This window comes from Cervus elaphus, chromosome 2, assembly GCF_910594005.1.
Source record: "Cervus elaphus chromosome 2, mCerEla1.1, whole genome shotgun sequence".
Lineage (NCBI taxonomy): Eukaryota > Metazoa > Chordata > Mammalia > Artiodactyla > Cervidae > Cervus > Cervus elaphus.
Genome location: NC_057816.1, coordinates 13,664,928 through 13,736,649, shown reverse-complemented (window position 1 = coordinate 13,736,649; position 71,722 = coordinate 13,664,928). Strand labels below are relative to the sequence as shown.

Here is a 71,722-nt window from a genome sequence, read left to right as displayed (position 1 = left end):
CAGCATCACTAAATGTTACAGGAGGAATACCCATCAAATCGACAAGAAATCACATTCCATCTGACAGAATGGCCATCCAGACTCCTGCAAAGTGTAACAGGGGAGGGAGAACTGGGAGATGATCCAACACCCCTGAAAGTGCTGGGGGAACGCACAATGGCAAAAGCCCCTGAAAGAACAGCCTCCCCTGGACAGAACAAAATATTTCCAGAGACCCAAGCCTAGGTTTTTAATACTGACACCTGGGCTACTGCTACAAAAAACCATCACTGTAAAGGACACATGCACCCCAATGCTCACTGCACTGCTACTTCCAAAAACCAGAACACAGACCCAAGAAAATGTTCACCAAGAGGTCTAAGTGTTCAAGAAATGTGGTACATATATACAATAGCCTATTACTCAGACAAGAAAAACCACCACTGAATTTATGAAATTATGACACTGGTTCCCGAAAGATTGGACCTTGGAGGATTATACAAAATGTGAACTCAGCAACAGAGGAAGAAAAAGCAGATGATGTCCCTTCTAGGTGTTATTTTAAACAGATGCATGGGAAGTAATTAAAACCACAAAATGAGGCTCTTAGATTAAAATACAAAGTTCAGTTCAGTTCAGTCGCTCAGTCATGTCGACTCTTTGCAACCCCATGGACTGCAGCACGCCAGTCTTCCCTGTCCATCACCAACTCCCTGTCACACAAAACAAGAATTAAAAAAAAAAAAAACCAACGGTGGGGGAATGGCCACGGATGGATTAGGAGTTGGTCCTAATATATACATAGAACTCTGTATCTGTGTCCAACTCGATGGACACGAGTTTGAACAAGCTCCGGCAGTTGGTGAAGGACAGGGAAGCCTGGCGTGCTGCAGTCCCTGGGGTCGCAAAGAATTGGACACAACTGAGCGACTGAACTGAATCCACAAGGATTATCTCCTGCCTTCTTTCCTTCCTTCCTTCCTCCTTCCACACAAATAGACACAGAGATATTCATCACTAACAAATACATAGAACTCTGTCTCTAATGCGTAATCCACAGAGACCATCCTTTGCTCCTTCCACGATTCAGAAACACTGGATCTCTACCAGTTACTCCACAGGAACTGGTGTTCAGCACGGAGAACTTGACTCCACTTTGTTCAATCACATCTACGGCAAAAGAACCAAAGGTACAAATACGCTTTATTTATATATAATAACTGAATCAGTCTGTTGTCCTCTGAGGACATGCAAAATCTAAAAATTTACTATACTTCAGCGGGGCATCGGCATGAGATAAAAGAACAGAGCGGGGAGAAAAGTAACATCTGTGTATTCTCTCCGCCCTCCCTGACATGCATGCCACCTGATCACTGGAACCGGAGTAGGCCTGATTCCCAGGGCTGGACAGGGATGGGTTCGACACAGCCTGGCAAGGTGCCCTTCATTGAAACCTTCCCTTCATCGATGTCCCTTTTAGGCAATATTAGGAAACAAAGAGATACAGGGGCAGTAATTTAAGGCACAAAGAGAGACTCTGAGGTATTGATTTTTTTACTGCATGCGTGCTCAGTCATGTCTGGCCCTTTGTGACCTCATGGACTATGTAGCCTGCCAGCCTTCTCTGTTCATGGGTTCTCCAGGCACGGATACTGGAGTGGGTTGTCATTTCCTCCTCCAGGGGATTGTCCTGACCCAGGGATCAAACCCACGTCTTCTGTATTGGTAGGCAGAACCATCACCACTGAGCCACCTGGGAATCTCTATAGAGACACTAGATTCAAACACAAATCAAATTTAAGAAAAAAAGAAAACAACCAGGCAAGAATTTAAGTCAGAACTAATCTGTACATAGAAATCTGTATGTGTAATAGATAAAACTACATAGATTATTTCCTTCCTTCCTTCTACGTATGCACTGAAGTCTGTATCTCTGTTAGATCATCCATAAAGATTTTCTCCTTCCCTCCTTTCTTTTATGCACATTTACACAGGATTATTTATCTCTAATTTATACAAGGAGATCTATCGCTGTTATAGATAATCCACAAGGACTATCTCCTTCCTTCTTTCCTTGCACCTGTACAAAAGATTTGCATCTCTGTTACTTCCCAGGGACTTGATGTTCACCACAGAGAGCTTACTCCACCTTGTTCCATAACCTCTATGGCAAAAGAATAAAAAAATGCAAATCTGTGGGTGTATATTTCATAACTGAATCAGTCCGTTGTACACTGAGGACAAGAACAAAATACACTGGTCTATACTTCAGCATAGCATCAGCATGAGATTAAAGAAAAATGAAAGGAAAGGGAGTCATGCCTAGTTTATTCCCTCCAACCTCCCTGACTTGAGATGCTATCCGATCCCTGGAAGCAGAGTAGATCTGAGTCCCGAGGCTGGCCTTGCAGTGTTGACACAGCCCGACGTTTGCCCTGCACTGAGACCCCCTTATACCTGAAACTTCTGGTTCGCCCTGTGCACCCTGATGACGGTGACACGACCGTCTGGCCACGAGGACCAGGGGAAAGTCACCAAGTATCCGGATCCGTGGGGCTGGGGTCCCCAGCTGAAGCTTCCTTCCTGAGAGTGCGGCCTCCTAGGCACCTCAGCAGGGAGGGGTGTCCCAGGTACGCGTGATTCTGGAGGGGAGAGGTGAAGCTTCGGGGGGAAGAAATAGTGAGACGCAAGCCCTTGGGTGTTTGCTCAGCACATTCCACACTAATTCACAGCCCAGGAAGCTGACTTTGCCTAAGGCTCTGGTTCAGGTGGAAGCGAAGACGGGCATGAAGACGTGCTGCCGCCTTGTGGACATTCCTGTAACTACAACTTTAGCACCTGCGCTTACGGCACCTCCAAGTCACAAGGCCTGTGGGGCTGTCAATGACAGCTGCCCTCAGAAAACGACCTGGGGCGATTATTGCAGAAATCAACTGCAAACACAACCGGCTTTGAAGAGGCCAAGTACAAGGTAAATTTTCCATACACCGTTTAAGGTAAAGAAAAAAAGAATAAAAATCCCCAAATGGCCAGAGAACAAGATGTTCTATATCCCTAAATATGACAGGGTAAGTGCCAATCAAAGTGACAGTAAGAGATCAAATCTCACCTCAGAATGGCCATACTCACAATTCTACAAACAATAAATGTGGGCAACAGCTAGGAGAAGAGTGAACTCCGCTAACATGGTCATTGGAAAGGACATTAGCAACAGCTGCTAGAAAGTCTGTTTGTCTGCATGCCAGAAATTAAGATTTCAAGAGAGTGCAGCCCTTGATCTGACATACCCACACCTGGGCCTATATCCTGAAAAAAACATTTTCAAAAAGAAATGTGCACCCCATATTCACTGCAGCACTACTTACAATAGCCAAGACACAGAACCAGAAAGATATCTGTGGACAGATTAAAAGTTAAAGAAGATGTGGTGCATATATACAATGGAGTATCACTCAGCCATGAAAAAGGCCACTGAAATTATGAAATTATGCCAGTAATAATCAAAATGATGGACCTTAAAGGACTATAGTCTAGGTGAACTCAGCCAGACAGAGAAAGAAAAAAGCATACGATATCCTTTTAGGCAAAATAAGAAAAGAGTAACAAAGGAATAAACTTACACCACAAAAGTGACTCTCAGAATTCAAACAGAAACAGAAGGTTCCAAGAAAATGTGAAAGGACAAGGATGAATTAGTATGTCAGGGCTAACACACACCCAGAAATCTATATCTGTAATAACAAGTCAACAAGGATTCTCTCTGTCCTTTCTTCCTTCCAAAAAGACACAGAAATTTGTACCTCTAACATATACAGAAAAATCTCTGTCTGTAATAGATAATCCAAATCATTATTTCCTTCCTTCCCACCACATGTACACAGAAATCTGTCTCTCTAATAGACTCTCAGGAAGAGCCTGATATTCAACCCAGAGTACTTTATTCAACCTTCTGCAATAACCTCTACGGGAAAAGAATCCAAAAAAGAACAGATAAGCTGTATGTATATGTCATTAGTTAATCACGTGGTTGTACCCTGAAGACAAGCACAAAACTGCAAATAGACTATACTCCAATGTAGCACAGGCATGAGACTAGAGAAAAGGAATAGAAAGCAATGCCTAGCCTATCCCCTCCCACCTCCCTGACGGGCTGCTCTTCCATTCCGGGAGCCTGAGCAGGCATGGGTCTCATGTCCAGACTCATCTGGGGTCGAGGCAGCCAGGTTGAGACACCAAAATTTTAATAGAGTTGAGCAACCTTGCAATTTTGGCTCCACTATGTACAACAGCCAAGACAGAAAAGCAAGTTAGTTGTAGGAGCACAGGTGAAGGGATACACATTGGGGGCAGGGTACGTGTACACAATGCGATACATCTCAGCCATAAAGAAGTAGGAAAAAGTGCCCAGATCAGCTTAAGGAAAGAAAGTGGAGATGATCATTCCAAGTGAAGTAAGAGAGACAGGCAGAGACTAATACCATAGTATATCACTTCTTATGTAATCTACAGATGGATACAAATGAACTTACTGCCTGGAGACACAGGCTCACCGACTTAGAAAAGAAACTTCTGGTCACTAAGATATAAAGATGAGGGGCATGGAGAAATGAGCTGCTTCAGACTAATACATGCACACTTCTGTTGGTAAAACAAGTGAGCAGGACCCACCATGTAACAGAAGGAAACATACTCCACGCTCTGCATTAACCTATAAAGGAAAAACCCCAACAAATCACATATTCATATTTCACTATGTAGAAGTGAAACAGTTTGTCACAGAAGGAAAAGGAAAAAACAAAACACTCACAAGATTGTAATTCACCTGTATGCTCCAGCTCAAATGATGGGATGAAGACAGATAAAACGGAAAGGATATTCCGACTCTGCTCCCCTCAAGGCATCGTGACTTGCGGTGTCACATCCCTGGAGCCCGATTGGATTGGGTGCCAAGGCTGGAGCGTCCTGGGGCAGAGCGAGCTGGGAGCATGTAGCAGGTGGTGTGTCCCCGAAATGAACCTGGAGTTCCTGTTTCCGTCTGGAGAGACCCCCACCTCCAGATGCAAGTGGAATAAACTAAGAGATTGGAAGTAACACACACACACACACACACACACACACATCAAATAGAGGATTAAAAAGTACCTACTGAAAAAAAAAGTACCTACTGAACAGCATAGGGAAGTTTACTGAACATACTGTAATCACCTACATGCAAAAAAGAACCCTAAAGAGAATAAGCATCTATGTATAACTGAATCAAGTTCCTGAAACAAACACAACATCAGAAATCCACTCTATTCCAGCAGAAAATAACAAGGAATTTACAAGGGGGGAAAAAAAAAGCATTCGGCATGAAGAAGTGCTGTCGCCTTGTGGCCATTTTCTGTAATAACACCATGAAGAGCCGTGCAGTTGGGCATTTAATATTCACAAGGATCCAGGGACTGTAAGTAAAAAACAGCTGCCCTCGAAAAATGTCCTACGGGTTGTCATCGAAAAAGAATCCAAAAGAAGGCAGACATTAAGCCAATTTCAAGATGCAAGTTTAATTCACAGTCTTTTAAAAAATCACATGAAAAAATGTCAACATCACTAAACATTAGAGAAATGCAAATCCCAGCTACAGCAATTTCCACATCACACTGGTCAGAGTGGCCATGGCCAAACACTCTACAAACAATCAATGCTAGAGAGGGTGTGGAGAGAAGGGAACCCTCCTGCAGCGTTCTTTGCAATCACATAGTACGTCCAATAGGGAGAATAGTATGGATGTTCATTTCAAAAATAACACAGAACTACCTTAGGACCCAGCGATCCAATACCTGGAAATAAATCCAGAGCAAACCTAAAATTTAAAAGCATGGGTAACCCTCGATCTCAGCCCCACTAGCCAAGACAAGAAAGCAGGCTAATCAGAGAAGGACAGATGAGTGGATACAGAAGATGGGGACACACACAGAGCAATATCACTCAGCCATAAAAAGGATGACATCATGCCCTGTCCAGCAACAAGGAAGGAGAGAGGATCATAAAAAGTGAAGTCAGACAAAGAAGGACAACTATCATATGGTATTACTTAGAGGTGGAGTCTAAAAATGGACACAAATGAACTTCTTTACCAAATAGAAAGGGCCGCAGGACATAGCAAAGCACCTTATGGTTACCAACAAGGAAAGGCGGTGTGGTGAGAAGTGAGCAGGTGTAAATGGGCGTCCCCCATGGCTCAGTTGGTGAAGAATCCACCTGCAATGCAGGAGACAGAGGAGATGTGGGTTCGATCCCTGGGTCAGGAAGATCCCCTGGAGAATGAAATGGCAACCCACTCCAGTATTTTTGCCTGGAAAATTCCATGGACAGAGGAGCCTGGTGGGCTACAGTCCATGGGGTCATAAAGAGTCAGACACGACTAAGCACACAGGAGCACAAATGCCTTCAGAAGATGAAGATTTTAGAGATCACTTCAGAAAATACTGGAATAAAAGAGTAAGAATCTCTAAAATCCATTCTTCCATAAAACAAATGAGAGCATTGGCAAAAGTTGTCAAAATCAACTTTTTCAGAGATCTGGAAATTAGTTAAAAACTTGCAATAATCCAAGAACCACTTATTCAAGAAAAATGGCTGCATCTTGGCAAGAACAGTGAGGTTCGTGGTGTTTTAATTTATCACATTCCCATCCTTCTTGCCCCATCTCCACAGTAGCCTTTAAATTAAACATCCTGGCAACCACAGAACTTGAGAAAAACACCAGCCTAACAACTACAAAAACAGGAGAGGTATTGGATTCTCCCAGAAAAGCCCTGTTCCTAGAGAATTCTTATTAACGTGTCTGGCATCTCCCTGGAAACCTCCACTGTCAAGCCTCGTCTTAATCTGACCTCACGTAAAGCTGTCACTGTGAACAGCTTTCTCCCTGGGGTGTTTGAACAGACAGTGGCACTTAACATCATGTCTGCCTAAACCAAGGATGACAGTTGGGGGATACAAAAGGCTGATCAAAGAACTTAAAAAAACAAAAAAACTGTAGAGTACAATGTCCATGGTTTCCCTGGTGGCTCAGATGGTAACGAATATACCTGCAGTACAGAAGACCTGGGTTCGATCCTTTGATTGGGAAGATCTCCTGGAGAAGGGAATGGGTACTCACTCCACTATTCTTACCTGGAGAATTCCATGGACTGGATAGAGGAGCCTGGCAGGCTACAGTTCATGGAATCACAAAGAGTTGGACATGACTGAGTCACACACACACACACACACACACACACACACACACACACACACACATGATATCCATAAGGGACTTTAAAACTATGACAATATTTGGAAATAATAAAGGCCATGTGCCTAAGCAGGGTTGTATACATGCCGAGGGAAACCCTGAGAATGCCCTGGTCTCCCAGCTCTGGCTGACCTAAGGCTGTCTGCAAGCAAGGAGCAATGGCTAAGGCAGAGTTGCCAACTGTGTCCCAGAGCTTTAAAGACTTCTCCCCCAACACACACACACACGTGCACATGTGCACACACAGCTTCTCAGCAAAGACTGAAAATTGTATTTGTTGAAAGCAGTTAAGGAAGTGAAGACCAGTGCAACAAAAACAATAATAAATAAGAGTTAAAAAATACACAATGAGATACTATCTCACATCCAATAGAATGGCTAATATATTTTCTAAGCAGAAAATGATTGTTGGTGAGGGTGTGAAAAAATTGAAACCCTTGTATGCTGTTACTGAGAATATGAAATGGTACAACTTCTATGGAAAACAATATGGTGATTACTCAAAAAATAAAAATAGAATTATCATATGAAATAGCAATTCTACTTCTGGATACATACCCCAAAAAATTGAAAGCAGGGTCTCAAAGAGATGTTTGTACACTCATGTTCAATAGCAGCATTATTTACAATAGCCAAAATATAGCAATCCAAGTTTCCATTGACAGGTAAATGCATAAGCCAAATGTAGCATATCCATACAATGGACCATTACTCAGACTTAAAAGGGAAAGAAATTCTGACATATGCTACAACTTGAATAAACCTTGGCAATGTTACGCTAAGTGAAATAAGCCAATCACAAAAAGACAAATATTTTATCATTCCATTCCACTTATAAGAGATGCTTAGAATAATCGAAATTATAAGGCAGAAAGTGAAAGGATAGTTGCTAGAGACTGGAGAACAACTAATGTGACGTTACTGTTTAATGGATATAGAGTTTCAGCTTTACAAAATGAAAAAAACTATGGAGATATATACTGGTGATGGTTGTACAATATAATGTACATATTTAAAACCACTTTTAAAACAATTTAAATCAATTTTTAAATTAAAATGTTAATATTACATATATTTTAGCACAATTTTTTAAATTGAAAAAATCAATCAATATATTAATAGTAAACTGCATTAATAGAATAAAAGATAGAAACAATCACTGAAGAGTGATCAAAGGAAATATTAATAGATTGTAATGGCTGATAGCTTATCTCTTTACCTCTAAATTCTTTCAAAATAAAAATCAATCATTAATCCCTCCAAAAAACTGCATATTAATAAGGCAACCTAAAACTCTGCCTGGATCCAGAAGAACAGATATTTGTGGAATTCCTGGAGGATAATGTGGGCTTCCAGGTGGCTCAGTGGTAAAGAATCCACTTGCAAAGCAGGAGATGCAGGAGATGCTGCTTTGATCCCTGGGTTGGGAAGATGCCCTGGACAAGGGCATGGCAACCCACTGCAGTATTCTTGCCTGGAGAATCCCGTGGACAGAGGAGCCTGGCGAGTTACAGTCCATGAGATCACATGGAGTCAGACACGACTTAGCACACATGCACACATAGAATAAGTGTGTAGAAGAGATAATTGGAAAATGAAGGCAGAGAAGCAAATTGAGACCAATTTCTAATACAGCTAAACCAGCTTACTAAAGAGTTTGGAATTTAGTTTGTAAGTAACAGCATGCTGTTGAAGGGTTTTATACAGCAGTGTTTCTTTATCAGACTTTATGATTATATCATTGTTTTCATGAGAGTATTTTCTGCAGCAAATTACAGATCTCCCAACTCAAACTGCTTAATCAATCAGAAAACATGTCTTATAACAGCAAGTTTCCAAGTAAGGGACTTCTGGATCAATTGATTCAACAGCTCCGTGACAGTATCAGTGACCCGGATTCTTTCTGTCTTCCTCTGGAATCTTAATTCTAAAGTTGTAAGATGCTGGGAACCAGGAACCAGCAGGAGAAAATGGTTTCTCTCTCTCAGAAGCCAAAGGGAAGCCTTTCTTTACCTCACACTGGCCCAGTTGCTTTAGTCCAACCCTTCTCTGGACTGAATAATGGAAAAGGGGATGAAATTGCCATGATGAATCTAGATAAAGGTGTAGGAGCATGATTTTGAAGTCACTCACCTGAAGAATAGAGATAAAATTGAAGAAGAAGAAGCCTAGAGAGAAGGACAATTAGATGATTGCTCCAACAGAGGCCACGTTGGAGCCAAATGATGAATTCCTAAATTTGAATGCAGAGAATTAAAGAGGATAAACTTGAAAGGTATTTAGGAATTTTATCAATGTTTCATATATTAGGTTCACATTGAATGTTGCTCAAAAGCTAAAATTAGTAGTTAGATACAGGAATAGTAGATTAGTTACATAAACTGCTTATGCTTTATTTCTAATTCCAATGCTCCTCAATAACTATTGAGCTTAGCTTTAAATGCTGATCTGTATTTCGCTTGAATATAAAATTATTCAAAATGCTCATTATTCTCAGTTTTTTGTGTCTGTGTTAATGTAACAATATTCTGCTACAAACTTAAAATGCAAAAACACCAAAGCTTTACTGGGGCGGGAATGATACTATTAGCATCAGAGTGCCTTCTGCAACTATAGGAAAGATTAATTGTGAGTTAGTGAAGAACTCCATTTTTTTTTTTAAGAGACCTCATGAAAAATGCACTCTAATGAAGTCTTTTCCAGTACTCCTTTTTCCTACCTCTTCAATAAAGGATGCAATTTGATAACAAGTTGACTGTTCCTTTCATAAAAGCCAATCTGAGTTGACATGGAGAAATGCAGTCAGTCTGGGGAATATAGGAAAGTAAAGTTGAATTCCCACTTTATCTCACATTGGAGGAGACTTGCCTGAGTGAAGGGACTCCTTCATCTGAAAGAAGGAGGCTAACTTTGGAAGCAGGCAGGATGTTGATGTAGCAATAGCAAGACCTTATGTTTTTATTCCTCACCCATGGTGGCTCAGATGGTAAAGAATCTGCCTGCAATGCAGGAAACATGGGTTCAGTCTCTGGGTTGGGAAGATCTTCTGGAGAAGGGAATGGCAACCCATTCCAGTAGTCTTGTCTGGAGAATTCCATGGATAGAGGAGCCTGGCAGGTTACAGTCCATGGCGTCACAAAGAGTCGGACATCACTGAGTAACTAACACACTTATAAAATAGAAATATAGTCCCTGGCCCACAAAGCAGATATAAGGATTAATGACAATACATCATCAAAAAATGATTTATAACAGTGCCTAGTTTATGGTAATCCCTCAGTAAATTATTGTTTTTCATCATTTATTAGCTCTCATTATAAATGTAGCATGATGATGTTAGAGGCTATGTGGAGTTCTTCCCATTTTCCAAGAATTGGTGATCAGAGTCCACTTCTGAAAGCAGAAGATACATTCAATATTCTAAGCCCAAAAGATCAATTGAGAGCTTGCTAAGAGGTGCTACTATGGGCTGAATTGCATCTCTCAGAAAAGCGGTGAAGAAGAAAGTGAAGAGTGAAAGTGCTGGTCGCTCAGTTGTGTCTGACTCTTTGTGAACCCATGGACTGTAGCCCACCAGGCTCCTTTGTCCATGGGATTCTCCAGGCAAGAATACTAGAGTGGGTAGCCATTTCCTTCTGCAGGGGATCTTCCCGGCCTAGGACTCGAACCCAGGTCTCCTGCATTTCAGGCAGATTCTTTACCGTCTGATTCACCAGGGAAGTGAAGTGTGTGTTAGTCACTCAGGCGTGTCCAACTCTCTGTGACCCGGTGGACTGGGGCTTGTGGGTTCTCCTGTCCATGGGATTCTCCAGCCATGAATACTGGAGCAGGTTGCCATTTCCTTCTCCAGGGGATCCACTGGGGAAGCCTCCAGAAAAGCTATGGTAGAGTCCTAATCCCCAGCATCTCATCATGGGACCGATTTGAAAATAGGGTCTTTATGGAAGTAATCAAGTTCAAATGAGGTTATTAGAATGGGCCCTGTATAAACTATGACTGGTGTCCTTATAAAGAGGGGAAATTTGGACACTGAGATGGACATACACACAGGGGGAGGTTATGTGAAGACACACAGGGAAGACATCACATGAAGACAGAGTGCTGTATCTATGAGCTATGAAACAGTAACACCAAAGATTACTGGAAAGTCAGCAAGAGTAAGGAAGAGGTAAAGAAGGGTCCTTCTTGTATAGGTTTCAGAGGGAGGTGACCTTGATTTGGGACTTCTGACCTTCAGAAGAACAAGACAATAAACTTGTGTTGTTCTAAACCACCCAAGTTGCAACACTTTGTTACAGGAGCCTTAGAAGACTAATACAGGTGACTTTTCTCTATAGTGGGCACCGTATACCCCACCCCCGGAAGGAAGGTGTCAGATTTATGAAGAGCGGTTTTCCTCTTACCTAGCATCACACAGTGAGAGTGTGGCATTTGGGTGTATCTACTCTCTGAGGGTGAGGGAGAGGAGATGCAGCAGTCAGGTTTGTGGGTGTCTACAGGATGAATCACATTCCCCACTGATACAATCTTTGAGACCGAGGTAGGATTTTCTGGGCTGCCCCAAAACATCTGGTGAAAGAGCTACCAACGCTGAGAAGGCATGACTGTGTGACCAGGGGCTGTGAACCTGCAGTTGAGAATTTGCAAGAGGTAGAAAAGAAGGATCCCATCACCGCCTGCAGGACCCACCCTGGGACACTGGAGAGAGATGAGACAGGAAGCTGCAGGCTTTCTGAGGATTGCAGCATGGAGAGCAATGCATAGCAAAGCCTTCAGCTTAAATGCTGCCAGCTGAGGATCAGCAGGAAGATGAGGCCATCAATGCCTTTTATAACCATCCATCCAACCCGTCCTGGATTACCCCATTGCCTTGTGACAATGATGGCACCCAAGATTATGCTGAGATCATCACATGAACATATGTCTTCCTTGGTGGCTCAGTTGGTAAAGAAATCCCCTGCAATGCAGGAGACCTGGGTTCAATCCCTGGGTCGGGAAGATCCCCTGGAGAAGGGAATGGCAACCCACTCCAGTATTCTTGCCTGGAAAATTCCATGGATAGAGAAGCCTGGTAGGCTACAGTCCATGGGGTCACAAAGAGTCAGACACAACTGAGTGACTAATACACATAGTGCATACATTCTCCAGGGTATTTTCCAGTTCCCTAACCGTTGTCACATTACAGGAAATTAACACTGTATTTTCCCTGGTTAACTATGAAACTATCCTTCCTTTTCTCTATTTCAGCATTTTGTAATTGGCCTTGACGTGGTCTGCCTACATTTTAAAGATTAACGTTATATCCTTTTTCCTATTTTAGAGTAATGAATCTGTTCTTTTGTTACTTTTTCCTGTTCTTTATTACTTACAGTAGTAATTATTGCTCATACCTCTGCTCTTGCTTGCACACGCTTGTATGTGTGTGTGTTTCTTATATAGATGGCTTCTGATTTTCTTATTTCTCTCAAATACAAACTCATTATTATAAAAAAGTACAGACATATAATTAACATATTCAAGCCTGAAATTTTACACAATGAAATAGATATTTTATTATATATTATATGTATTTTTGCCCTTTATATTACAGTGAAGGTACTATCTATGCGGGGCTGGAAGATAGCAAAACAACCCTTACGTTGCCCCTAACTAGCTATAGGTGGTAAGCAAGTGTCAATTACTTCACGTGTAAAGTGAGAGGGCAACTGAATAAATTATACGTTTTCTCCCAAATACCACTGTTTTGTGTACAGTGCTCAATCTCCCATTGCCTTATCTAAACTCATTTTCTAACCAGTATTTTTGATACAGTGCATCATACTAGTTATGCAATAATTTCCCCTCCATAGTGTAAACACTGTGTTTCCCAGCTATAATTAAATCATTGCATAAATGTCAGCCTATGAAAAAAGCAATAAATATGGACTGAGCTGGTAGAAGCCACAGGAATATCTGGATTCGCTAGAGACTACCGAACAATTAACATTAGAAGTTTCTTGTACACATATATAAAGAAGGAGTTAATCTACTGGAAGGAAAGCATTCTAAATTAAAACTATCCTTAGGAATTAACACACAAGACAAAGTCCATCATTGTTTTCAAGAATATGAAAAAGAAAGTGGGCTATAAAACCCAAAATTTGATATTTAATTTCGTGTTGTAAAACCACATTCAGTAACAACAACAACAAAAAAAGAGAGAAATAGCATGCTGCCGTCACCTGTATGTTTTTGCCTTCTTTTATTCACATTTTTATGACTACTAATTGTCAGCCTGTTGTCAATTTACAAACTTTTGTTTGTACGGTGCAGTAGCATAGAATGTGAGGCTATTACACACATGTTAAATTGTCTCTTTCTCTCCCTAAAAAAAAAAAAGAAAAACTGTTATAAGGGGCTTATACTTCAAGAAACTCTATCCTATTTAAAATATTATTTCATCTAGTATTTATACATTATCTCATTTTACTATTTCCAAGTATAATATTTTTAAACACAGTTTTGTTATTTAGTTTTTTCACTTGAGAAATACTTTTTTCCAAATAGAAATCATCATAAAATTCAGTTATATGACAACCAATTTTTAATATCTAATATATTTATACAACTTACAGAGTATAATTCATTATTTGGCTTTCTTTGTAAATAGTGACTGTGGAGCCTACATTTTAATTTTACCTAGGCATGGAGAGATTTTTCTTGTATAACTTCTTATTGTTTTTCTTCTTAGGAGTTTTTGAAAATCTTTACCTTGTATTTGTATATAAGGACTAAATAGTTTCTTGAAACAGATCAAGATAGAACTCCACTGTTTCAAAAGACTTTACAGTCTTTATTCTTTCCAGCCCTCCAAGGACAGACTGTCAATTCAATTTAGAGGAAACCTTCTGAAGGAAATATTTTCTTCTTCATTGTTGAGAAATGTCTTGAACTTGAGGAACTGACACTTTACACAACTGTATTGTTTCAGCATTAGACATTCTTGCATTTATTTGGGAGAAAGGAGAAACTAGGTGTTTAAAGTTGAGAATTCTAGAAATATATAAATTAAACTGATTTACCTCTGTACACTTTGATTCTCCTCAGTGTTTCTTTCTTGGAAAACATGCTGGTCCTACAGGTACAATGCTTCAAATCAAAAAGACTGACGTCTCTACTGGTATCCTAGCAGGCTCATGGATTCCCCACTCCTGATTCTTACTCCCCAAGGACTTTTCCACAAGAGGGAAAAGAAAGTGCTCTAACATTGGAAAAACAATTTTTAATTGTTGAGTGAGTTGGAGGTTATACACGCTCTTTTTTCCAAAGAGAAAGTAGAAAAAAAAATATATCCATTAGGTAGAAAAAAAATGATGCTCACAGTTGCTCTAAACTTTTCATGAACCAGGCCTTCTCCCGGGAAGGATAGTTGTCACGGACTTATTGGAACCCCTGTATTTGAATGAGTAGGACTCCAGATTCTTCCTTGAGATGAAAAGCAAGGTCATAGGGATCATGTTTGCTTCCATTTGGGGCAGGGTCAGGAAGACCAAAGAGAGAGACAGGTCTCCACTTGCCCATTCAGACTGTTCTAAGGGTGGATCCATTTTATGCCCTTAGAACAGTCAGGTAACTGATCAGACTAAGAAGGAATGTTCAAATGGGCTCATTTGAGGGATAGTTAATACAGGGGCTTTTTGCAAAATAGGGGTGGGATGTAGAGAAACCACAAGTGATGGAATAATATTGTAAGTTGTTTAAGAACAGAAGCAAACCATAATCCTCTGAGCCTGATGAAGCAAGCAGTGACTCCTCAGGGGACAAAACTAAACGGAGAAGCCACTTTGACCTTTGGTCAAGGGGCCCACCAGCCCTTGAAACATCACAAAGGGGGAAAGTGAGAGAATTAAATAACTTGCCCTTTCTCTCCTGCAATCTCCTAATAGGATGTCCTGCTATTTGCAACCAGCTGAAGTAGGACAGCAAGGGTGCCTGTTGAGGAAATCCATGTAAAGATCAGCCCCCAGGGACACAATGGAAAAGTGGGGAGGGGAGATTCAGGAAGCAGGTGCCCTGCTCTGGACCCTGGGAGGCTAGCCCACGTGGACTGCAACATCTCATGCCTGGGTTTTATCCTTTGGGTGATGTTCATCCAATCAAACTGGAAGTTGGGAGAAAACAAGTCCCTTCTGGTCACAGTTTTGACAGTCACTGGATCCTTCTATGTAAGACCCTGGTTATTAAGCATCGCACTTCCTCAGCTACAGAGCTGCAAGTCTTACTGCTCTGGTTACATGATTCCTGCACCTTGCCCCTTAAGGCTTAGGGGAAGTATTGCTTCCCAAATGTGTCAACATCACTTTCCGTTCCCATGACTCTGCTCATATTCCTGTAAACAGTTTCTTCATTAATCTTCCTTTAGTTAAACACTTTAAGACTGCCTTCTGTTTTCTTCCAGGATCCCGAGTGATACAGTAATGCAGAAGAGTTTGCATAAGCCATCAACAAGCCCAGAATGAGTGGGATCAATGTAGAGACTGCATTTTGGGGGCATACTCAGTTTTCTCTAGGTCACTAAGGGAAGATAACCCACTTACTACCTTCCCCTAACTAAAGAACAAGAGTAGCAACGAGTCCTCAACTCCCAGGAGTGTTTAGCACTGACAGAGATGCTGAAGATCAAAATATATTTTGAAGTATTTCTGCCTGATCTTTCTCTTGTTCTGTGATTTTATTCTATGTTTTGGTCCCTCTATTCTCTGGCTTCACTTGTACAGGCTCTTGTTTCTAATTTCTGAGGTGGCTGTTATTCTCATCGTTTCTTTTTTCCCTTCAGCATTCATGAGCTTCAGGGTATAGCTGGTTAGAGTTATTAATGTCTTGGTAATCTCCCAGCTAATTAAGTGCTTTGTTTTAAGATATAATTCACATATCATATAATTGAGCCATTTAAAGTATACAAGGGGCTTCCCTGGTAGCTCAGACAGTTAAGAATCTGCCTGCAATGCAGGAGACCTGGGTTTGATCCCTGGGTTGGGAAGGTTGAGGAAGGCATGGCAACCCACTCCAATATTCTTGCCTGGAGAATCCCCACTGACAGAGGTGCCTGGCAGGCCACAGTCCATAGGGTTGCAAAGAATCAGACACGACTGGATGTCTAAGCACAGCACAGCACAAAGTATACAAGGCATAATAACCTAAATGGGAAAAGAATTTGAAAAAGAATAGATAAGTGTATATGCATAACTGAACTGCTTGGCTGTATGCCTGAAACTAACACACATTGTTAATCACCTATACTCCAACATAAAATTAAGAAGTTTTAAATTAAAGAAGTTAAGTGTACAAGGCAATGGCTTTTAGACTGCTCAGAGTTCTGTAGCCTTCCCTACTATTTAATTTTAGAACCTTTTTTTTACCCCCAAACAAACTTTATATTCATAGCAGTCACCCACTACTACACCTGCTTTGAGCCATAGAAAACCACAAATCCACTTTCTATCTCTATGGATTCTCCTATTTTAGACATACCATAGACATGAAATCTCAGAATATGTGAACTTGTGTGTGGCTTTTTTCACTTAGCTTAGTCCATCTGTGTTGTAGCAGGTATTAAGTACTTCATTATTTATTTTTTCTTGTTGTTGAGTGATATCCATGGATGTCTATACCATTTTTGTTTTTCCGTTTATCAAATGAAGGACATTTCAGTGGTTGCCACTTTTTGACTGTTTTTTTTTCTTTCTGACTGTTTTTAACATTTCTGTATATGTTTGCATGTGGACTTATATTTTCATTTTATATATATATATATACACTAAGTCTCTTCAGTCATGTCCAACTCTGTGCAACCCCATGGACTGTGGTCCACCAGGCTCCTCTGTCCATGGAATTCTCTAGGCAAGATTACTGGAGTGGGTTGCCATGCCCTTTTCCAAGGGATCTTCCTGACCCAGGGATTGAACCCATGTCTCTTACATCTCCTGCATTGGCAGGTGGGTTCTTTACTACCTGGGAAAGTACATATATATCTAGAAGTAGAATTGTTGGGTTATGTAATACCATATATTCAACATTTTGAGGACTATAATAAATCATTTGAACAGGTAAAGTAGTCTTTTGAGTAACAAGTAAGAAGTATTAAAAGAGTTACACTAACCAATCTTCCTGAAATGATTTCATAAAGTAATGCTTCACTTTATGTAGATATATGTGGTTTTAACTTTTACATCTTATGAGGAAATCTTGTATAATGACAGGAAATTGTTGAAATTAGTGAGTGTGTTTGCCATTTAAACAGGAAAAAAATTGGTGACACTTCAATTTTTTAAAAAAATGCTTGCTGTTAATAGATCATATTTTTTAAAACAATTTCAAAGAAACAAAACCCAAGAGAAATTCTGAGACTTTGGAAAAACTTCCTCATGACTAGCCAATCATTATGCAATGTACATCAAAAAGAATGAGGTCAGGAAGTTGGCCTTTGTCTTTTTTTTACCAGATTGACTGAGTAATATTCTTCCTCCAGGTGCAGGCTTTGTTTGCACATTGATTCCTTCTGCATGGTTTAATTGATTGCCTTAGCCTCTATTTTTGTTCTTGTTCAGTCACCGAGTCGTGTCCAAGTCTTCCAGTCCCCTGGACTGTAGCACGCCAGACTTCCCTGTCCTTCACTCTCTCCCAGAGTTTGCTAAAATTCATGTCCACTGAGTCAGTGATGCTATCTAACCATCTCATCCTCTGCTGCCCCCTTCTCCTTTTGCCCTCAGTATTTCCCAGCATCAGGGTCTTTTCCAGTGAGTCAACTCTTCGCATGAGGTGGCCAAAGTATTGGAGCTTCAGCTTCAGCATCAGTCCTTCTTAGGGGCTTCTCAGGTAGCTCAGCTGGTAACAAATCTGCCTGCAACGCCAGAGACCTGGGTTTGATCCCTGGGTTGGGAATACCCCCTGGAGGAGGGCATGGCATCCCACTTCAGTATTCCTGCCTGGAATCCCCATGGAGGAGCCTGGGGGGCTACAGTCCATGGGGTCACAAAGAGTGGACATGACTGACTGACTAAGCACAGCACAGCACATCAGCCCTTCCAATGAATACTCAGGGTTGATTTCCATTAGGATTTACTGGTTTGATTTCCTTGCAGTCCAAGGGACTCTCAAGAGTCTTCGCCAGCACCACAATTCAAAAACACCTATTCTTTGGTGCTCAGGCTTTTTTATGGTCCAATTCTCACATCCATACGTGATTACTGGAAAAATCATAACTTTAAATATATAAACCTTGCCATACCCAAAATATGTCCTACACTTCTCTCTTCATGCCTTTGCCCTCCTCCATTTCCTCTGCCTGTGATAATGTTCTTACATTGACCATTTTACCAAATTCTAGCCATCTTATCAGTTTCATCTGTTCACTCAGCAAGCATTTTCTTAGTGCCTATTACCTGTCAGTAGGAATACAAAGGTGAGGGTGTCATGGACTATTCCATCACAATCCGCAAAGTACAACAGTTTTTGTACACTTTGCCTGTGTAATTCACATGATGTTCATCATGGATGCACCAATATGCCTGCCCACTCTTGGGCATTTTCTGCTTTTCTACAGACTCTGATGTAGAGTTTATGACTTAAGTTCATTGCAATTCCTATTTTATAGGCTCTGGCTCCCTTTTTCTCATGCAGTTCATTGATTTCAAATTCCACTTGTTGTTTGATGTCTTTCTTAATCTCTTCAAATCTAGTGAATCAGTTTCTCCTTCATTCTCCGGCGAGAGTCTCTCCTTTCTGTACTGGGTTATTTACATCGCTCTGTCTTGCGTTACAGTCGAGAAGTGACCACTGTACACCCAGCTCCTTCCTGTGCCTCCCAGGGCACCACGCACAACTCTTCCTTCTCCGGTAAATACTTTCCCAGCTGAATTGCAATTAGGTGGCTTCTTGACCAAATCAGGAAGTAAATATGGGTGGGGAAGCTGAGCTCTGCGTAACTGGTTAACCAAGTCTGTATCTGGGAGGAAAGCAGAGTGGACTTTGGATCTTTTTAAACACATCCCCAAACCCAACCCAGTGTGTCCACTCTCTAAGGAAAAAGAAGCCACCTACAGCAAAGAACTGGGAATAGACAGACAGAAGTGAGAGAGACTTCGCCGCTGGCAGAGCAAAGTGAGTACCCTTGATCTAATAGTTTCTGTGGATAACTGAGGGGCGGTGATAAGGTTTGCTGCCAAATGAGATTTGAATGAACCTGGGGGTGGGGTGGAGCATGTGGCAGGGTTTATGGTACCAGCTTTTGGAGGTCTGCTCCAAAAAAGAGTAGAAAAAGAAAAGAAAATTTTAAACCAGACCAGAATTCACAAGTAACCTGTGTGTGTGTTTATATATATATATGTATATATATATATTCTTTTTCATATATATATGTTCTTTTTCAGATTCTTTTTCATTATAGGCTATTACAAGACATTGAGTATAGTTCCCTGTGCTATACAGTAGGTCCTTGTTATTTATTTTATTGCACTTGTTTTTCAGCAGCATGAATCCAACGACTTCAGCAGGTCCCACGGCCAACTCTGTGTTTGTGGTGACACCCCCAAATGGGTATACGGTGTTCCCTGGGGGCATGTCTCAGGTGCCCCTATATCCAAACTGCCAGTCCCAAGTCCATGTAATTCACGGGAACCCAGCTGGTCTGTGGCCATCTGTGAGTCAGCAACCCACGGAGAGAACCCTAAAAGAAGGCAAAACCTTAGGGGTAAGTGAAACTTCACTCTGCAGGGAGGGGTGGGGGGATCGCATGGCTGAAGCTGGAGGAGGGGGCAGTTTTGGAAATACGGACACTCCAAATCCAGTAGGTGGGGTTGGAGCTGACCTGGCCTCGCCAAACTCAGATCTATGAGAAAGCTCAGCTGGGCAGCATCACTAGGGCCTCTGTTCAGGACCTTGTATTTTTTGACTCAGGCATTTTAGGAAAGAGGAAGAAAAGCAATGGGGGAAAAAAGCAGTAAGCTGACACCTGTGTTGATCCATGTGGCTTCTGGAAGAAAGTGGGTTCAGCAGACCATGAGGTGAAATCTAAAAGAGCTTGAATGGAATATCTGCCCAAGAAGGAAAAAAGCACATTAGAGAACTAACAAACTAAGGGAGCCCAACAACTTTCCCCCTAAGAGGTTGTCCTGGGTAGTTCAAGGAGAGGCCCATTTCATTGCAGTGTCTGGATTCTGATCCAGACTGTCTGGAGCTCAAATCCTAGCCCCACCCCCATTCACTGTCCATGGGACGTCAATAAATATAATCTGTAGGCCAATTTGTATCTGCCACATTTACAAAATACCCAGTCATTCCATTTCTGAGACTTAGTCCTCAAGGTATACCTGCACATGCAAGAAATGTGACATGTATGAGCTTACCCATGGCCACACAGCTGGTGATCACAAAAGAATGGAAACAACCAAAATATCCATCAACATAATCCTGGTTAAAGCCATGTATTGTAACTCCAAAGAGTGAAATGTAGTGAAGCTTTAAAAAAGAACAAGTAAGCTTTTAGTGCAACAATGTGAACATAACCCCAAGATGTGACATTAATGGAAAAAAAACAGAGACAGACATTGCATATAATTTGTTATTGTGCAAATTTAAGGAAATAATATATTCATATCTGCTGCCATGTTTGTCATCTATATACAATTAGTATGTACGGTATTTGTGAGAACATACCCTACATGAGTTTCCAAGGGCTGCCATCGCAAAGTGCCATAAACTGGGTGGCTTCAAGCAACAGAATTTTATTCTCACAGTTCTGGAGGCCAAACACAATCAAACTGTCCTCAGGGCCATGCTTTCTCTGAAGGATAGGTCCTTCAGAGGAGGAACCACTAGGGAAGGGTCTGTTCCAGGCCTCTCTCCTAGTAGTACTTCCTTGATTTGTGGCAATAACTTCAATCCTGACAGCCCTGACAGCCATGGCGTTTTCCTGTGTTCATGAATGTCTCTCCACATGGCATTCTCTTTCAAAGGACAGCAGTCAGGGACTTCCCTGGTGGTCCAGCGGTTGGTGCTCAGCACTTCCACTGCAAGGGGTATGGGTTTAATAGCCAAGGAACTAAGATCCTGCATGTCACATGGCATGGCCAAAAAATTTAAAAAGGACAGCAGTCATATAAGATTAAGGGTTTCCTAGGTGGTGCTGTTGTAAAGAATCTGCCTGCCAATGCAGAAAATGCAGGAGATGCAATTTTGACCCATGGATCGGGAAGATCCCCTGGAGAAGTAAATGTAAACTTACTCCAGTATTCTTGCCTGGAAAATCCCATGGACAGAGGAGCCTGGCGGGCTACAGTCTATGGGGTCACAAAGAGTCAGACACGACTAAGCACACACGCACATATAGGATTAGGGGTTCAGCCTACTCCAGCACACCTTACATGACCTAGTTTTATCTGCAGCGACAGTATTTCCAAACAAAGCTATAATCTGAGGTGCTGGGGATCAGAATGTCAGCACACGAATTTGATGTAGGAGAGGCAGACACAATTCAATCCGTAACAATATCCTAAAGACATAAGTGATGAGCATGAAGATTTATCTACAAAGATGTTCATCACAGTGTGATTTATAATATGAAAAAAATAAACAGTCTAACCCATACAACCTCTCTGCTCCGATGATTCCATGGAATATCCACACGACAGAATCTGGGCAGCCCTCAAAAAAACATAAGTTTGAAGGATATTTAATTTCACGGGGACATGTTCGTGATGAAATGTTCAATCTATAGAGACATTGTGAATTACCCATGTATGTATCTGAAAAGAATAATGGAACTTTATCCAGCAAAATGTAAACCATTGTTTTCTGTGAGTGAGGGGGAATGGTGGGCAGTTTTTATTTCAATTTTATATTTTTCCATATTATGTTTTGGACCAGGGAAACAAACGATTTATTAAAATAAAAAGGGGGCAGAATCCAGACTCAGAAACAAAGGCTTCCATTTGTGGCTCTCCTGACAGGCCATCCAGATCCTGATTGGCCTGGTTCACCTTGGCCTCGGTTCCGTCATGGCGACTGTCCTCATAGGGAGCTACACTGCTGTCTCGTTCTACGGAGGCTTTCCCTTCTGGGGAGGCATCTGGGTGAGTAATACGAGTCACCTCGCAACCAAGTTCTCAGAAAGTGCCAGCACACTCTGGGCCACCTTGTCAACTTGTGCCCTGCAGTTTCCCAGCCAAAGGGGCAGGCTGGATGGAAACCCAGCTCAGGTCTTGTTCACCAAGCGAACTACTTTGCTTGGGCTGCCCTGACGAGTACCACTGATTGGGTGACCTACAACACAGAAATGTGGTATCTCACAGTTCTAGAGGGCAGAGATCTGAGATCAAAGTGCCAGTAGGTTTGGTTTCTTCTTAGGCCTCTCACCTTGGCTAGAAACAACTGTCTCTTCCCCTGAGTCTTTGCATGGTTGTGTGTGGGGGTGTGTGTGTGTATACCCTAATGAAAATGTGTGTGTGCATGTGTGTATACCCTAATGAAAATGTGTGTGTGCATGTGTGTATACCCTAATGAAAATGTGTGTGTGTGTGTGTGTGTGTGTATACCCTAATGAAAATGTGTGTGTGTGTGTATACCCTAATGAAAATGTGTGGGTGTGTGTGTGTGTATATACCCTAATGAAAATGTGTGGGTGTGTGTGTGTGTATATACCCTAATGAAAATGTGTGTGTGTGTATACCCTAATGAAAATGTGTGTGTGTGTATACCTTAATGAAAGGCTGCTGCTACAAGCTGAGCTGTGAACAACGCTGGAATTTTTGACCTCCGAAGAAGAGGAATTTGATCTGGGGCGAGTGACAAGGCTTGATTGCTCAGAGCTTTTTGTGTAATAAAGTTTTATTAAAGTATAAAAGAGATAGAGAAAGCTTCTGACATAGACATCAGAAGGGGACAGAAAGAGTTACCCCCTTGTTAGTTTTTAGCAAGGAATTATATACCTATTAGCAAGCTACTAATTAGTGAAAGGGAATACCTCAAAACTGAGAGAGTTGCCCCAGGCCCCTCACCCACAACATGTATGTTGAGATAGTACAAGGTGAGTCATCCCCGGCCATAAAACAATTGACATGAATCTCGAAGAAAGGCAGATTTCCAAGCAAATACATAGTTCATTAACATAGCTTAAGGAAGAGATTTCCATGAGAAAAACACATTGGTTAGCTCAAGGTTTGAGGAAAGTTAAGCTCAGACAGAAGCAGGTGTCACCATGACAACACAGGATTAGAAGTGAAAAGAAAAGAAATGTCTGCCACTTGTACTTTTATTTCCTCCTGCTTCTTGGGGACCTCTGGCCTCCATACCAAGGCCATTAACACTCTCACTAATCTCCTCGTTTCATAAGAACCTAAGTTATATTGGTTTAGGTCCAAGTCCAACACTGATGATCCCCTTTAACTTTAGTCAGCTCTTTTTTAAGTCAAATTTTATGGTTGTTGTTTGGTTGATTTTTTCAATTATTTATTTGTTTATTTGGCTGTGCTGCAACTTAGTTGCAGTACCCAGGCTCAGTAGTTGTGTGCATGGGCTTAGTTGCCCTGTGGCAGGTGGGATCTTAGTTCCCTGACCACATATCGAACCCACATCCCTTGCGTTGCAAGGCAGATTCCTAACCACTGGACCACCATGAAAGTCCCCCTTAATCATCTATTTAAAGCCCCTGTCTCCAAAGAGAGTCATATTCAGAGGTACTATAGGTTAGGGCTTCAGAAGATATATTCTGAGGGGTCATAATTCATTCATAACACCAAGGGTTACAAGACAATGCAAGACAGCATTCACTCAGAAAGGCCACTTTCCTAATCCACCCACCCCAGAGGACAGGGAACATTTTTCTAGTTTATCAACCCAGAGGAACTACTGTTTTCTAATTCCCACAAAAGCATCCATGTTTAAAAAAATACATTGGGAACAGCCCTCAAGTGTTCAATGTAGACCCACAGCCTGAACCCCAGGAGAAAAGCATTTCCACCCGTGCTCAAGGGTCAGTAAGCCACTAAAAAAATGCGGACTCAGTTTAGAGTCCACGGAAGGGCTTCTGAGTTCCCATTCTGGTAAAATACTTAGGGTGTGTTTTCTGTCAAAGTCCATAGCTTTCATCAGATTCTCAGAATGATTTGTGACTCCCTAGAAGGTTATTTAACTTATATGCAGAGTACATCATGAGAAACGCTGGGCTGGATGAAGCACAAGCTGGAATCAAGATTGCCAGAAGAAATATCAATAACCTCAGGTATGCAGATGACACCACCCTGATGGAAGAAAGCGAAGAAGAACTAAAGAGCCTCTTGATGAAAATGAAAGAGGAGAGTGAAAAACCTGGCTTAAAACTCAACATTCAAAAAACAAAGATCATGGCATCTGGTCCCAACACTTCATGGCAAATAGATGGGAAAAGAGTGGAAACAGTGACAGACTTTATTTTCTTGGGCTCCAAAATCACTGCAGATGGTGACTGCAGCCATGAAATTAAACGACGCTTGCTCCTTGGAAGAAAAGTTATGACCAACCTAGACAGCATATTAAAAAGCAGAGACATTACTTTCCCAACAAAGGTCCATCTAGTCAAAGCTTTGGTTTTTCCAGTCATCATGTATGGATGTAAGTTGGACTATAAAGAAAGCTGAGCGCTGACAAATTGATGCTTTTGAACTGTGGTGTTGGAGAAGACTCTTGAGAGTCCCTTGGACTGCAAGGAAATCCAACCAGTCCATCCTAAAGGAAATCAGTCCTGAATACTCATTGGATGCTGAAGCTGAAACCCCAATCCTTTGGCTACCTGATGCGAAAAACTAACTCATTTGAAAAGACTCTGATGCTGGGAAAAATTGAAGGCAGGAGGAGAAGGGGACGACAGAGGATGAGATGGTTGGATGGCATCACCGACTCAATGGACACGAGTTTGGGTAAACTCCGGGAGTTGATGATGGACAGGGAAGCCTGGCGTGCTGCAGTCCATGGGGTCGCAAAGAGTCGGACACAAATGAGCGACTGAACTGAACTGAGAAGGAGTACAAGTCCTTTCTCTTCTCCAAGGCATTGTCTTTAAGATTGTTTTGCATTCTCCCTAGTATCCTCCTCCTACACAAACACATACACACACACACACACACATGCACACACTCACGCACACACGTGCGTACATACACACTCCTTCTTCCCCCTCCACCCACCAGTCTCCTTTTCCTCCCTGCTGTTAATACAGTCTGTCCCTCAACTCACATACCTGTCTATGACTCAAATGCAACTTTTCTGACAAACAACAAAATTCCAGAGTAACCTAGATGTCAGCCAAAGTCACCTTATCCCGTGAGATTTAAATAAAATAGCCTGGGGCTTCCCTGGTGACTCAGGGATAAAAAATCCGCCTGTCAATGCAGGAAATAAGCCAGGTCTAAGATCCTACAAGCCTCGGAGCTGCTGAGCCCATGCACCACAGTTATTGAGCCTGTGCTCTAGAGCCGGGGAACCACAGCTTCTAAAGCTTACGAGCCCTAGAGCCCGTGCTCTGCAACAAGAGAAGCTACTGCAATGAGAAGCCTGTGCACCCCAACTAGAGAGTAATCCCCACTCTTCGCAACTAGAGAAAGGCTAGCACAGCAATGAAGACCCAGTACAGTCAAATATAAAATGAATAAATAAATGAAATTAAAGGGAACAGGCCTCAAAAATTTAAGGACTACTATAATAAATTTCACAATAAATAAATAAATAAAATAGAACAGCCTAGAGTTAGCCCCCACCCTCATTCCCACACAATATCTGCAAAATGGCAGGGTTTATGCTCTAGGGAATGTCTTTCTTTGGGTCACTGCTCCCTCTCTCTTTCTCTGGCTCCCATCTGTCCTCTCCTGAGATTCTGGTCTTCTCTCTGCTCTACACAGACCTAACTTGGGACCAACCCCTCTTCCTGCCCCCAAGCACTCACAGGGCACCTGTTCTGTACCACTAACTTTAATGGAGTTCGGGGCAGCAGAAAGGACTAACAAGCCAGACAAAGAACACCCTGCTATTGAGCGTTAGCCTCCACTGAGTATTAAGTGCCCAGTGGCCGCCCTGACATTTCAGATGCCTCACTGGCCATCTCCTCTTCTGCCAGGATGCTCAGTGACCTTCAGCCCTCCTCGGTTTTTCTGCAGTTTTGTTCTTAGCTGCCTTCTTGACTCCAGGACTGTCTTTCTATTTCTTAAAGCTCACTAATGCCCTCTTCTAAAACAAAGGCCCGTCTCCCTTGGCATCTCAAAAGGGCCAGCAGGAACATCAGAAATCCAGCCTTTTGTTCCTTATCTTCTTCATCAATTCTCTATAAACAGAAGGCTGTACAATTGAAATTCGTTTTTACACTTCTAGGAAATATGGAATTCCCCTTAGAAGACATAAGCCACTCGAGGCAGTCTTCATTGTAAATCACCATTTACACTCCCAGGCACTTGCATCCTCCCTGACTGGGAGCAGGTAGAGAGTGGGGGTTAATACCATGGGATCCGGAGTCAACTCCTTGAATCTGACTCTCAACTCTGCTACTTTCTGGGTGGTCTTGGATGCATTATTTTAAATCTCTAAGCCACAGGACTTCCCTGGTGGTCCAGTGGTTAAGAATCCTCACTTCCACTTCATGGGTGCAGCGGGTTCAATCCACGGTTGAGGAACTAAGATCCTGCATGCTGCACAGTGTGGCAAAAAATAAAAAGCAGGATGTAAATAAATAAATCTCTAAACCTCAGTCTATCATCTATAAAATGGGAATATTAATAGTGCCCGATGGGACATGATGCAGTTAAATAAGGTAAAGTTATAAGAAATGCTTCATGTAGTGCTCAGCAAAGCTTTTCCTCAACAGTGGCTGATGCCCTTTCAGACCACTGTTGCTGCCATCTTGGGCAAATGATGGTAGGTAATCTCACCAGCCGCTGTGCCTACAGAATACCAGTGCTGGGATAAATGCACTCAATCTACCTTGCAATTCTCATATTGGCTGTTCAGTTTTGTAGACATGTGACACTTTTCTGAGTCACTAAAAGGTACTCACCTAGGTGTGCAGACAGGCAAGGACTAAGGTTGGGTTAAAACATCTCAAAGCAGTACAGCTGGTAGCCTTTCCTCCTCCCCGTCCTGAGCTCCTGTGCCCAGCTGAATTCTGAGATGTGGGTGGGAAACCAACAAGATATGCATGTTGAGAAAGAAAAAGAAAGAAACAACATTTACTCTGTATAGGATCTACTATGTGCAAGATACGCTAAATGCCAGATAAGGGGCATAAACTTTCCAGTGACAATGACACTTAGGAAGACATGTAATTTTCCTCTTTTTCAAATGAGGAAATAAATATTTCAGAAATGAATAATTTACCCACGATCACATGAGATTCAAGCCAGAATTTACAACCAGTCTGCTGGATCCCAATTCACTGTCCTGTGATGTGGTGCAAGACAGGCCCTCATTCATCCATTCATTCATTCTTTCCCCTCATGTTGAGCTGGGGTCTCAGCAGAGGAACATAGTGTGTGTGAGACAATATGTGTGTAAATAGAATCATGGGAGCCTGAAGACGGGGGCCCTAACCCCTGGCCTCTTTCTAAACCACCTCTCCTCCGTGCCAGTTTATCATTTCAGGATCCCTCTCGGTGTTGGCAGAAAAGCAGTCACGATCTTCTTGTCTGGTAAGTCACATCCTGGGACTGTCTCTCCCAGCTGGGGGCCTATAGGAAAGACACACCAGGGGGAAAAGAAGATTAATTCCTCCCTCATTCACGCACCTACTCACAACCAGACATGGGACTCTGACACATTGTTGTTCAGTCACTCAGTCATGTCTGACTCTTTGTGACCCCCATGGTTTGCAGCATGCCAGGCTTCCCTGTCCTTCACCATCTCCCTGAGTTTGCTCAGACTCATGTACGTTGAGTTGATGATGCCATCCAACCATCTCATCCTCTGTTGCCCCCTTCTCCTCCTGCCCTCAATCTTTCCCAGATCAGCGTCTTTTCCAATGAGTCAGCTCTTTGGCCAAAGTACTGGAGTTTCAGCTTCAGTATCAGTCCTTCCAATGAATATTAAGTGTTGATTTTCTTTAGGATTGACAAGTTTGATCTCCTTGCTGTCCAAGGGACTCTCAAGAGTCTTCTTCAGCCCCACAGTTCAAAAGCATCAATTCTTCTGACACTTGCTCACAGATAATCACAGGGCCACATGAACCTTGCCAGAGTTCCAAAAAGGAAAATGTCTACAGGACTTAGGGGAGGGAAGGGCAACATAGCCACATTAGTTAGGGCATCAGAGAGTGGAGAGAAAGAATAGCTTCCCAAGGACACTCTTACAGGAGGAGGCACAGAGTTCCCAGGGGCCCAGGGCTCCCCAACAGCTGAGCAGCACACAGATCAGGCCCCCATTTCTTCAGGACAGCCAAGGAGGCTCAGGCACCTGCCCCTCTAAGGAATCCAGCCAAAGGAGCTCTGTAAATCAGCATGGACAAGGCTTCATGGTCCCCTAGCAGTATGCCCAGAAAGTACCCTGGTTCCTCTCACAAGCAGGTTATCTAGCCTAAGAAGCTTCAAGATAGCCAGGTCCCTACACCAGAGGAAATCTATTTTAAAATCTCCAAAGGAAAGCTCAAAATTATGGGCATGTCTATTTACACCTGGGCTTCCCTAAGTGGCTCAGCAGTAAAGAATTTGCCTATCAAAGCAGAAGACATGGGTTCGATTCCTGGGTCAGGAAGATCCCCTGGAGAAGGAAATGGCAACTCACTCCGGTATTCTTGCCTGGGAATTCCCATGGACAGAGGAGCCTGGGGGGCTACAGTCCATGGAGTCACAAAGAGTCAGACATGACTGAGGCGACTAAACAACAACTTTCTGCATGTGGCCCAGAATCATGGGCCACTGGAGCCTGTCACATTCCAAGACATCAGAGGTTGATCCTCCTGCCCATCTCCTATGGGATAAAAGGATGGAGTGTTTCCCAAAGATTATTCTTGGGGACGCTTGTCCGATGACATACTCTGTGAAGGTGCGTAGGTAAACTTGGAGAGCTTTCTATTTATTAGCCCCCCCCCACCCCCACTGAAGATCCATAATCCTTGTTAAAGGCTCTTATAAGTCCTGCAGCAAAGACCTGTTTAACTTTGTTTAACTTAACTTTGTTTCAAAGTTAATTTAGCCCCCAAACTTTCTGTTTAAAAAATTAAATTAAAAAAATTTTTTTTAATATTTATTTACTTTTGGTTTCCCCGGGTCTTTGTTACCTTACAAGGGCTTTTCCCCTAGTTGCAGTGAGTGAGGGCTACTCTCCAGTTGCAGTGTGAGGGCTTCTCACTGCAGCGGCTTCTCTTGTTGCAGAGCACTGGGCTCTAGGCTCACAGGCTTCAGCAGTTGCGGTGCATGGGCTTCGTTGCTCTGGGGCATGTGGGATCTTCCCAGACCAGGGATGGAACCCATATCTCTTGCATTGGCAGGTGAATTCTTTTACCACTGAGCCACCAGGGAAACCCCAGCCACACTCCTTTCTGCACAAAACACTGCCTTGTTTGCTGCAGAACTGATTCTGGGAAATCCTGTTAAGAAATACTTGCTGAGTCGCTGCTCATCTCAGTTACAATTGTTTTCCTCTCCCACTCTGACCCTTTGTATCTTTTTCAGCTGAATAGCAGCGTGGGCTTCAACATCGTCAGTGCAATCTTCTCCATGGTTGGACTCACACTCTTCATCGTAGATTTAATTATCATGGCTCCCTACGCCTACCCTGACTATAATCCTCACTATTCCACCTGGGGCCGGGTGAGTATCCCTCCTGACCAGTGTTCCCCTGGGTTCCGCCCTAACTGGGTTTAGAAATTGTTGGAAAGGGCCTGACATGTGTGTTTTTGAAATATGGTTTTCCCAGGGTATATGCCCAATAGTGGGATTGCTGGGTCTTATGGTTGTTCTATTTTTACTTTTTTAAGGACCCTCCATACCTATTTATATTCCTACCAACAGTGTGAAAGGATTCCCTTTTCTCCATACCCTCTCTAGCATTTATTTGTGGATTTTTTGATGATGGTCATTCTGAATGGTGGGAGGTGATACCTGATGGTAGTTTTGATTTGCATTTCTCTAATAATTAATGATGTTGAACATCTTTTCAAGTGCCTCTTGACCATCTGTGTGTCTTCTTTGGAGAAATGTCTATTTAGGTCTTCTGCCCATTTTTTGATTGGGTTGTTCATTTTTTTATTGAGTTGCATGAGCTGTTTGTATGTTCCGGAAATTAATCCTTTGACCATTGCTTCACTTGCAAATATTTTCTCCCATTCTGAAGGTTGTCTTTTTGGCTTATTTACAGTTTCCTTTGCTATGCAAACTTTTTAAGTTTAATTAGGTCCCATTTGTTTATTTTTGTTTTTATTTTCATTCCTCTAGGAGGTGGGTCAATAAAGATCTTGCTGTAATTTACATCAAAAAGTGTTTTTCCTATGCTTTCCTCTAAAAGCTTTATAGTGTCCAGTCTTACATTTAGGCCTTTAATCCATTTTGAGTTTATTTTTGTGTATGGTGTTAGGTAGTGTTCTAATCTCATTCTGTTACATGCAGCTATCCGGTTTTCCGAGCACCACTTATTGAAGAGACTCTCTTGTCTCCATTTTGTGTTCTTGCTTCTTTTGTGATAGATTAGGTGACCATAGGTATGTAGGTTTATCTCTGGGCTTTCTGTCCTATACCATTGATGTTTATTTCTGTTTTATGTGCCAGTATCATACTGTCTTGATTACTGTAGCTTTGTATAGTCTGAAGTCAAGGAGCCTGATTCCTTCAGCTCTGTTTAAAAAGACACATGTATCCCAATGTTCATTGTAGTACTGTTTATAATAGCCAGGACATGAAAACAAACTAAGTGTCCACTGAGAGATGAATGAATAAAGAAGACATGGTACATTTATACAATAGAATGTTACTCAGCCATAAAAAGAATGAAACTGAGTCATTTGTAGAGATATGGATGGACCTAGAGTCTGTCATACAGAATAAAGTAAGTCAGAAAGAGAAAAATGCATATCATATATTAACACATATGTGTGGAATCTAGAAAAATGGTACATATCAGTCTAGTTCCCAGGGCAGGCATACAGACACAGATGTAGAGAACGGATGTGTGGGCACTGGGCAGGAAAAGAAGGGTGTGATGAATTAAGAGACCAGTTTGCTATAAATACACTGGACTTCCCGGTAGCAATACACTACTATAAAATAGTTAGCTAGTGGGAACCTGTGCTATAGCAGAGAGCTCAGTTCAGTGTTCTGTGATGAGCTAGATGGGTGAGGTGTGGGGGGAGGGATGCCCAAGAAGGAGGGGATATGTGTATGTTTATAGCTGATTCACTTTGTGGTACAGCAGAAGCTAACACAACATTGTAAAGCAATTATATTCCAATAAAAAAAAGAAGAAAAGGCCCAACAACCAAACTTCTCCAAGTGCGGTAAGAATGGCAACAGAGTTTAAAGTCCCTGATCATTCTTAGTTTCTACTTTTGTAAAACAGTATCTGCCACATGACACTGTTAGGAAATTTTTTAATTTATAATTTCATTTATGTCACTATACATTTAATGCATATGTACCTGCCAACCTGCCTCCTCTCACTTTGTTGCCTTCCTCCCCATCACTAGGGACAAGGAGTCAGCAAAGATTTTCTGTAAAGGGTGAGAGAGTAAATATCTAAGTCTTTGCAGGCCATCTGGTCTCTGTTGCAACTACTCCCCCCTATCTTGTAGTGGGAGCACAGCCACAGAAAATACAGAAACAAATGAGCTTGACTATGTGCTGATAAAACTTTATTGACAAAAATAGGCAACAGGCAGGATGTAACCATAATTTGCCAACCTGTGCTCTACATCAGTGCCATCCAATAGAAATAGAACATGAGCCATGTATATGATTCTGAATTTTCCAGTCATCATCCTGGAAGGGGGTGAATAAATGGAATTAATTTTATTAATATGTTTTATTTAACCCAATAGGTTCAAATGTCATTTCATCATGTAATTCGAGTAGAAAATTATCTGATATTTCATATTTGAGATATGAAGTCTTTGGTTTTTTAAAAAATTTATTTATTTTAATTGGAGGCTACTCACTTTACAGTATTGTAGTGGTTTTGCCATACACAGACATGACTCAGCCATGGGTGTACATGTGTTCCCCATCCTGAGCCCCCCTCCCACCTCCCTCCCTATCCCATCCCTCTGGGTCGTCCCAGTGCACCAGCCCTGAGCACCCTGTCTCCTGCAGTGAACTTGGACTAGCAGTGTGTTTCACATATGATAATATACATATTTCAGGTGTTTGAAATCCAGGGTGTATTTTACACTTGCGGCCTAGCCACATCTCAAGTGTTCAACAGCCACACAGGGCTCGTGGCTGCTGGATACAAGAAACCAGCTATAGATGAGTCTCGTGTAAATTCAACCTCTCCATCTGTACAGCAAGGTTCATCTCCTCCCCCTGCCCATGGCCTTTCTTCTATATCAACCATTCTCCCCTCTGACTGGAGCTTTCCCATCAGCATATGAACATGATTTTGTTCCCTCCATTGTAAAAAAAACCAACCAACCTTCTCTTGGGCCAGATACCACCCTGTTTCTTCGGTCCTCTTTGCAGAAAAATCCTAAAAAGATTTGTCTGCCCTCACTCTCTCCCACTCTCTCTCCTCTTACATTTGCACTTGAGCCCACTCTAATCAGACTTTCTGCTTCACTTCTCCAAAAACTTCCTATGTCCCCAGTCAGCACTCCTCTGTGATGGACGTCTCATGGTGTCCAGGCTGCTCCCTGCAGCTGGTCTTCCTCCTCTCTCTCTCCTCCCTTTCCTTTGCTGGTTCTGCTCTTCCCCGTCTCCTAGGCTGTCCTTGGTCCTCTTTTTTCCCACCGCTTGCACTGCCTTGGCAATCTCATCTGCTGGTAACCACAAACACCTTCTCCAGAGTAAAGAGCACCAACCCAAATCTCTCTCTCAAACTCCAGTCTCTTGTGATCAACTATCCACAAAACATCTTGAAATGAACATATCCATCATCTCCAGATTTTACTTCCCAAACCTTCCCTTGGATTTCCTTATCCTGGTTGATGACAACTGCATCATTCCAGTCACTCAAGATAAACCTTGGAGTAATCATTGACCCTCTCTTTTTCTCATGCATCCCTGCCAATTCCTCAGGGAATCCTGTTGGCTCTACCTTTAAAATGCATCCAGCATCCAACCATTTTCACCAGTTCCTCCAGTTCCTCTCTGGTCAGAGTCACCATCACCTCTTAGCTTCCTAATGATACCAACTAGGGCCCTTGGCCTTCCCCAATCAATTGAAATTGACTAGAAGTCAGACAAGAAACTCAAGCAAGGTTTTATAGGGGCCCCTGTTGCAGCAGAGAGTGAGTGAGGACAAACAACAGGTTCCCCTGCTTCCTCACTACCCGGGAGGTGGGGGGACGGTGTGAGCTTGTTCCTTGCATAGGGTGAGGGTAGGACTTCCCAGGTGGCTCAGTGGTAAAGAACCCACCTGCCAGTGTAGGAGATGTGGGTTCCATCCCTTGTTCGGGAGGATGCCCCAGAGAAGGAAATGCAACCCACTCCAGTATTCTTGCCTGGAAAATCTCACAAACAGAGAAGCTTAGTGGGCTATAGTCCATGGAATCGCGAGAGAGTCAGACATGAGTTAGTGATTAAATAACAACAGGAGTGTGTCCAGGGGTTGGGCCAGAGGGGTGGCTTTGGTGTTTTGCCCACCCCCAGGTGGTGTTGTGTGCCTTGGACATGGGCAGTGTGCTGCTTTTGCTCCTAACACCCTGGTTTTGCTCCAGGCTCTTCAGAAGTGGCAGTTGGGTTTTTTGGTTTCTTTGTATCTTTTGTCCATAATTTTGCCCCAACTGAACACGCACACAGTTATTTTTAGTCCCATATAGTTTCTTTGTATTTTGTTGTTCAAGAAGAGGTGCGTCCAGGTACAAGCATTGCAGCATTGCTGCAGAGGGTCCCAGGTCCCAGCCTGTTTCACTAACCACTCTCCCTGCTCCTCCCTTGTCTCCTTACAGCTGTAAGGACAGCAACTAGAGTGAGAGTGAGCCTTTCTGAGATGTAACATCACATCCCTTCTCTGCTCAAAACCTGCCACTGCTCCCACTTTACTCACACACCCCCCCAAAAAAGCCAACATCCTTACAGGAGCCTAAAGATGCTGGCCTCGTGGCCCCTGACCCCACTCTCTGGCTCTGCCCCACTTGAACCACACTAACTTCCTTGATGTTTCCACAAACCAGGCATGTTTCCATCTTCAGGCTTGGGAAGGTCCCTCAGATATCCTGCCAGCCCACTCTGTCCTTCAGGCTGTTTCTTAGTAACCACCTTCTCAAAGAGACCCACCTGAATGACAGAACCACTGCACTTAAAAGCATTACCTACACTATCCCAGGATCCTTCTCCCCCACATCCCTAATTTACTTCCCAGTATGTTGGGGTCCTTTAATGGACCGGAACCTGACGGTCTGGAGTCGACAAAAAGAAAGTGAAAGAGAGCTGGAGGGAGGGAGAGAGAGAGAGAGAGAAAGAAAGACACGGGGACCCAAGCTCTGATGGAGCAAGGGTATTTTATTAGCAGAAATGCAGGCTTATGTATTTTTAGTAGATGATTACTCAGCTATTACACAGGATGAAATTTTATCAATAGTCACAGTATGGATAGTCTAACACATACAAGGTCACTGATGCAGAGAAGAGTCACTGAAGGGAGTTACTGAAAGGAATCCAAGCAGATACCATTTCTCATGAGATCAGTCCGTAGAGCTGCATGCAGCTCTACTCATTCCCAGAATAGGAACTGATAAGGAACAGAGGATTTATGAGAAATAGAAAACAGCATTCAGGAATCCTCCTGTTAAATGTTCCCTGACACCAGTAGCCTTAACCATCATCTGACGAACTCTGCAGTTTACTTGTCTGTTATATTTCATGCTTACTAACTGTCTCCTCCCACCAGAATATAAGCTTCAAAAGGGCAGGGTCATTTTTCTGTTTCATTCACTGTCCTGTCTCAAATACCCAGGCCCATGTCTGAAACATGATTGACAGCTCATACCCATTTGTCAAATGAATACATAAATGTGCCTGGCATGACCTATACTCGGTAAATAGAAACATTAATTGTTATTTGTTTTGATCAGAAGTCCTTCCCAAGACTTTTGTCTCCAAGATTTGTGAGAAAAGCCTCGCCCCAGAGAACCTATTGACCATGTCCATGTCTTTTATCAAAAGTACCTTGAGTTTCTCCCCTTCTGGAAACACTTCATGGCTCCCAGTTGCTTTAGGATTAAAGTCTAAATTCCTCGGCCAGGTATTTATTGCTGCCCAGAGACCTGGCTCCAACTCTATGTGCCTTGCCGCTCACTTCCCTTCCAATACCTTGCTCCCCCTGACATCCAGCTCCTCCCATCTCCCCCACCCCACCCCACCCCCATCCCCATCCTCCCCACAACCCCCCACCCAGAAAGCTGGGCACTGGAGAAGGTTTGCATCTTTTCCTGCTAGGAAATAGGAGGCATGGGGTGCTCATTGTAAGAAATGAGGAGGCAGGTGCAGGTTGAAAAGCTGAGGGAGGAGGGGTGGGTGGGAGGGAAAGAGGGTCAGAAAAGACTAAACCATGCAGCACTGCCAACACCCTGGAGTGGAGGCTGCAGAAACTTTAAGTCAGAAAACTTGGCTTCTAATCTTGGTTCTGCCCATATCAGATCTCAGAAAGAGAACTCCTCCTACCCCAGCTGCCCACCCCACTCTCAGACCTCAGGCCTGGCATCTGAACAAGAAGAGCTGGACTTCATCTGATCTTTGTAAATGATGACCCAAGGGATGGGGTGCTCCAGGAGCTCAACAAGCATGAATTAATGCCCATCAAATGAGGCATGTCTAAACTCTGTGTGTGTGTGCGCTCAGTAGCTCAGTCATGTCCAGCTCTTTGTGACTCCATGAACTGTAGCCCACCAGGCTCCTATCTCCATGAGATTTCCCAGGCAAGAATACCGGAGTGGGTTGCCATTTCCTACACCTGGGGAATCTTCCCAACCCAGGGGTCAAACACGTCTCTTGTGTCTCCTTCATTGGCAGGCATTGGCAGATTCTTTACCACTGAACCACCTGGTAAATCCATCTGAGCTGCTTGAAGGACCCCTTTTCCATGAAGGGTTTTCTTTGTAAAAGAATTGTGTTACAAACAAGTTTAGAAAGGGCCAGTCATTTGAAAACACTCTTCCTTCCTGAAGCTCTGTGATTCTTTGACTAAGACCTCATCATCCCACCTTTCCATTTGTTTGGACCACCCTCTTCTACCCCCACCCTCTCTAACTCACGTAGGGTGAATTCCACCTCTCTTTCCCTCACTCATTTATAGCTCTTACTCTGTCTGATGTGGATTGTAATTATCCACATCCGTATCTGTCTCCCTCACTCAACTGTGCTTCTTGGGTTTCTTCTCTGAGCCCCTTGTACCAAATAGATATTTAGTAAATACTTGCTAAATTGAGAGGGAGGCAAAGGAAAGGAGGAAAGATGGGGCCTCTCCAAAAGGGAGAATTCTCTGAGCAGCTGACTCTCACCTATGTCATTTTAAAATTATAATCAATAACATATATTTGGTACCTACTACCATGTACTGTACACTTTTACTTTCATATTTAGTATTTCATGTGATTGGAATCCATATGGCAATTGGGGTCTTTCAGCCCTGTTCTTTAAGATGAAAACAGATTCTACTCAAACTCTCTCCTCAGGCACAGTGGGAGACCCCATTCTCCTGGGTAATCTTGGAGAATAGCAAGAAGGGGGCTTGGATTTCTCCAGGTCCTTAGGTGAGATCTATTTTTGCTGAACTAGTACAAATTTGGAGGCCTTTCACTCACTCTTTTTTCCCAAGCCTAAGACAGCCCCAATTACTTCCCTCTACAAAATGGCACTGTCACAAGCCAAGAGAATGACTTCAGTAGCTGACTTTCTCTAAAGGTTCAGAGAGATGGTAGAGGTTTACATCAGAGCCTAGGAAACTACTGATTCCTGAAGATTAGCTATTCCTGTTTTGTGAAATGTCATCTTCTCATGAGATGCCTTTTTCTGAAGCTGCCACCTTCCCACCACCTTGCTCAGTCCCATCTTTCTCCTCCACCCATGCTACTTCTCTCTGTGGCTTGTCCATACTCCCAAATTTCTGTTCACTTCCTACACAGGACAGTTCCACTGTTTCACTGTCTGACTCCAGACCATACCCTCAGGTCCCTGATATCTGAAGCAAGGTGTCAAGGGGTTTCCCTAGACAGTGACTATCCTCTCTTTTAGGACAGCATTGCTAGTAAGTGTTAAGATAAAATTTCTTTCACAAACACACTTGGCCTTCACAAAAACCCAGTGAGGTGTTTTCCCCACTAAGCTGAGATGAGGTTAGAGGACTTCATCAAAGCCATAGAGATAGCCACTGCAGAGTCAGAGCTCAGACTCCCAGACTTGCACTCAGGTCCTCCCGGTCCATTCTGGTTCCAGGTCCCTGGAACAGCCATTTCTGGTTTGCTGCTCATCTTCTGCCTCCTGGAGGTGTGCATTGCAAGTGCATCTGCCCACTTTGGCTGCCAGCTGACCTGCTACCAAACCAACACCGTGAGTCCCAGAGGCTCCTCGGAGGATGGGAAGAGGTCCCAAAGAGGGTGGAGATTAGAGGGCTCATCCTACTCCCTTCCTGCCCAGGAGCAGGAGGGCTCCTTTGGTACCTAAAGGTATGCCCAGTCCTTCTTGCTTCATCACTGGTACACTTCCTGTTTGCCTGTGTTTTCCAGGTGAGCATGGTGATCCCAAATGTCTACGTGACAAACCCAGCGGTCATCCCAGAACCAGAGAACTCGCCACCAAATTATTCTGAGGTCCAGGGTGACAAATAAGCAAAGCCAAATGTTCTAGAAGCATTTTTCACTGGAACCCAAAAGAATACCTCCTCTGTCTGGGCTCCTGAAACCAGATTCTTCCTTCCCTGACAATCTAAAGGAAACATCTCTCCAGTGGCACGAGTTCCTGGACTTCATTCCATTCAGCCTGGTAGATTGTGCTGTTCTTCTTTCAAAGAGTAGACAGAAATTTAAAATGGATTTTAATAAGAAGAGTTCCTCCCTAGGGCATCCATGCATGGGTGCCTTTGTGCCACACATGTCTAGATAACCTAACCTTCATTCTTTCCATTATTGATTCATTTAATAAAAATGCACTGAGGCTTTGATATGTTTAAGACTCTAGTCACAGCAAAAGGAGGGTGAACACTGGGGAACACAACTGCCCTTGACCTCAAGGAAATTCTGGCCTCAGAAGAGAGGACAATATACAGGCAATTTTCTCTGACTTGGAGAAGAAATGTGGGGATATGTAGCGAGAGAACAGACAGGGATCTGATTTAGTCTGGCAGTGAATCAAAACGGAATGTGGAAAGCATTGATTGCAGCAACATGTATGGACCTAAAAATGACCATACTAAGTGAAGAAGTCGAACAGAGAAAGACAAATATCATATATAACTCATATGTGGAATATAATTTTAAAAATTGATACAAATGAATTTGTTTACAAAACAGAAACAGACTTACAGATATCAAGAACAAACTTTTGGTAACCAAAGGAGAAACGTGGCGCGGAGAGATAAATCAGGAGCTTGGGATGAACATTCACACACTACTACATATAAACAGATAACCAGCAAGGACCTACTGTATAACACAGGGAACTCTACTCAATATTCTGTGATAACCTATATGAGAAAAGAATCTGTAAAAAGAATGAATATGTGTATATGTATAACTGATTCACTTTGCTATATATCCAAAACTAACACAACATTGTACATTAGCTATACTCCAAAAAATTTTTTTAATTAAAAAAAAATAAAAAGAATGAGGAAAGCAGAGAACAAGGCAAGTTGAGGAAGCAACATTTTTAGTGCAATAAGAAAGCCGACTGTGTTGGGAAGATCTTTCCAAAGAGTGAGTTATCCACTAAAATGATCAATCCCTTTTCTTTGCTGTTATAACCGATGCAATACAGCTCAAGAGTCAACACTGTCTTATGATAGCTTACAAAGTTATGAGGCTAGTACATCTTTATGTGTAAAAGGACAGGGAGTAAATCCTGTATGAAATGGCTGTAAATTCATAACTTCTAGATGCACACATTAGTTTAAATACTGTTATCCACAATGGCTTCCAAAAGTTTCGATGCCGATGGGTTAGAACAATTGTCCCTAAAGATCAGGTGTTCTCAAACATCTCCCTGGTGTCAGGGAGCAGAGGAAGAGGGGGAAATTAAGGACAATACAAAGGTTTCTGCCTCAAGTAACTGGGTGAATAGCAATTTACTGAGATGGAAAAGGCTAGAGGAATAAAAGGTTTCAGGAGAAAAGCCAAGATTTCAGTAATATAACCCTCAAGAACTTATAAGAACATCACATTTCAGAAAGTGAAAGTGTTAGTCACTGAATCATGTCTTGACTCTTTGCAACCCCATAGACTGTAGCCCACCAGGCTCCTCTGTCCATGGAATTCTTCAGGCAAGAATACTGGGGTGGGTAGCCATTCCCTTCTCCCAGGGATCTTCCTGACCCAGCATTTCAGTGGTGGCCCCAAATTTAAAGAGAAGTTCTACCTGATGCTTGAATATCCCCTATAATTACCCCTATATTTACAGCATCACCCAGGAGCCTGTTAGACATGCAAATTCTTTGGCCCTACCCTAGACCTACTTAATTAGAAACATGGCAATCTGTGTTTTAACAAGCCTGCCAGGCAATTCTGATGCCCACTCAAAATTTGAGAACCTCTTTTCAACAGTATCTTCGAATATTCCTTCTAATCTTGAGCACCTTGTATGGTGGTATATATTACAATGGTATCTCCAAAGGCAGCCAGCACCATCCTTAGACACCTCTTCTGAGAAGCTCTTCTAAAGAGTGAACTATGTCTAAGTGGAAATCCAGATAAGACATTCCCCAAGCTCTCACCTGGGAGACAAAATGATGACCCTTCCCCTTTAGGGCTGAACAATCAGAGATTAAATAAGATTCAGTCCCACCTATCTATTTCCAATCAAAGCTATTGAAAAGCCCAGGTCCCTTACCTTCCCCTCGATACTTCTGCCCTCTTTCTAGCCAGGCCACAGATAAGTACACTTTAACATGTTGTAAAATTAACTCAGGAAACAGGAGTCATCAGAAAGACGCTAGACAGATACAGAGGACAATGAAGGCAGGAACAGCAAGATCAGACTTTGCCCAGGAAAGAGGCCAATAAAACCCTATAAAGGACTAATCCCTGGGCCAGTCCATCGGCTGCCAGAAGTCATTTTGCCATCAGGAAATACCCCCCAACTTCCACTATTGAATAGCACCCAGGGATATAGATGCTCGGTAATATCTGTTGAATGGACTCAATCTTCTGAAAAAAAGAAGGAATTAATATTTATTGAGTCAATATCTACTAAGTTATTCTTCTCAATGCTTTTTAACCTCCATTATTTCATTTCCTAATCAAACGATACAGAGTGGCATTATTAGATACATTTTAAGAACAAGAAATCTGAAAATCTGGGTCTCAGAAAGGGTAATTTGCTCAAGTCTATTGCTCAAAATTCTCTAAGTCAGGCTTCAGCAATACGTGAACCGAGAACTTCCAGATGTTCAAGCTGATTTTAGAAAAGGCAGAGGAACCAGAGATCAAATTGCCAACATCTACTGTATCATTAAAAACTCAAGAGTTCCAGAAAAACATCTATTTTTGCTTTATTGACTATGCCAAAGCCTTTGACTGTGTGGATCACAATACACTGTGGAAAATTCTGAAAGAGATGGGAATACCAGACCACCTGACCTGCTTCTTGAGAAATCTGTACGCAGGTCAGGAAGCAACAATTAGAACTGGACATGGCACAACAGACTGGTTCCAAATAGGAAAAGGAGTATGTCAAGGCTGTATATTGTCACCCTGCTTATTTAACTTATATGCAGAGTACATCATGAGAAACCTGGGCTGGATGAAGCACAAGCTGGAATCAAGATTGCCGGGAGAAATACCAGTAACCTCAGATATGCAGATGACACCACCCTTATGGCAGAAAGTGAAGAAGAACTAAAGAGCCTCTTGATGAAAGCGAAAGAGGAGAGTGAAAAAGTTGGCTTAAAGCTCAACATTCAGAAAACTAAGACCATGGCATCTGGTCCCATCACTTCACGGGAAATAGATGGGGAAACAGTAGCTGACTATTTTTTTTGGGTTCCAAAATCACTGCATATGGTGACTGCAGCCATGAAATTAAAAGATGCTTGCTCCTTGGAAGAAAAGTTATGACCAACCTAGACAGCATATTAAAAAGGAGAGACATTACTTTGCCAACAAAGGTCTGTCTCGTCAAGGCTATGGTTTTTCCAGTGGTTATGTATGGATGTAAGAGTTGGACTATAAAGCTGAGCATTGAAGAACTGATGCTTTTGAACTGTGGTGTTGGAGAAGACTCTTGAGAGTCCCTTGGACTGCAAGGAGATCCAACCAGTCCATCCTAAAGGAGATCAGTCTTTGGTGTTCATTGGAAGGACTGATGTTGAAGCTGAAACTCCAATACTTTGGCCACCTGATGGGAAGAGCTGACTCATTTGAAAAGACCCTGATGCTGGGAAAGATTGAGGGCAGGAGGAGAAGGGGACAACAGAGGATGAGATGGTTAGATTGCATCACCAACTCAATGGACATGAGTTTGGGTAAACTCTGGGAGTTGGTGATGGACAAGGAGGCCTGGCATGCTGTGGTCCATGGGGTCTTGAAGAGTTGGACATTACTGAGTGAATGAGCTGATTGTTACTCAGTCACCAAGTCAGGTCCAACTCTTTTGCAACCCCATGGACTGCAGTACACCAGGCTTCCCTGTCCCTCACCATCTTCCAGAGTTTGCCTAAGGTCATGTCCATTGCATTGGTGATGCTGTCCAACCATCGCATCCTCTGTTACCCTCTTTTCCTTCTACCTTCAATCTTTCCCAGCATCAGGGTCTTTTCCAATGAGTTGGCTGTTTGCATCAGGTGGCCAAAGTATTGGAGCTTCAGCTTCATTATCGGTCCTTCCAATGAGTATTCAGGTTGATTACTTACTTAAATTTACATCACTAGCAATTGGTGGCATTGGATTTGAAACTATGTCCCCTGACAACAAAACCCATATTCTTTGACTGCCTCATCCTGACCTGCCCACAATGCTGGCCCCAAGACAGAAAGAAAGCACATGATGGTGTGATGATGATAAAGTCACTGTCCATTGTGTATTAAAATCATGATCCTCCAAGCTACTCACTCACGGTGTGGATGAATTGGCTGTGATCCACCCACCCGTTCTTGCTGTTGTTAATCAGAGACTTTCATGGTGATGGAAGCTGTAAGCACACAACCATGGTTAGGGGAAGGGCTCTATTCTCACGAATAGGGCTTGACCGGCAGAATAAATATCAGCAGCGGCACACCCACCAGTCTTTTATGGGACTGCGTTATAGGTTTCAAGTAATATTCAACACAAAATAAACACTGAATACCAGGAAATAAACCAGATTGGTAAACAAATGGCCAGACAATAAAAGGAGTTTCACCCATCAACCATCAGCCCCACACAAGGAAGGGCAAAATACCAGTAGGGCAGAGAAAGGTACAGGAAAGGAGAACAGAAATATGCTTATGAGAGTCATTTCCTTCTGCATCTTTTTTCACCAAATATAAAGAAACTAGTCCTCCTTTCCCTCAGTAATCCGTTCTTCCACCCTACTTCAATCACTCACTGTCAAGGTCACAAATCAACCTTGGCATTTCCATAGCGGCACCTCTGCCATAACCTGGGTTTCCCCAGCCTCCACACAGTCTACCTCTCCTCCTAAGTCCTACAGTTCTCAACTCCAACTGGACCTACAATGCATCAATCTCCCACCTCTTCACTGTCCCCCGACTCCCTGCCTCCATCACCAAAATCACTATTAACTCCCTGGTTCGCCTCTCACCTCAGTGTGCTATCTGACAAAATCTCAACCCTTATTTAACCCTACCAGCTGCCTATTTCCTTCCTAAAATAGCCATCTAGCAATTCTGTTTCATTCCACTAATCTATACTGTCTATGTAACTATAGCATGCTTTTTTTTTTTTTTTTGACCACACAGTCTGGTGTGTGGGATCTTAGTTCTGTGACCAGGGTTCAGACCTGTGGCCCCTGCATTGGAAGCATGGAGTCTTAACTACTGGACCACCAGGAAGTCCCAACTATATTTTATCTTTTCCTCTCTCTGCAAACCTACGTACCTCCCTCCCCAATTCTTACCTAATGAGCTTGCTTCCTGTTTTCCTGAGAAATCAAATGTAGTCAGAAGAGAATTACAAGTCCTGACAAAACACTACACCTTTCTGTGACCATTGACTGCCTTCTGTCCAGTTACTATAGAGGGAATATCCAGGCTCCTTCTACCTGGCACCTGATTTCACTCCCTCATCTACACTTTCCCATTTCCTAGTTTTTCACAATCTACTGAATTATCCCCAAGAGCACCCAAACATATTATACTTTCTTCCCTCTGCAAAATGAAACCCTCTTCTAACCCCAGAACCACCTGGAGATGCTGCCCTGTTCCTCTACTCGTCTTTACAGAGATGATCTCCTCAAACTAATTTCTGCTTGCTGTCTCAAATTACTCTCCCATTGCCTTTTTTTGTTTGTTTTGTTTTGTTTGCTACCTCTCTAGGCATGCAGGATCTTAGTTCCCTGACCAGGGATCAAACTCATGCCTCTTGCAATGGAAGCACAGAGTCTTGACCACTGGACCATCAGGGAAGTCCCTCTCATTGATTCTGAACTCATTATAATTATGTTTTTACACCTGCTCACTAGAATCATTCTTATGAAAGTCCCAATGATCCACATTGCTAAATCTTAAGCTAAAAGTTTGGCTTCTGTGCACTGGTACCAAATTGAATCTTGGAGACAGAGTTTTGGTTGAAGTAAAAAAGAATAGCTTTATTGCTTTCCCAGGCAAAAGGGGACACAATGGGCTCATGTCCCTCAAAAACTATGTGTTCCTACCAGCGAGGTTTTATAGCAATGGTTCAAGGGTGGGATTGCTGATAAGATTAGGGTGTGTTCAGGGCTTGCACTTCCGTGGTAATCTCTCAAGTCCTGTTCAGTTTCAATAGCTCCAAAAGTCTTAAGACATTCCACCATCAATTTAAAAGTCTAAGTCCAAAGTCTCACCTAAATCAGCCATGGATGAGATTCCAGATGTGAACCTGTGAAATCAAACATGTTATATGCTTCCAAATTGCAATGGTAGCACTGGTTTAGGATCAGCCTTTAAAATTGTCTTGCCACATTGCACTTGGGGCCTTTGGAGTGGGGGCAGAGAGGGAGCCAGCAGATCTCCAAAATGCCTTCAGGATCATTCTTCCACTGATGTTTTGTCATGGACAACAGATCTTGGCTCTTCTGTTTAGACATCTGACTATTGTCTTGATGAATAGCACCTAACTTCCATTGAGATTGTCCATCTAAACTAATTTCCTTACAATTGGTTTGAAAATTTCCTCAACCAAACTAAATCTAGTTTCATTGCTTTCAAGTTCTGCCTTCCACAAAACACCAGGTCGGGAACACAATTCAGCCAAGTTCTTTGCTAGCACCTCCATGATTAAGATTAGATTTCCGACAGTGGCATTCAAGGCCCTGATCAAGGGCTTGCTTTTTAAGATGTTTGATCTCAATCCTCCAGCATGTCTGGACTCCTGCCTTTGATTTGCCACCTTCAGGCATGTATGCACTCATTCATCAGACACCAAGCCCCAGCCCCTGCAGATAAGAACCAGATCCAACCCCTTAGGGACTCAGAGCCTCATCAGGAAGAGTAGACCTACAGAGAGATAACGGTAGCACAGAGATAACTAAGGCCAAGGCCACAGAGAGGTTCAAATAAAATAATGCTGTAGAATTACGATGCTATGGGAGTTTGGAACAGAACAGTATAGAGAAAGCAAACATTTATTTTTGTTCAGTGACAGCAAATTTTCTTTTTTTTTTTTTGCAAATTTTCTTAAGGGACAGCTCAACTATCTTTGGATCTTTAGAGGTATGAGAAGTGAGTCCCTCCTTCCACTCCAGGGCCTGGCCAAGCTGGGGAGGCTGAAAAAGCCTGCCTCATAATGTGGGAAGAATCTACTGATTCTAGGGGCAGCACGAAGGGGCCATGTGGAAGCCCAGGAACAGACAGAAAAGAAGAGTGAGAGAAGAAGGGGAGGGCATCCTGGAAATGTGGAGGATGGCCAGGGTCCTAGAGAAAACCTGCTTTGAATTCTCTGTGCTGGGAATGGGTTAGGGACTAAGATCAGAGACACCCACTACCCAAGATTAAGTTCGTTGCTCTGCTTTCCTGTACTGCCACTGCTACCAAGCTCTATTCCCTACCTCCAATTTTAGTACATTTCTGCCACATGGAAATTTTTTGTGTGACTAAAGATTGAAGAAAATCACGCTCCATTTGTTTTCCAAGCTTGTAACAAAGTATCACAAACTGGGTGGCTTAAACGACAGAAGTGTATCACCTGCAGTTAGGTTAGTTCTTTCTGAGGATGTGATAGATGGTCAGGTCCATGCTTCTTGCCTAGCTTCTGGTGGTTTGCTGGCAATCTGTAAGATTCTTGGCTTGTAGATGTATCACCCTAGTCTCTGCTTTCATGTTCCCATCATGTTCTCCCTGTGTGTATATCTGCCTCTGTCCAAATTTGCCCTTTTTATGGGGATACCAGTCCTACTGGATTAAGGACCACCTCAAAGACCTAATTCTAACTTGATTACTTCTGTAATGAAAGTGAAAGTGAAGTCGCTCAGTCATGTCCAACTCTTTGCAACCCCATGGACTGCAGCCCACCAGGCTCCTCTGTCCATGGGATTTTCCAGGCAAGAATACTGGAGTGGATTGCCATTTCCTTCTCCAGGAGATCTTCCCCACCCGGGGATTAAACCCAGATCTCCCACATTGTAGACAAATGCTTTACCGTCTGAGCCATCAGGGAAGTCAAAGCAAAAGTGGAAGTCACTGTCTGACTCTTTGAGACCCCATGGACCATACAGTCTTCAGGCCAGAATACTGGAGTGGGTAGCCTTTCCCTTCTCCAGGGGATCTTCCCAACCCAGGGATCGAACCCAGGTCTCCTGCATTGCAGGCGGATTCTTTACCAGCTGAGCCACAAGGGAAGCCCATCTGTAATGAAACTGTCTCTAAATAAGGTTGCATTATGAGGTACTGGAGGCTGTTGTCGTTGTTCAGTTGCTAAGTTGTGTCCAACTCTTTGTGACCCCATGGACTGTAGCATGCGAGGCTCCCTTGTCCTTCACTATCTCCTGGAGTTGGTTCAAAGTCATGTCCATTGACTCAATGATGCCATCTAACCATCTCATCTTCTGTCACCCCCTTCTCCTTTTGCCTTCAATCTTTTCCAGCATCAGGGTCTTTTCCAATGAGTCGGCTCTTTGCATCAGGTGGCTGATGTATTGGAGCTTCAGCATCAGTACTTCCAATGAGTATTCAGGATTGATTTCCTTAAGGATTGACTGGTTTGATCTTCTTGATGTCCAAGAGATTCTAATATATTTGGGCAGGGGGATGTTGCAGAAAGAGATCTAGTTCAAACTATAACAAAGAGCTGTGTTTCATGACTGAATTCTTTCAGGTTGGAGAAACAGCTGGAAAAGGGAGGTATGATCTAGATCAGAAATGTATAAAGCATGAAGTTGAGGCAAGAGGTGACTAAGAAAAGCATAATCCACAACCCAAGTCCTCCAAGTTGTTGGGAGTGAGGCCACCATATGTATGACAGGGCTTTAGCTAGCCCATAGTGTTGTAGATTCTGGAGTCACAAAACACCTCAGAGGACACTCAAGACAGTGGAGTACAGTTTATTACACCAGCAGGTCGAAGGGGAATCGGTTCCCAACAGGGACCCCGGTGATTTCGGAGGACTTGGTTTTATACCCTCTGCTACATGACTGGTTACACGTTAGTAATTAGTTTTACAACATACATGGGTGGAAGAATTAACAATTACAACATGCAGGTGCAGGCACTGTTGTTAATCTAACTGAGACAACCTGACTTTTACTTCCAATCTTTGTTTGCCATCTGTTAGGAGGTGGTTTCCTGGTTTTTCTTAATGATGGTTAACAGGTTCAGGCCCAGTTCCCATCCTGCCTTAAGACGGCTGACAGTCTTCAAGATGGAATTCCTCTTGCCCTCCTCCCAGCCGCCCCAACAACAGGAACCTAAAAGGAAAAGGGTGATCCTACAAGGCTGCAATAATCAGAACCCATCCCCAGGAAGTTGACATTTGAGACATTTGAGTCTCAGGGAGATTTATTTTCACTGGAAAGTGTAAGGAAGTCTTCATGGAAGACAGGTTTCAAGATGGGTCTTGAAGAGTTAGTTGTTGTTCAATTGCTCAGTCATGTCCGACTCTTTACAACCCCATGGACTGCAGCATGCCAGGCTTCCCTGTCCTTTACCATCTCCCAGTCCTTCACCATCTCCCATCTCCCAACTTCACCATGTCCATTGATCCGGTGATGCCATCCAACCATCTCATCCTCTGTCGTCCCCTTCTCCTCCTGCCTTCAATCTTTCCCAGCATCAGGGTCTTTTCCAATGAGTTAGCTCTTCACATCAAGTGGCCTAAGTATTGGAGCTTCAGCATCAGTCTTCCAATGAATAATCAGGGTGGACATTTTAGAGGAGGAAAAAATAACTTTCCTTTTTTACTCTTCTAAGTTCTCAGCTGGGGCCCCTGAAACAAAAGACAGATTAACAAGAGAAAAACAAGCTTATCACATAAACTGGCATCTGGTCCCATCACTTCATGGCAAATAGATGGGGAAACAGTGGAAACAGTGGCTGACTTTATTTTTGGGGGCTCCAAAATCACTGCAGATGATGATTTCAGCCATGAAATTAAAAGATGCTTACTCCTTGGAAGGAAAGTTATGACCAACCTAGACAGCATATTAAAAAGCAGAGACATTACTTTGTCAACAAAGGTCCATCTAGTCAAGGCTATGGTTTTTCCAGTAGTCATGTATGGATGTGAGAGTTGGATTATAAAGAAAGCTGAGTGCCGAAGAATTGATGCTTTTGAACTGTGGTGTTGGGGAAGACTCATGAGAGTCCCTTGGACTGCAAGGAGATCCAACCAGTCCATCCTAAAGGAGATCAGTCCTGAGTCCTTCACTGGAAGGACTGATGTTGAAGCTAAAACTCCAATACTTTGGCCACCTGATGTGAAGAGCTGACTCATTTGAAAAGACCCCGATGCTGGGAAAGATTGAGGGCAGGAGGAGAAGGGGACGACAGAGGATCAGATGGTTGGATGGCATCACCGACTCAATGCACATGAGTTTGAGTAAACTCCGGGAGTTGATGATGGACAGGGAGGCCTGGCGTGCTGTGATTCATGGGGTTGCAAAGAGTCAGACATGACTGAGCAACTGAACTGAACTGAACTAAACTGTGTACATAGAAGATATGTAGGGGAAAATGAGTAACACTCAGAGGTGACTCAAAATTCAGGCTTAAATCCCATCTGCTCCAGAGAAAAGAGAGGAAGATGTGAGGAGGCTGATTATGGGAGGTAAACAAGAGGAAGCTTTGTCACACAGATTTAAGGCATGCCTTCTCTGCAGTGTTGGTCCCTTAATGGACCGGAACCTGGTGATCTGGAGTCGATGATAAGAAAGTAAGAGAGAGAAAGAGGCTGATAGCTTTGGCGTGTCTTCCACCTACTTTATCACTGATGGCCCGGCTCTTTGTTTGTTTCCAGCCATAACTTGTACTGGCACAACTCAGAGACGTTGTGGCTTCAGTTCCAGACCCCTTCCAAAAAGTAAATATCCTACGGAATTTTTTGATTTCCCAGTGCAACTAAAAGTTGTGTTTATGCTGCACCATAGTCTATTAAGTATGCAATACCATTATGTCTAAAGGAATATACCATAATTTTAAAATAATGCTGATGAGAAAATAGTGCTACAGACCTGCTCAATGCAGGGTTGCCACAAACCTTCAACTGATTAAGAAAAATGCAATATCTGGCAATCACAATGAAACAAGGTATGCCTGTACTATGATTATCTGACAATGGTTAGATTCTATCTTGCCAAGTCATTGTAAACTTCTAGAAATCTATGTACCTCAGCATGTAACATACCATCCAGCACACAGAAGACACTCAGTAAATACTTGTTAATTCCTTCCTAAAATTGCTTATAAATCTTTTGGCTTATGAGATCTTAGTGGCCCACTTCTGAAGGGCCCATGGAACCCCATTCCTACCCAATCAAGGCCATAAATATTCTGAAGGTCAAATGAGGTCAACTCGGCAGCCGGGGAATGGATTCATTGTTTGACTCAAAGTGAAATTGCAAGCAAGACTTTGGAGCTTCAAAGAGAAACCAAACTTTCTTTTATCAGAAATGTCTAGGCCAGGTTTCAGAGGCCCACAGGATCAGAAGAAGGAACATTGAAAGTCTCGCCAGGTCGACCAGGTAAGACATCTATGAATTCCTCTCTTTGGTTCTCACAGAAACTGGACCATACTAGGGGAGACAAAGGGCCTAGACAGGCCCTGAGTAGGGTCTCTGGGGAAATGCCACAAATCAGGGGTCTGTATATGATGTATATACCTTTTCATAAAAGCATTTAAGATAAACCAGCGCAGTCCACAGAGACAGAATTTGCAATCACCTAACCTTGGAGATGCAGAGTCTGGCCAGCTAAGGAGGTAAGTGAAGAAACAGAACAGGTTTCAGAGATGGTTCATATCTCTGTGTGAACCCAGATACCTTAAGATAGAAGGTGGGAAACCCCAAAGGACATCTCCATTTCCACCCTCCCTGAGTCCAGCTGTAATTAAAGTGTGATCAGGTATAGGATCTAGATCTGTTGGAAAGGCTCCTAAAGAACCCCCTCCCTTGTTCCTGGCGGCAGCGGGGACTAAAGGGGTCTTGGGAGAGTCTATCACAGGATCCAGCTGCCTCTGCCAGTTGCCAGGTTTGTAGTTGTATTATTTATCACACATGTAAGAAGAAAGTCTGTTCTGAAAAAGGGAGACAGATATAATCCATTCTCTCATATCATGTAGCAGACTGTAACATTCTGTGTGGTATCCATTATGAAAACTGAAGGCAGACAGTCCAGGGTTCAAATCTCAGCTTTGGCATTTCGTAGCTGTGTGTCTTGGAGAAGGAAATGGCAACCCACTCCAGTGTTCTTGCCTGGAGAATCCCAGGGAGAGAGGAGCCTGGTGGGCTGCTGTCTAGGGGGTCGCACAGAGTCGGGCTCGACTGAAGCGACTTAGCAGCAGCAGCAGCAGCTGTGTGTCTATGACCTGAGTTACTTAACCTCTCTTAACCTCAGTTACTTTGTCTGCAAAATGCTCACAGCAGTGATATATAGCTGGAGGAATTGCCTGATGCCTACAGGGCTGTGGAGTCTAAACACCGATGCTTGCTGTAGTTGTTATTATAAACCACCCTTATGGGAAATCTGAAGTTCCTCTGAGAAAGCAAGGGGTAAATCAAGGTCAAGGCAGAAGTGGCACATGCTGCATACGTCCATCTCAGTTGACACTGCCAAACATTCTGCCACTCCTATGTCACCTGGCAGAGAGAGCATTCTTTTTGAAAAAACTTTTTAAAAATAGTGAAAAGAAGATAGCAGTCAGAAAGAATAAATTCGAGTCTCAAATCCATTTATCCACAAGCAAGTTATTTCACCTTCAAAGACTCCATCTCCCTGTTTGCAGGGATGCAGGTAGAATAAAAAATAGTGGGAGAAAAAAGAAAAAGAACGAATGCTTTTAAAAAAGAAAAAAAAAATAAGGAGACACAGTGAGTGCCTGAACTGTCAGTTGACAGACCAGTGAAAGCTGTTGCTCTTGTGGGAGAACTGGAGAGACCAGCTAGATTTTTTAAATTAGTTATTTTTAAAAATATTTACTTGGCTGCATCAGACAGCCCACTGTCTTAGCTCCTCGAGGACATATGAGATCTTATTTCCCCAATCAGGACTCAAACCCTTGTCCTTTGCATTGCAAGATGGATTCTTAACCACTGGACCACCAGGGAAGTCCCTAGATTTTAAAATAAGAAAAATTTTGGGAATTTCTTGAAGCTCTATATAGTTTATATTTTTACCTGTTAGGGTCCAAGAGAAAGGAATTAAACCAACAAGATGTATAGGACATTTATATACCACCATGGTTCTCAAACTTCACCAGCCTCAGAGTCACCTGGGGGAGTAAGTTAAAACAGATGGCTGCAAATGGCACAATTTTTTCTTTTTATGACTGAGTAATATTCCATTGTATTTATGTACCACATCTGCTTTATCCATTCAGCTGTTGATGGACATTTAGGTTGCTTCCATGTCCTGGCTACTGTAATAAGTGCTGCAATGAATATTGGGGTGTATGTACACCCCAATGTGAATGTACTTAGTGCCACTGAGCTGTACAATTAAATATGCTTAAAATGGTTAAAATAGTATGTTTTATATTATATATCTTTTACCACAATAAAAAAAAAAACCATTTTAAACAGACAGCTGGTCCCCAGACTTGGGGGGTTCTTATTTAGTGAAAGTGAAATCGCTCAGTTGTGTCTGACTCTTTGCAACCCCATGGACTATAGCCTACCAGGCTCCTCCATCCATGGAATTTTCCAGGCAAGAATACTGGAGTGGGTTGCCATTTCCTTCTCCAGAGGATCTTCCTCACCCAGGGATTGAACCTGGGTGTCCCAAATTGCAGGCAGACACTTTACCATCTGAGCCACTAGGGAAGCCCTTCTTATTTAGCAGGTCTAGGCAGAGGACCAGTAGTCATGTATGGATGTGAGAGTTGGACCGTAAAGAAAGCTGAACACCGAAGAACTGATGCTTTTGGACTGTGGTGTTGAAGAAGACTCTCGAGAGTCCCTTGGACTGCAAGATCAAACCCGTCAATCCTAAAGTAGATCAGTCCTGAATATTCACTGGAAGGACTGATGCTGAAGCTGAAGCTCCAATCCTTTGGCCACCTGACATGAAGAGCTGACTCACTGGCAAAGACCCTGATGCTGGGAAAGATTGAAGACAGGGGGAGAAGGGCATGACAGAAAATGAGATGGTTGGATGGCATCCCCAACTCAACAGACATGAGTTTGAGCAGGCTCTGGGAGTTGGTGATGGACAGGGAAGTCTAGCATGCTGTAGTTCATGAGAGTCATAAAAAGTCGGACACGACTGAGTGACTGAACTGAACTGAGGCAGAGGACCGAGAATCTACATTTCTAATAAGTTCCCAAGTGAAACAGTCTCATCTGTCCAGAGACCACACTTTGAGATCCACGGCTGTAGGTACTGGAAACGAGTTTGAGATCAATTAAGAAATATGTTCAAAACAAAGGCCCTTCTCCAAGAAGGTAGTGGTAGGGGTGGTTTAAGTCACCAGGTCATGTATGACTCTTAAAACCCCATGAACTGTAGCCTGTCAGGCTCATCTCTTCATGGGATTCTCCAGACAAGAATGGAGTGGGTTACCATTTCCTCTTCCAGGGGATCTTCCCAACCCAGGGATCAAATCTGAGTCTTCTGCATTGCAGGCGTATTCTTTACTGCTGAACCATCAGGGAAGCCCAAGGATGGTGTCTACTCATCAACAAACAGATGTTAAGTATTTCCTCTGTGCCAGGCTCTGTGTGGGAAGCTTTCTCACTTAATCCTGATGACACCCTCTGAGAAAGGTGTTATTATGATCTACCTGTCAGAGATAAGGAAACTGAAGCCTAAAGAACTCATGCAACTGATCAAGGTCGTGTAACTAGTAAATGAAGGGACTGGGAAAAGGACCCAAAGATGTCTGAACTCTTAGCCCTGATGCTGTCTTGCCTTTGAGTTTATTTTTTAGCTTATTAATATTAAATAGTGCCAATTAATTAGCCAGCCAAACCCAGGTTGGTCATTGATAGTTCAGAGTGTTTCTCTCCCTCTGGAAGCAATTAGGATCATGGTGGGGTGGGATGTGATGGAATTCAGTTTGTAAATGTGACTTAGAGGCATTTTCTATTGGGCAGAAAGCACCCTGATAGCAGACTTCTGGAATCTGTTGTTTTTGTTCTGTTGTGTGTGACTCATTGCAGTCCTAGTACGCTAGGCTCCTTTGTCCTCCCCTATCTCCCAGTTTGCTCAATTTATACCCATTGAGTCGGTGATGCTATCTGGAATCTAGTAATGTAGAATTCGGTTTCCTGCCAGCAGGGAGTGTATCATTTAGGTGGAGAGACAAGATCAGCAGCTGCAACAATTAACATTAACAGTTAATATCAACATTAATGATATAAGGGGCCCCTTTTCTCTCACCTGAATGGGAAATCTTTCCACCTGTCAGTGTCTTCAGAGTTTGAAGCTACTCGTCTGCCGCCACCTATGGTGTACTTACTTGCTTATCAGCACAGATAATGAAGAAATTCTCCAGGCCTCTCAGCTTATCGGGGCTTCCCAGGTGGCGCTAGTGATAAAGAACCTGCCTGCCAATGCAGGAGACAAGAGACATGGGTTCAGTCCTTGGGTCAGGAAGATTCCCCTGGAGGAGAGCATGGCAACCCACTCCAGTATTCTTGCCCGGAGAACCCTATGGATAGAGGAGCCTGGCAGGCTACAGTCCATAGGGTCACAAAGAGTCAGAAATGACTGAAGAGACTCAATATGCACCCAGCTTCAGTTCAGTTCAGTCGCTCAATCGTGTCTGACTCTTTGCGACCCCATGAATCGCAGCACGCCAGGCCTCCCTGTCCATCAACAACTCCCGGAGTCTACCCAAACCCACGCCCATCGAGTTGGTAATGCCATCCAGCCATCTCATCCTCTGTCATCCCCTTCTCCTCCTGCCCCTAATCCCTCTCAGCATCAGGGTCTTTTCCAATGAGTCGACTCTTTGCATCAGGTGGCCAAAGTACTGGAGTTTCAGCTTCAGCATCAGTCCTTCCAGTAAACACCCAGGACTGATCTCCGTTAGGATGGACTGGTTGGATCTCCTTGCAGTCCAAGGGACTCTCAAGAGTCTTCTCCAACGCCACAGTTCAAAAGCATCAATTTTTCGGCACTCAGCTTTCTTCACAGTCCAACTCTCACATCCATAAATGACCACTGAAAAAACCATAGCCTTGACCAGATGGACCTTTGTTGGCAAGGTAATATCTCTGCTTTCTAATATGCTATCTAGGTTGGTCATAACTTTCCTTCCAAGGAGTAAGTGTCTTTTAATTTCATGGCTGCAATCACCATCTGCAGCGATTCTGGAGCCCCCAAAAATAAAGTCTAACACTGTTTCCACTGTCTCCCCATCTATTTGCCATGAAGTGATGGAACCAGATGCCATGATCTTAGTTTTCTGAATGTTGAGCTTTAAGCCAACTTTTTCACTCTCCTCTTTCACTTTCATCAAGAGGCTTTTTAGTTCCTCTTCACTTTCTGCCATAAGGGTGGTGTCATCTGCATATCTGAGGTTATTGATATTTCTCCTGGCAACCTTGATTCCAGCTTGTGCTTTTTCTAGCCCAGCGTTTCTCATGATGTACTCTGCATATAAGTTAAATAAGCAGGGTGACAATATACAGCCTTGATGTACTCCTTTTCCTATTTGGAACCAGTCTGTTGTTCCATGTCCAGTTCTAGCTGTTGCTTCCTGACCTGCATATAGGTTTCTCAAGAAGCAGGTCAGGTGGTCTGGTATTCCCATCTCTTTCAGAATTTTCCACAGTGTATTGTGATCCACACAGTCAAAGGCTTTGGCATAGTCAAGAAAGCAGAAATAGATGTTTTGCTGGAACTCTCTTGCTTTTTCGATGATCCAGCAGATGTTGGCAATTTGATCTCTGGTTCCTCTGCCTTTTCTAAAACCAGCTTGAACATCTGGAAGTTCACGGTTCACGTACTGCTGAAGCCTGCCTTGGAGAATTTTGAGCATTACTTTACTAGCGTGGGAGATGAGTGCAATTATGCAGTAGTTTGAGCATTCTTTGGGATTGCCTTTCTTAGGGATTGGAATGAAAACTGACCTTTTCCAGTCCTGTGGCCACTGCTGAGTTTTCCAAATTTGCTGGCTTATCAGGGGTCAAATTATGGTGAGATCTTAAGTCTCACTTCAAGCCCTTCCCTTCACAACAGTCTCTAATGCTCAGGACTCAGTTGTAACTACATGCTGTTAAGGGTGTGGCCACTATCATAATACCCAGTACCTTGGCCCATAACAGTTTAAACCCAGATAAATAGAAATAAGCAAAATTCTTACATGGTCCTAATCACAACACCAACATGGACATGACTCATGAGATGTAAAGGATGAGTGTTCAGTCTCCACTGGGTCCGTGGCCCCTCCTGGGAAGACAGGTAGCCAGAGACAGTCTGGTTTTCTGCTCCAAAATCAGTTAATGTTGAAAAGTGAAGTGAAAGTGTTAGTTGCTCAGTCATGTCTGATTCTTTGCAACCCCAAGGACTATAGCCCACCAGGCTCCTCTGTCCGTGGAATTATCCAGATAAGAATACTGGAGTGGGTAAGCCATTCCCTTCCTCAGGGGATCTTCCCAACCCAGGGACTGAACCAGGTCTCCTGCATTGCAGGCAGATTCTTTACCGTCTAAGCCACTAGGGAAAAGTCATACACAAATTAACTTCATTAGATTAAACCCATAACTAGTTATAAACTAGTTATAGATTACAAAGGGCTGGGGATAATGAGAACCTGGATAAAAAGTAAAAAATCATCAGAATCCAAGGTGTTTCCTTCTCTTTGTCTCTCTATTTCTGTCCCTCTCCCACCACCTGCTTCCTCATCTATTTCTCCCCATCCCTCAGCCTTGCTATAATATCAGCTTCATTCTTTTCATTCTAACTGACTTTCTCTACTATCCCTACACATGACACAAATGTGACCATCTCCAGCTCTGCACAACCCCCTCAACCTGAAATGGTCCTTGGGGCCAATTCCACATTCCCAAGACTGGAAAGTTCTAGGCCCAGTTGGGGTCCCTTGTCCACCCCCAGGCCATCAGCTGTGGCCAGGTCAGGGGAGAGGATGGAGAGATCACATCCAATCACTCAGATACTTAAGGCAGGCAGAGTAAAACATTGACCTCAGGATTCTAAACAAAGCCACTGCCTCAACTGTAAACAACAGTCTGCAGGGATAAGGAGCCCCAGGTTAACCTAGTCTTGGAAATCCAAACCCAATTTAAAAAAAAAAAAAATACAAAACCTGACATGTCCCAAAGAACACAGACCACAAGGAAGGGAAGATCTTTCTGTATAATATCATGCTAGATGATTTTTATGTTTTTATTTTTGGTGATTTTTATTTTAATGAAGATAAAGCTAAAGATAAGGATGGGGTCAGATGCGGCACATATTAATTTTCTCAGAGGAGGGAAAATGCACCCTCTTACCTGTTTTGCAGCACTTGAGCATCATGACGGAGCAGGGAGTTGGAGCCAACGCTGTGCCTGGTGTTACAGCACCAGGAAATGTGTACCTGATCCAGGCCAGGAATCCTGTGGCTCCTGGGAGCAAGGCGCAGCCTGTGGGCATGGCCACTTACTTAACATCCAGAGTGACCGAGAGTGATGCAGGAAGAGCGAACTTACAGACGCCACGCGTGGTGATCCAGAATCCAGCGGGAGTGAACGCCACACAGGGTCCGCCCACTGCGCTTCAGCATCCGGCAGCAGTGGCCAGTTTCCAGACCCCACCTGGGGAAATCCAGTACTCACTGGGAACCACAGACCTCCAGACCCTGCCTGGGGGCCCTCAGAATCCCCCCACATTTACTCCTGGGCTGATGTATACCTCCAACCAGTCCCAATGGAACATGCCATTTGAATCGTTTTTTACGTTCGATCCCAAGAAATTCATAAAGGAGGAGGTCAGGACACTAGGGGTGAGTGTGATGTCTCTTTCTCTCCAGTTTGGGTCCCTTCATGAGCCCGGCTGTAGTGAGTGCACTTGGATAAGGAAGGGAATGGATTTAGAGGGCAGAGGACAGAAAGGTAGGTGGCAGCTTCTGGAGGTTGGGTCAGGATGGCCCCACAGAGGCCAGCCTCTCCCTTGTCTTTGTCCAGAAACCATCCTTGAAGACCTAGGAGGGGCTGTTGTAACTACAGTACCTTCTGGTAATTGCCACAGGACATGCATAAATTGTCCTGGTGCTTGAAGAGTACAAACTCACCAGCTCACCTGAGCTGGGGGCAGGAGGATAGGACAGGCTCTCACACACCCCAGCCCACCCCTCCTTGTCAATCCTTCAGGGACAGACAAACCAGTGGACTGTATCAAGAGCAAGGGATTGTTTGCCTCCTCCTGCTGCTGCTGCTGCTAAGTCGATTCAGTCGTGTCCGACTCTGTGCGACCCCATAGACGGCAGCCCACCAGGCTCCCCTGTCCCTGGGATTCTCCAGGCAAGAACACTGGAGTGGGCTGCCATTTCCTTCTCCAATGCATTAAAGTGAAAAGTGAAAGTGAAGTCGCTCAGTCGTGTCCGACTCTCCTAAACTTACCCAAATCAAATCTTGGATTAACTTCTATAAAACACTGCCAGCAAAAATAACCAATCTATAATGGGAATAGAAAAAGGTTTTATTTGAGCCAAACTGAGGTGTGTAGCCCAGAAGACAGCCTCTCAGATAACTCTGAGAAACTGCTCTGGAGAAGTAGGGTTGTCAGCCATTTTATATCTTGTTGGATCAAGCGTACATTTCTTTAAGGTTTAAAAAAAAAAAAAAGATCAACATGTACACAGGAAGTCAGTGTGTCCTTCGAACCTGGGAGTAAGTGTTAGCCTCTCAGTCATGTCTGACTCTTTACAACCTTATGGACTGTAGACAGCCAGGCTCCTCTGTCCATGGAATCCTCCAGGCAAGAATACTGGTGTGGGTTGTCATTCCTGTCTCTAGCAGATCTTCTGGACCCAGGGATCTAACCCACGTGTCCTGCGTTGGTAGGCAGATTCTTTACCATCTGAGCCAATGCACCTGGGAAGGGAGGCTTATCATTGAAGGAGCACCAGCATTGGCATCCCAGGAAGGGAGGCATTTCATCTCTCTTTGTCTTTTTTTTTTTTTGGCTGTGCCAGGTCACAGTCCATGGGGTCGCTAAGAGTCGGACATGACTGAGCGACTTCACTTTCACTTTTCACTTTCATGCATTGGAGAAGGAAATGGCAACCCACTCCAGTGTTCTTGCCTGGAGAATCCTGGGGATGGAGGAGCCTGGTGGGCTGCTGTCTATGGGGTCGCACAGAGTTGGACACAACTGAAATGACTTAGCAGCAGCAGGTCTTAGTTGCAGCTTGTGGAATCTTTTTCTTAGTTGTGGCATGTGGTATCTAGTTCCCTGACCAGGGATCAGAGCCTGGGCCCCTTGCACTGGGAGCACAGAGTCTTAGCCACTAGACCACAGTGGAAGTCCAAAAATTTCCCAGGTGAATTTTTTTTAGGGGGGGATCAAGCTGCATAGCTTTCAGGGTATTAGTCCCTGGCCAGGGATTGAACTCACACCCTCATCAATGAAAGCGTAGAGCCCTAACCACTGGACCAGCAGAGAAATTCCTAATAGTTATTTAACATAGACATTCTTTACTTCTGGTCAATATGCCCTTTTCTTTAATGACTAAAGCAAATGTACAATAGAGGTTTGATAGGCCACAAACAGGCTGTTTTAGTTAGCATAACGTGTACAAGCCGGAATGACTTCCCCAAACTTCAGTATGGGAAATTTTCTTTTATCAACAGTATCAGGAATAGAAATCCTGGTCACAGGCAGGAAGTGAGATTATAAACGTGTGTGGAAAACCTTCAATAGGTGAAGCTATTATATGATATTACATAGTAGTTATAATTTCATGTTATTATTACTTTCCTTATTAATTAATACTGGACAAATGCTTGTTAACTTTGGGTTCCAATTACTTTAAAGTCTTTTGAAAGAATTATTTTAAGTTAGAGCAAATGCTTGGGGAACCTGATCAAACACAGAGAAAGGCCAAAAACATGGACTCTCTTTAGTGAACTACAGTCCATTTGGGAGAAGCGACGCCTTTATTTTAAGATACAGATAAAGTGGGCACACAGACAAGATCAAGATCAGCTGTTATTTGATGAAGCAGCTGCCATGAAACCCAGATCTGTACCCTAAGCTCTAGACTCATTGAGTGTGAGAGCTGACACATCTGTTCAACCCTGATCACTTGACCCCTGAGCAACCTGAGGCCTGAAGAAGTCAAATGTCACCCCAAGTCCTCAGGTATAGCAAGTGCTGCAGGACCCCCAAATAGGAGGTGTTTTGTCCTGAATGTGGGGGTGTCAGTAAAAGGATGTAGTTGGTCGTTGAAAGAAAGATGGGATTTCAGTAGGATGAGGGTGAAGCCAGTACCTTTCAGACAGAAGGGGAAGAAAAGCAGGTGGGAAGGAGGAATAGCACAGGCTTGCAGGCACTGAGGATCCCACAGCAGGGAACACACAGGGGTGGGGCCTAGGAAAGGTGTGGGTGGAGGGCTTGCAAACACCTCCCAAGTGGCAGGACCTATCTATAAGTTTTATGGGCACTTTAAAAAAAAAAGAAAAAATATTTGGCCATGCCTTGTGACACATGGGATCTTAGTTCCCCAACCAGGGCTTGAACCCACGCCCCCTGCATTGAAAGGCAGAGTCTTAACCACTGTATTGCCAGGGAAATCTTTACAGTGCCCTCTTTCTAATCTCTGCAGCCAGTGGTTCCTAACCTTTTTTGGCACCAGGGACTGGTTTCCTGCAAGACAGTTTTTCCACAGACAGGGTGGGGGGAATGGTTTCAGGATGAGCACTATATTTCAAGAGCATTATGTTTATTGTACTCTTGATTTCTGTTACTGTTACATCAGCTCCACCTCAGATCCTTAGGCATTAGATCCTGGAGGTTGGGGACTCCTGTCTACAGCAACCCCGCAAGCCAGATACAGTCATCCCTGTCTTACTGAGAGACACAGGGAGGGTGCTTGCCTGAGGCCATGCAGCTGGAGAGTGCCACAGCCAGGATTCAAGCCCGTCTGGTTTGCTGCCAAAGCCCCCGCCCAGGCATCTTCTCTGCAAGCCTGCAGGTGCAGAGTCCAAAGTCCTGATCTGTTCTATCCCCCACCCCTCCGCCTTCCCTTTATGCCCATGGCTCCCAATTCTGAGTGTACATTGGCGTCATCTGGAGCTTCAAAACAACACCTTGACATGGACCCCACCCCAAGAGATTTTGGTCCCCACAGCAGTCATACTCAGGGGTTCTGGGGTACAGTCTGGGCTGCCGAGAGCAGCTACAATCCCATAGGCCCCCAGCTCTGCTCTTTCTCACGATGCCTTGTCCTCCCCACAGGCGATCCAGATCCTCATCGGCCTGACTCACATCTTCACTGCCATCAATCCTTCACTGTATGAGAAAAATTCCTATTCCGCGGTGTCAGGGTACCTGATCTGGGGAGGAATATTCGTGAGTACAAGGCCCTGTGGCCTTCTTCTGGGTTCTGAGTTACCAGACTGGGATGGGGAAGTGAAGGAAGAAAGAGCCTGGAATGCACTCCCAATAATAGGGCCCTGGGAGCCCAGAGCCAGCCACCTAAGACTGTAGGTGCAGGACAGGGTTAAGGACACAGCCCAGACCCAGTGCCCCAGCAACTCGCCCCCTGCCTCTAAGGAACTTTCAGCTACTCTCAAGCCAATCGCGTGCTTTAATTATTCCACCCTCTCGGAGATCTCGTTTGATGTAAATGTAAATATGTAAATCATTTATAACCCCACCCTTATTTGCCCATGCCCTGTTGCTGGGAAAGATTGAAGACAGTTGGAGAAGGGGGCAGCAGAGGAGGAGATGGTTAGATAGCATCATTGATTCAATGGATATGGAACTTGAGTAAACTCCAGGAGAGAGTGAAGGACAGGGGAGCCACGTTGCAGTCCATGGGGTCACAAAGAATCAGACACGACTCAGCAACCAAACAACAACTACAGAATCACATGACCCTCTTGTAGCTAGAAAGAGCAGGGTTTGTTTGTTCATGCCCATTTGCCAGATGAGAAGACTGGGGCTCAGAGAGGTTAGGCAAGATGACTACAGTCTCACAGCCAGGAAGGGTTGAAAGAAAGTCCTGATGGAGCCCAGGCCCCCTCAGTTCAGGGCTCTCATAATTGGACCAAGTTCTTCCTGCCTCTGGGTTCACACATCTGTCACCTGTCTCGCAGCATCCAGGGCCAGTTAGGACCCCCAGGCTGGGGCAGCAACTTGCCTAGGGTCACAGCAAGGTGAGTTAGAAGCAAGAGTGGAGCAGAAGCCTAGGTCTCCCATCTCCCAGCCCCAAAGCTCTGCTCACCTTGCTACCCTGTCCCTGCTTTTCCAAGATCACAGTCGAGAATAGGGCGGCGTGAGGCCAGATGATCCATGAGTTTGGGTGATGCCTGTGCCCAGGCTGTGGGCCCAATGGGGACCAGACACAAAGATGAGATGTCTAGCATCCTGAAACAAAATTTAGGCTTTTAGGGGAAAAGATTTTAATCTAGACACAGAAGAGTTTGGGTATTGTGGCATCTAACCATTGGGATAGTGAAAATGTTGAGAGGAGGTAAACAGACCTGCCCATCTTAAGAAACAAGGTATGTAGGCCTTAAAGACTGAGAGCTACACCTCTGAATGGACTGTGGTCTTTTCAACACACTGTACAATGGCTCTTACTCCTTTTTGTCTGCGTAGTTTGTCATCTCTGGCTCTCTCTCAGTGGAGGCTGAAAAGAACCGCAGTTCTTGCATGGTGAGTTGTAATTCCATCTTTCATCATCCTTCAATGTTAGAATGTGACTCTCCAGGGGGAAGGGGCCTCCCAGTAGCCTCCCAGAGTGGCCTGGTCCCAGCCGCAGGGTTCAGCACTCTTACATACCTTACTTCATTCAGTCCCCACAGGTCTACAAAGTTCTGTGATCCTCATTCTACAGAAGAGGAAACTGAGTCACAGAAAGGTCGGGTGACTAGACTTAAGATCACACAGCAGGAAAGTGGCCGAGCCGGGGTTTAAACCCAGAGCCCTCTGATCCCAGCACTGTACCTTCACCTATTGCATTTAACTACTCAGACACGTGGCATTTTGGCAAATGGCCAAGTAGTCACAACACCATGACCTTGGGGTGCTCTAGAATTAAGCAGAAGGTCAGGCAGAGGCCAAGTGGAAATGTGTATACATTTCAGCAACCTCTTTAAGGCACTTCTTGCCCTCCCCTTTGGCTAGACCTAGAAAAATGAGGGGAGTGTGTGCCTTGCACAGCTCAGAGTTCAAATCACAGGACGCAGGACCCAGAATCCCTTGCACCGTCAGAATGTCATCCTCTGTCTCGACAGCCAGCGATACACCTGTGCATGTTTTGATTTTTGTTGTGGCCTCTAAGAAGCTTAGGGATAAATGTAGAACTTCTAAGGGCCCTCCTCTTATCCCTGGCTCCAAGTCCTTCCTCCCCCTCTCCATGTTCTCCAAAGGGCTTCTTGTCTCTTCTACCTGTTCAATGGGAAAGCCATGGGTTAGTTAGGGGGCTGGGTTGTCCCACGGAGGGTTTCCAATGACCAGTCCTTTGTCTGCAAGGCAAATGTCTGCTGCCCCTCAGTCTGCCTTACTCCATCGCCTTCAACGGGATTAAGACCCCCTTCCCCAGGCCCCCCAACATGAGTTGAGCTCACAGTGCTCCTTAATCGCCTAACAAAAGTGGATCGAACTCTTGTCCCACATCTTCTGCGAAATCCAATAACCTCTCCAAGATGCCTACCAATTCCTGGGGGGCTCCCAGTCCCCCCTGGTTCTGATGATTGACTTCCAGTTGAAGTGTCTACTTCCATCTCTACTCTGCTTGCCAGCCTTCCCAGCCTCAGCCCACAGGTGGACACAGTCCTTCCCTCCCCATCTCCAACCCCATGAGCCACCCCCCAGGGGAGGCAGTTGAGCAGGGGACATCGTGAGTGATTGGAGGATTTCAGCATCTCGATACTAGACCGCAGATCCTTTAAAATGGAGACCTAGACCTTCTGGTTCTGAAAACTTTCCCCAGCCAATCCTGCCAGCCCAGACTCCAGCTCCTTCCAGCAGGACCAGAACTTTCCTCTCCCTTCTCTCAAGGCAATCCTCGAATCCCAACTCATGCCCCCTGCCACCATCACCCCCATCCCTGCTCATTTCTTCCGCAGAGCAGTTCAGCACCCTTGCCGCCTCTCCTCCCAATCTGGCTTTTGAATCTCATTTCCTGCACCATTAGCTGCTTATGGAGTTATTTTCCCAAACAAAGACAGCCCCTGCCCTAGGTGGACTCTGCTTATTGAATAAAGAATAATCTCACCTCAGTGAGCTTAGGATAAGCTGGCCTCTCCACACCCACCTCCTTCCTGCCCAGGCTCCCCTTTCCTCCTGCTCCCCACAGGCCTGGCTTCAGACTCACCTGTGCCTCTCTCCCTGCCCCTTCCAGGTTCACGGCAGCATCGGCATGAACGTGGTCAGCGCTATCATTTCCCTGGCTGGGGTCTTGCTTCTCATCATGGATCTGTGCTTTATCCCGCCAGTGAGCATCCAGACTACCAGCACCCCAGGCTTCCGAAAGACTGGGGAGGCTTGTTTATGAGGTTGTTCCAGAGCAGGAAGGAATCACAGCCAAATTCCATCCTAGTATGACAGCCCTAGGTCCTAAAATGTGTTATTTGTTGTTGTTCAGTCGCTCAGACATGTCCGACTCTTTGCAAACCCATGGACTGCAGCACGCCAGGCTTTCCCATCCTTCACTATCTCCTGGAGCTTGCTCAAACTCATGTCCATGGAGTTGGTGATGCCATCCAACCATCTCACCCTCTGTCGTCCCCTACTCCTCCTGCCCTCAATCCTTTGAAACATCATGGTCTTCTCCAATGAGTCAGCTCTTTGCATCAGGTGGCTAAAGTATTGGAGCTTCAGCTTCAGCATCAGTCCTTCCAATGAATATTCAAGGTTGACTTCCTTTAGGATTAACAGGTTTGATCTCCATGCTGCCCAAGGGACTCTCAAGAGTCTTCTCTAGCACCACAGTTCAAAAGCATCCTAAAATGTGTAACCCTCACCAAAACCCCTGACTTCTGAGGCAGGTGAGATAGACCCCATTTTATAGATGAGGACACTGAGACTCAGAGAGCTGGAGCCAGGTGGCCGCTCCTTGTTCCTGTTCTGTTCCTGCTTGGAGGCAGCAAACACCAAGGCAAGCAGGTGGGGCGGTAGCCACACTCAGACCTCAAGGCCACCAGCCCCCAGGAAGCTGTTGAGGGAGGGACAGCTGGTGGCAAGAACAGGAGGTACTGACCCCAGGGTCTCGTCTTATCTCAGGCCCCCAGAAGCAGATGCTGGAACAGGGATTCAGGAGCAAGTCATTTATTTTAGAGGTTCCCCTAGGAAATACCGGTAGGGGAGAGAATAAGATGAACAAGGAAAGGAAGGCACTGATAAAGGGTGTCACCAAGCAAGTCACTGCAGAGGACACTGCCTCAGAGTTACATTCTGTCCTGGGTGAGGGGCCTGGGGTACTCACCCACCAATTCCCACCATCACTGATTGAAAACTACTCCTGGGGGCATCGAATGCCCTGGACTCCAGTCTGCCACACATGTGCCAGTGTGCCTGTGAGGTGGGCCTCGCTTTGGGTTCCTCCCATAGCTGACTTTTTTCTTTTTTGGCTGCACTGGGTCTCATTGCTATGTGCAGATTTTCTCTAATTGCAGCCAGCAGGGGCTACTCTCTAGGTGCAGAGCGTGGACTTCTCATTGCAGTGGCTTCTCTTGCTGCAGAGCCCAGGTTCTAGGGCTCGAGGGCTTCGATAGTGGTGGTGTGTGGGCTCTAGAGGGCAAGCTCAGTAGCTGTGGCACATGGGCTTCGTTACCCCAAAGCGTGTGGAATTTTCCCAGACCAGGAATCAAACCCATGTCCCCTGCATTGGCAGGCAGATTCTTTACCACTGGACCACCAGGGAAGTCCCAAAACTGACTTTGAGACAAGTAGCTTATTTGGGAGAGGAAGCAAGTGCCAGCAGGGTGATGAAAAATGAGGTGGGGAAGAGAAGGGACCAGTAAAGATGTGATGTAATCCAGCCACTTACCCTGAGTGTTGGTTCCTAAACCAGTCCCCACACCTGGAGGGCAGGGGGAGGCAGCCATGCCAGACTGGCAGGTGGCAGGTCTAATAAGCCAAGGAACTGATGTATGAGGCTTGTCTTGGGCCGCTGCAAGATGAGTTGACCTCTGCACTGCCCATCAGAATCCTACAAACTTAATTGCATCCAGTCCAGGTGGTCTCAACACCACCTACTCTCAAGGCTGCATCTTCGAAAATGACTCCCACTGCAGAAGTGCATTCCAAGGACAGGGGAGGGGTGAAGACCTCCAATTGCCTGGGTCCAGCTGTCAGAGGACTTCCCCTAGGTGACCTTATCCAGCACTGAGAACTCACCTGGGAAGGCAGTGCAGACCCATGCTTCAGTCACGCCCTCCAGCCCAGGGGTGAGAACCGAGGGTATTTATCCACTAGCCCCTGTCAGTCACTGATAGACTGCTGATCTGAAATCTCCCTGGAATTTTGGACCTGTTGTATGAAGAGCAAAGTGGGCTCCAAGGGCCAGAGAAAGCTCCAAGGCAAAGAAACGCAGGTGCCAGCAGTTGGAAGTCTGGCTGTCATGCCCTCAAAGGTGCCATGGGGGCATGTGAGAGGGGCACCCACAGCAACTGCTCACGGAGCACGTGCCAGAGGGTCTGGGGCTCTCCAGCTGAGGCATGTGGCGCTTGCCTAAGATGAGCCCTACAGGTGTGGACAGTCATAGGACAGTCACCTCTGTGACAAAACCCTTCCCATTCCTCTCTGCCCCTAGATTAACGTGAAGGCAATTTCCGGTGGTCTCCTCCCCTTCGCCCTGCTGGAGTTCTGCCTCACCTGTGTGGTCTCGCATTTTGGGTGCCAGGCTACGTGCTGGAACCAGTTTGTGGTGAGTGTTGGGCCCTGCTCCAGAAATCAGAGAGTGCTCCGGGGGTAGCAGAGGTGACAAGACATTGGGAGAAGTGGGGCCTGAGAGGACGTCTTAGTTGGTTCAGGATGTTATAACAAATATACCACAGGCTGCATGGCTTGTAATCATTTCTCAAAATCTAGGAGTCTCAGATCAGGGTGCCTGGATGGTCCGGTTGTGGTGAGAACTCTCTTCCTGGCTTTCGGATGGCTGTCTTCGTATTATAGTTTCCCTATCTTACAGAAAGATAGGGAGAGCTCTCTGGCATCTCTCTCTCTAAGGTCACTAAACTCATTCATGAGTGCTCACCCCTCATGACCTGCGAGCATGCTAAGTTGCTTCAGTTGTGTCCGACTCTTTGCAACCCCATGGACAGTAACTCGCCGAGCTCCTCTGTCCATGGGATTCTCCAGGCAAGAAAACTGGAGTGGGTTGCCATGCCCTCCTCCAGGGGATCTGCCAGACCCAGGGATTGAACCCATGTCTCCTGTGTCTACTGCATTGGCCGGTGGGTTCTTTACCACCAGTTCCACCTGGGAAGCCCCCTCATGACCTAATTACCTCCCAAAGGCCCCACCTTCTGATACCATCAGACTGGTGGTTAAGATTCCAACATACAAATATTCAGTCCATCACAAAGAGGGTGTATCTGTGTGTTTCTTTTGCTGAAAAAGAAACTGCTGGAAAACTCAGAAGCTTAAAATAGCAAACATTTCTTTAGCTCATAATTCTGAGTCTCAGTGTAACCAGTGGGTCTTCTGTTGGCCTCAGATGGACCCACTTGATACCAAAAGCTTAGCTTCTCTATACACTGGTGCTGAATTGAATCTCAGAGACAGAGTTGTGGGTGAAGTAGAAAAGAATAGCTTTATTACTCTGCCAGGCAAAGGTGGTGGGGTGGAGGGGGTGTCACAGTGGCCTAATGCCCTCATCAAAACTGTTGTGTCTCAACTTGGGGAAGATAGTGGGAAGTTTTATTGTAATTGTTCAAAGAGGGTGTGATCAGCTTGTGGATGTTCTTCTGATGGGTTGGTGGTAAGGTAGGTAGAAGCCAGCATCATCAACTTTCAGGTCCAACTGGTCTGGGGTCTACATACTTGTGGACAGTACATTATTGTTAATCATTAACTTCTCTCACCTGGTGGGGGTTTCAGTATCTGAAAAATAGCTCAAAGATATTGTGTGTATTCACTGATAGGGAAATAGGACCCTGTCCAAGACTGGTCTTGACTGTTTTATTTCTCCCTTGTCTCGCATCCCCTCCAGTCCCTAATTAACAACCGCTTGAATCTGCCCATTGGAACTCAGGAAAGGTCAGGGGACCTGTGTGAAGGCTGATTCCTATAATCAGAGAGATGAAGGATACAGAAAGGCCTCATGCTCAGGAGCCCCATAGAGCCCTGCACAGTATCACATTCAGACAGGTGTAGCAGCTGCCAGCTTGGCACCAGCTGACCAACCAGAATCTTCGAGGAAAAGTTCATTTCTGCTCCAAGTGGTATTACTTCCTCCAGGAGGCTGGCCTGAGCTTCTTCAAGGGTAGCTGGATTCCAAGAGCAGTGAGTCACAGCCAGCCCCACAGGCACAGACTTTAAGTCCCTGCTCATGCCACATTCTTTAATGTCTCTTTGGCCAAAGTAAGTCACCTGGCCAACCCCGGATTCAAGGGGATGGAAACTGCAATGTGCCCTCCTGTTTGATAAGAGGAAGACAGGGCAGTCAAGGCTTATGTCAAGTTTATGACTCTCTGGGTCTGCTGGGTAATTCTTCTGGTTTGGGCGAGCTCAGTTGACTTCTGCTGGATTCGCCATGAATCTACAGTCGGTTGGTGAGTTGCCTGCTAACTGGATTGTCTCGGATGCTCTCAGTTGTGTGTCTGGCAGTTCGCATGCTACCTACCAATAGGGCCAACTGGCCTACTTTTCTCTCATCACCCAGTGGACCAGCCCAGTCTTCTTTACATGGCAGCCTCAGCATTTAGAAAAGCAGTGAGAGAGCAAGCGTGGATTTGCAGACATTTCTCAGATCTCTGATGCTTCACATTTTCACTGTTGGTCCATTGACCCAGGGAAGTTCCATGACTAAGACCAGCATCAGTGAGGGAGGGTCTACCCAAGGGCATGGCAGCAGGAAGGGGAAGAATTTGTGGCCATTTTTGCAGTTGACCACAGGGGAAGTTGATGGCCTCATATCCTTTGTCTTTCAGAACAGGACAGAGGTTCCGACCGTAGTCATTGCCAACCCAGCCAACACTCCCACCGGCTCTTTCAACACTACCAACGATACCACTGGCCATGCCAACGTTACCACCAGCCCTACCAACCCCACCTCCCCCACTAACGCTGCAGTGATGGTGCCCCCTGTACCCTCCTATGAAGATGTAGCTGGTTTTGCCCAGAAATAGTCTGTTTCAGTGACGAGGAGGAGCCATTTCAGTTAAATCTTTCCTTCTCCCAGAAACTTATGCTGGTCCAAAATGAACAATCACTTTCTCCCCTCTTTACTCCTCAGTTTCATTTATTGATGTCTTGTTTTTTTTAATTCATAAATCATTTCCTGGGACACGGCATCCTTTAACCTGTTGAAGTGCAGGGTGCACTTTTACTGTCGCTCCTGGTGGAGGCGCACTGTTCAGGGTTAGCCACTCAGTTGTGTCCGACTCTGTGACCCCACGGACTGTAGCCCACCAGGCTCCTCTGTCCATGGGATTCTCCAGGCAAGAATATTGCAGTGGGTTGCAATTTCTTCTCCAGGGGATCTTCCCGACCCAGGGATTGATCCCTGGTCTGCCATTCTAAATTGGTGCCTCAGTCATGGAACTCTTGGAGGTCCAGCTCTGGCCCCTTCCCCAAAGCTCTGACCCTGACACAGTTGCCCCAAGCAGCAAGAGGAGCAGTGGAGAGTGTGGACGCGGCAGCTGCAGTGTAGACACCTCAGCACTCATGGGTGAATGAGCAGAAGAGTGTATGGAGCCACATGTTGCTGTCTGGGGTTCTGGAAACGTGCCTCACCCCATCCCAGAGAGAGAACTAGTCAGGCGGCTCAGTGGGATATACACACTAACTTAAAACACCTTATCTTGATGAAGAGGTACCTTCCCCATTTGCACAAAGTGCTCAATGGACTAGTAGCATCCTAGCACGTGCCTCCAGCCCATGGAGAGTCAGCTACTGGGCAGTCCCCTCATCTCGTTCCCCCCTCCAGAGTCCTGACTTCAGCTTGACAGCAGACCCCAAAGTGGGACTTCCCTGAGGGTCCAATGGCTAGGACTCTGAGCTCCTGATACACGGGGCCCAGGTTCAATCCTTAGTCTGGATCCCACACGCCACAGCTAAAAGACCCAGAGTGCTGCAATGAAAAGATCCTGCATGCCATGACAAAGACCCGGCACAGCCAAATCAATACATAAAACATTTAATTAATTAAGTTTTAAAAAATGATGGAAACCACATTCCTGGTGCCATGCAAGAAGGTGGCAGAGGCCCCTTACAGACCTCCATGTTGCTTCCACTTGAAGTGTTGACAAGGCACCGACCAACCTCTTTCGTGCTAATGTGACAGCTGCCCCTAGCATCACTGCAGTAAGTGATTCTGTTCAAGCATCTCCTTTTCTACCAGGAGGAAGGAAGAGGGGGCAAAAAAAAAAAAAAAAAAAATGAGTGAAGGCTGCGAAACCCCCATCCCATCATACCTGATGGCCTGAATCATCCCAGTCACAAGCCCTGGGTGACACATTTATGTCACTGATCATCAGAAGGGCCCTGTGACCACTGTGTAGCCCTTAAAGGGTGGTTCCGGAGGCCATTCTAATATAAAAAGTCAGAGGGTGGGAGGGGGAGGTGGGAGGGTAAGGGGCAAGGCCGTCGGTAACATGTATACAGCAGCTGTATTTCACGAAACACAAATATTTCATCTTCAACAATAATACAGGTAGATATGTGAAGCCCATTTTACAGATGAGTAAACTGAGACTCAGAAACTGTCCCACAAGGCGCATCTCAGAAGGACACAGAGCCAGTTTGAAGGGGATCCCACTGGCTTAAAAAGGAACAATTTGAACTTCAAGAATAATAACAATTGCAAAAATAGTAATAACAACAATGACAATGCCTGTGATGGGTTGGACCATGAGCCTTCATAGGGATACTAAAAATATATCTTTTATCACCTGTGGAGGCAGTTAGGGCACTCCCATTATTCTGAAAATGGTAAATGACAGGAAAGAATCAAGCATTTCCAGAAGGAAAGAACAAGGAGTCACTCAGCTAGAGAGGGTGGCTGCCCACAGTGCCCAAATCATGAAGGAAAACGGGTCACCAACTGTGGGAATGGACTGGGTGGGGCTTAGTGCTGGGCTTAGAGTCTGGACAGTTCTATTTTTCCGGCTGCTCCCGGTTCTTGAAGGGTCAGCACAGATTCTTTGGTCCCTGGCCTACAGAGTTGCTGATGTGAGAGATGAGGAGGCCGCCACGGGAGAACAGACTTCTTCATTCACCTATCGCCAGAGAAGGACCACAAGACAACCATGGAACCTCCATGGCATTCCTCCATAAGCGTTTATTCTTGCTCACCAGTCACTGGGTTGTCTGGGCAGGCCTCCTGCTCTGATCTAGGCTCACCCATGTGTTTGTTTTCAGCTCAGAGTCAGCCAGAGGGCCCTGCTGACCTTGGCCATGCTCTCCCACACTCTGGGGCCTCTGCGGGCACAGCTGGGCTGGCTTGGCTCTCGTCCTCCAGCAGGCTGGCCGGGACATGCTGCATGGCAGGGGCTGGTTTCCTGAAGAGGACAGAAGCAGGTGACACCTCCTGAGGCCTCAGGTCAGAGCTGGCACCGGCCACTTCTGCTGCACCCAAGGCAGCCCGGATCCACGGGTCTGGGGAACTAGACTCCTATTGTAGCTGCAGGAGGCGTGGATATGGAGGGAAAGAGAACCAGGCCCATTTCTGCAATCAGACTGTTCTATACCTGGTTGAGCTGAGAGCCAGCCGGGGCCATGCCCTTCCAGTCCACCCCCAAACCATCTCCCTGACTGTGCCCAGAGATCACAGGGGCTATTTTGATGAGAACTTGAATCTAGAAACTGGTGCACAAATTCTTTATGCCTGTACCACTCAAACACCACTCTGTGGGCATGCACACTCACAGTCACACATGCTAACACATTCCAATACCCTCACATAAGTTCACACCCCCACATACTCACATACCACAGTCACACCTGCACACATGGTCACATGCTCACAGACACTCACATACACCCACACTCACA

General features: G+C 44.5%; 2 protein-coding genes across 3 annotated transcripts; both read left to right on the top strand.

Annotated features, from left to right (window-relative positions):
- Positions 1 to 19,241: 19,241 nt before the first annotated feature.
- MS4A8 (membrane spanning 4-domains A8) lies at positions 19,242 to 38,551 on the top strand. Of its 2 annotated transcripts, none has more exons than XM_043872900.1 (7): positions 19,242 to 19,399; positions 19,766 to 19,988; positions 22,246 to 22,368; positions 27,883 to 27,942; positions 29,920 to 30,057; positions 37,828 to 37,941; positions 38,118 to 38,551. In XM_043872900.1, the coding sequence occupies exons 2-7, from the start codon at positions 19,770 to 19,772 to the stop codon at positions 38,217 to 38,219; spliced, it is 756 nt and encodes a 251-aa protein (XP_043728835.1). In that variant the 5' UTR covers positions 19,242 to 19,399; positions 19,766 to 19,769; the 3' UTR covers positions 38,220 to 38,551. The 2 variants fall into 2 exon arrangements, with proteins under 2 accessions (XP_043728835.1, XP_043728843.1); XM_043872908.1 differs by having other exon boundaries at positions 19,244 to 19,399; positions 19,769 to 19,988.
- Positions 38,552 to 49,776: 11,225 nt separating this feature from the next.
- Positions 49,777 to 69,014, top strand: MS4A18 (membrane spanning 4-domains A18). Its single transcript, XM_043872886.1, has 7 exons — positions 49,777 to 49,911; positions 56,856 to 57,335; positions 60,791 to 60,904; positions 62,159 to 62,215; positions 63,906 to 63,998; positions 66,318 to 66,431; positions 68,659 to 69,014. Exons 2-7 carry the CDS (start codon positions 56,868 to 56,870, stop codon positions 68,854 to 68,856), a joined length of 1,044 nt encoding a protein of 347 aa, XP_043728821.1. The 5' UTR covers positions 49,777 to 49,911; positions 56,856 to 56,867; the 3' UTR covers positions 68,857 to 69,014.
- The last annotated feature ends 2,708 nt before the right edge of the window (positions 69,015 to 71,722 follow it).

What these genes read in the sequence shown, in the direction of transcription:
- MS4A8 (XM_043872900.1), top strand. Translation starts at nt 19,770, where the DNA reads ATGAATCCAACGACTTCAGCAGGTCCCACGGCCAACTCTGTGTTTGTG. An exon ending in AAGAAGGCAAAACCTTAGGG is followed by an intron (nt 19,989 to 22,245) that starts GTAAGTGAAACT and finishes CTCTCCTGACAG; the next exon opens with GCCATCCAGATCCTGATTGG. An exon ending in ACTATTCCACCTGGGGCCGG is followed by an intron (nt 30,058 to 37,827) that starts GTGAGTATCCCT and finishes TTCTGGTTCCAG; the next exon opens with GTCCCTGGAACAGCCATTTC.
- MS4A18 (XM_043872886.1), top strand. Translation starts at nt 56,868, where the DNA reads ATGACGGAGCAGGGAGTTGGAGCCAACGCTGTGCCTGGTGTTACAGCA. An exon ending in AGGAGGTCAGGACACTAGGG is followed by an intron (nt 57,336 to 60,790) that starts GTGAGTGTGATG and finishes TCCTCCCCACAG; the next exon opens with GCGATCCAGATCCTCATCGG. An exon ending in ATCTGTGCTTTATCCCGCCA is followed by an intron (nt 63,999 to 66,317) that starts GTGAGCATCCAG and finishes CTCTGCCCCTAG; the next exon opens with ATTAACGTGAAGGCAATTTC.